Source organism: Dipodomys spectabilis, unplaced genomic scaffold (genome assembly GCF_019054845.1).
Source record: "Dipodomys spectabilis isolate Male_0828 unplaced genomic scaffold, ASM1905484v1 ptg000080l, whole genome shotgun sequence".
NCBI classification, from domain to species: domain Eukaryota; kingdom Metazoa; phylum Chordata; class Mammalia; order Rodentia; family Heteromyidae; genus Dipodomys; species Dipodomys spectabilis.
This window is the reverse complement of record NW_024870757.1, coordinates 3,768,166-3,833,270: the sequence shown is the minus strand read 5'-3', so window position 1 is coordinate 3,833,270 and position 65,105 is coordinate 3,768,166. Positions and strand designations below refer to the sequence as shown.

Genomic DNA, 65,105 nt, shown 5'->3' with positions numbered 1-65,105 from the left:
ACGCCGAGGCAGCGCACTCGACTAACGGTCGCCGGGGACCGGACGGGGCGGGGTGGGGTAGGCGGGGCCGGGGGGGGGGGTTTAAACACCTGATGGAAGGGTCGTGGCCCAATAGGGACAGAGCCCCGCCGTTTCTCATAGACCAGTCTTTGCCGGGGAAAGCGACCCGAGAGGCGGGCAGGGATGCAGACTGGCCAATGGGGACCTCGCTCGGCGCGGCTGCCGTTAACCTGCGGGCGTGCGTGTCGGTGGCGTGAACTGTCGCTCCCGGAGCCCCGCCCCGAGGCGCGGGTGGCTGCCGGAGGTCCGTCTGTGTTTTTCTGGGAGGCGCCATTTTGTGCTGTGACCTCGGTCCTTGAGAAGGGCCTGGGCCACCCGGCCCTCCTGCGGTGTGTCACCTCGGACCTCGGCCAGGCCTGGGGTCCCCTCGGGGGTAGACGGGCCCCGGGATCCCCGGGATGGATGGCGAGGGAAGGTCGCCAAGGCCGGAGGCTTGGGAGGGCGTGTGCTCATCGCCTCTGACCAGCTGCGTCCTTCCTCTGTGGAGAAGGACGCGGTGGCCCGGAAAGAAGGCCCATCTTTAGTTAACAAACAACAAGGGCTGGGAAGGTGGCTCAGTGGTAGAGCGCTTGCCTTCCATGCGTGGGGCCCTGGGTTCGATTCCTCAGCACCACATCAGCAGAAAAGGCCGGAAGTGGCGCTGTGGCTCAAGGGGCGGAGCGCTAGCCTTGAGCTGAAGAGCTGAGGGTCAGCGCGCAGGCCCAGAGTTCAGGCCCCACGACCGACAAAAAACAAAAACCTGCAGTAAGAACTGAAATGGAATCAGATGGTAGGCAGTTGATTGCATGTGAGCTTTGTAGGTGTTATCCTAGGGTGAGTCTGCCCTGTTTAACTGGCAAGGAAAATAAGGGAGTTAGAGGTGAAGTGACTCCCTGGGGGCCCCAGCCTTGACAAGGCAGAGCTGGTGATAGGACAGAGCTCTAGTTCAGAAATCCATCTAAATATTGGGCAAGGTGACACACACCTGCACTCCTAGCTCTCTTGAGACTGGGGCAAAGGGGTTATGAGTTTGAGACTGGCCTGGCCTACATAGTCAAACTTCATATCATAAAACAAAAACAAGCCAGGTGCCGGTGGCTCACACCTGTAATCCCACTCAGGAGGCTGAGATCTGAGGATCATGGTTAAAGCCAGCAGGAAAGTCCATGAGACTTTTCTCTCCAATGAACCACCAGAAAACTTGAAGTGGTGCTGTGGCTCAAGTGGTAGAGTGCTCACCTTGAACTGAAGAGCTGAGGGACAGGACCTAAGCCCAGAGTTCAAGCCCCATGACTGACAAGAGAAAAGAATGAAGTCATCATCCAAAGAAACAGACTGGTGCCCCAACTTGTGGTTCATATTATGTGTGTACTGTGGTACACCAGGGGCCTTTCTAATTTATGTACATGTTTGATCTTCCATAGTCCTTGCAGGTAGACTCCTGAATTCATTCACTTACCAGTGGCTACAAGATGTTTTTGTATCCTGCTTTCACAGAACTTCCGTTCTCGTGGGGAGCCAGGCAGCAAGCAATCAAGTCTCTACTGTCACGTCAGAGGGTTGAGATTGAAGAGTATTGTCAACTCCCTGGGCTGCTGTCTGTCCTTGACTATTCAGGGAAGGCCTTTGGAGGAAGCATCATTTGGACCATGGAAGGTCTAGGAGAAAAGCATCAAGCAAAGGAAACAGCAGGTGTAAAGGCCTGGGGAAGGGATTGTGCTTAGTGGATTTAGGGAAGCAAGCAGAAGCAGCCAGGCTAGGTTGGCCTGAGCCTAGGATAGTGGAGGACTTGAGCAGTGAGAGGTAAGGCGAACAGAGTAGTTATTTATATATGGTGATGCTTCCTCAGTTGTGGTATGGGCCTTGGTTGTTGTTTTGTTTGTTTTTTCCCTTGGTCAGTTGTGGGGCTTGGACTTTTAGCCTGGGCACTGTCCCTGAGCTCTTCAGCTCAAGTCTAGAGCTGTACCACTTTGAGCCATAATACCACTTCCGGTTTTCTGGTGGCTTTATTGGAGATAAGAGTCTGAAGGACTTTCCTGCCTGGGCTGGCTTTGAATTGCGACCCTCAGATCTCAGTCTCCCAAGTAGCTAGGATTGATTACAGGTGTGAGCTTCTATCTGGGGCCTTGGTTTTGTATTTTGTTCTTGGTATGCCTGGGAAGGGCCCTGCTCATTTATGGGTGCTTTTAAATAGATCTGGGGCTCCCTCTAGTGGCAGATGCGAATGCTAGACCCCTGGACACAGAGACCTGGCATTGGGTTAAAGCTACATGGCTGTGCCCCAGCGGCCTTCCTTGCCCACCTCCTACACAAGTCCAGGCAGAACAGGTCATGCTTTGGGATAGAGGGTGTGAGCGGGGCGTTCAGACATCCCGTACAGGATGACAGGTGACATCGTCTTAACAAGTGTTCAAAATGCCCTATCCCCTTGTCTTAGCCCTGCACACCCTGAGAGGTCATAGTAAAGAATTAATTGAATGGCTGACATGGTGGCACACAGTTGTAATTCCAGCTCAGGCTGAGGCAGGCAGTTCACCCTGGCCAATCTGGGTTGCATAATGAGACCCTGTCTCTCCTGCCCCCCCACCCAACCCCCCAAAAGAGAATGCATCGAGTGCCTTTTTTTATGTTTACCCAGAAATTGAAGAAGTTCAAGTCTTGGATGATACTGAAAGGGGTTCAGGAGGTTTTGGTTCTACTGGAAAGAATTAAAATTTGGGCCAAAAATAGAAAATGAAAAGGCATACTTTTTATTAATAATAGGTTTTGTGTCAAGTGTTTTTGGTGTTTTGCATCATAGTAAACTTAATAGTTTTAACTTGTAAAACATAGTTTATTTTCTTGATGATAGAAAGAAAGGTTACTTTTGTTGGGATTGTATGGAAACTTATTTTGTGTTTCTGCAATTGGTAGTTGAATGAAAAATCTATCTGCTTTGTGAATACTTGAGACAAGTTTTAAAAAATCAGATGTACAACTCAATGAAGAGTATCTCTTTAGTTCTGCTTTAAAAAAGATGTTCCTGGGGCTGGGAAGGTGGCTCAGTGGTAGAGCACTTGCATTGCATACATGAGGCCCTGGGTTCGATTCCTCAGCACCACATAAGCAAAAAGAAAAAAAAGCCAGAAGTGGGGCTGCAGCTCAAGTGGTAGAGCGCTAGTCTACAGCTGAAGAGCTGAGGGACAGCGCCCAGGCCCAGAGTTCAGGCTCCACGACCGACACAAAATAAATAAAAAATAAAAATAAAAAATGGTGGATGTTCCTTTTTTCTCTTTCTTTCTTCCTTCCTTCCTTCCTTTCTTTCTTTCCCTTTTCTTTTCTTTTGGGGTCCAGTCGTGGGGCCTGAACTATGGGCCTGGGCACTGTTCCTCAGCTCTTCAGCTCACGGCTAGCGCTCTACCACTTGAGCCACAATGCCACTTCTGGCTTTTTTCTTTTTGCTTATGTGGTGCTGAGGAATCGAACCCAGGGCCTCATGCATGCAATGCAAGTGCTCTACCACTGAGCCACCTTCCCAGCTCTTTTTTTTTTTTTTTTTTTGGTGGTTGTTCTTGGAGCTTGAACTTTGGGCCTGGGCGCTGTACCTGAGCTCTTCAGTTCAAGGCTAGCACCCTACCACTTGAGCCACAGCGCCACTTCCAGCTTTTTCTGCTTATGCGGTGCTGAGGAATCAGACCCAGGGCCTCATGCATGCAAGGCAAGCACTCTACCACTGAGCTACCTTCCCAGCCTTTCCAATTATTTGAATCATTAGGGTCACAGAGAATCTGACAAAGGTACTAGATTCTCTCTCCTGGGGTTGGTTGTATGCAAATGTTAACTAATAATGTCAAAGGAATAATGAAGTTAGGAAAGTATCACTTGAGTCTGGGGACATGGCTCAGTGGTAGAGTGCCTGCCTAGCAAGTGTGAAGCCCCAAGTTCAAACCCGAGTACCAGCAAAAGTAAAAAAAGTATCATCTGGCTGGTTGGTGTGTGCATGTGTGCGCACGCCTGTAACTCAGCACTGGGAGGTTGATGCAGGAGGATCTCAAGTGTGAGGCCAGCCTGGGCTACACAACCCACACAGGGTACATAGTCTAAAAAAGGATGCATAGGTATTGAACTCAGAGCCCCACCTAAGCCATGCCTGCCCCCACCCCAAGTCCTTTTGCTTTCTGGTTGGTTTTTCAGATAGGGCCTTTTGTGTTTACCTGGGCCAGCCTTGGAGGTGATTCTCCTACCTCTGCCTCCTGAGTAGCTGGGATTACAGGCATGTACCACTGTATTTAGCTGTAATCTGTCTTTTCTTCTTCCTCCTCCTCCTCTTCTCTTTCTCCTCCTTCTTGAAAATCACTTTATTTTAATTTATCCAAAGTAACACGTGAGCAGCTGCTTTCAGGAGCCCACACACTTGCCAGTCCTTGCCATATGGCTCTTCATCAGTCACACCACCTCTTCCAGGGCCAAAGTAGTTAATAATGAGGGGTTCAACAGATAGTTCTATACCCTTTTCTTCCACCATCAGGTACATGTTTATCTTCACCTAACCTGATCCTCAGAGGCGATGTTCCATTTCTTGAGTTTGAACTTCTTGGTTGATGAATCCATGGATGATTCTGATTGTTCCGGTCCTCACTGAAACCCTTTGTGGAGCTGAGCTGAGCTGCATCCTGTTCAATCTCCAGCAAGGGCCACAGAGCTGCTGCCGCTGTGCTAGCTGGGTTCCCAGGGCTCCTTGGATAGATGTGAGCCTTGGAGGCCTGAGCAAAGCCCCAGCGATGGCACGACACCGTGTGGGCCTGATGGCCAAGACCCTGGCCAGCCAGCCGCCTTGGCACAGCTCTCCTCTGAAGGACCCTGCTTTGCCTCCTCAGTCAGCTGGAGTGATAGGCATGAGCTACTTGGACCTGACTAGAAGCATGTATATTTGGGGGGAAGGGATGTGGTAGACGGCAGATGTTGTACAGCTCTGTAAGCCTGCAGAGCCTTCAGAACACAGGCTCAGCAGAGGTGAACCTAAAAGCAAGTGCGCACATCTGGCCTAGAAATTAGGAGTTGACAGCCCCCCCCGCCCCCCTCCCCGCCCCAAGTCAGGCACAGGTTAAGAATAGCTGTGCAGAGGCTGTGTTTACTGACACTGCCATGCTGGAAACGGAGCAAGTGTTAAGTTACAGAGATGGAAAGGCACTGCGCATCCTGGCCGTGCCCTGGCCCAGTACAGCCCATGAGGGGGTGTGGTGGGGGAGGGGTAGCTCTCTCCTTGCTAACCATAAATGGAGTCCCCAGCTACTGGGTAAAGTCCCTGGACAGTGAAGATAGAGGCCGCTGAGCTGGGGTATCACATGCGGGCCCTGCCCCATGAGAGAAGTGAGACTCCCTCATCCCCTCTCCTGGGCACAAGCTCTGTGAGGGGGGTAGGCCAATCAGCACCATCTACTTTTTTTTTTTTTTTTTGAGGGGGGTCCGGTCATGGGGCCTGAACTATGGACCTGGGTGCTGTCCCTCAGCTCTTCAGCTCAAGGCTAGCACTCTACCACTTGAGCCACAGCGTCACTTTCGGCTTTTTTTTTCTTTTTGCTTATGTGGTGCTGAGGAATCGAACCCAGGGCCTCATGCATGCAAGGCAAGCGCTCTACCACTGAGCCACCTTCCCAGCACCAGCACCATCTACTTTTAAATCTAAACTTTAGTTCTTATTGTTTTGTCAATCACGGGGCTTGAACTCTGGGCCTGAACACTGTCCCTCAGCTCTCCAGCTCAAGGTGAGCACTCTACCACTTGAGCCACAGTGCCACTTCCGGTTTTCTGGTGGTTTATTGGAGATGAGTCTGATGGATTTTCCTGCCCAGGCTGGCTCTGAACTGAGATTGTCAGATCTTAACCTCCTGAGTAGCTGGGATTCCAGGCGTAAGCCACTGGTGCCAGCCTTCCCTCTAGTTTTCTTTGCAGAATGATGAATAATCGAAAACATTTGGTTTCCTCTGTGGAAGCTTCCCTAATGGGCATAAACCCAGCCCTTTAGGGAAGACACCTCCTCTCCCTGCTATGGTCTGCAGCTGAGCTCTCAGGTCACTGTATTTGGGAGGCAGACAAATGAGGGCTGAGAGAGGCCAGCCTGAGATCCAGGGCCAGCCCCTCTCACAGAACCCAAGCTCATTCTATGCCCTCCCCTCAGTCTGGCCATTGCTGAGGATAGTGGGAAGCCAGTGGCGCCCTGGCGAGCATGCTGGGGGGTAAGGGAGGGGCTCGCTATTCCTGACTATACACAGGTGGGGAGCACACCTCCTTTCCCCTCCTTTCCCCACAGGAAACGTTGGACCACGAGTCAGGAAAATGTTTATTTTAAAAAAAATTAGCAATTTGAAGCTCCTCTGGCTGTCTCCCAGGAAGATCAGGGTTAGAGACCTGTGTTAGAGAGGACTGTCAGGAGAGGGGTGCAGAGTTGTGGAGTGCCCCCTGGCCTGTCCCTGTCACCGGCATGCCAGGATACATGTGCACATGTGAATATTCGCGGGGCGCCTCAGGGGTGGAGGGGACTCGGAGGCCAGACCCCAGCTCTGGGCATGTGGAGGGGGACAGAGAGCAGAGTGGCTTGCCGGCTGCCTGGAGCCTCTCCACACTATGGCTTATTCAAAGTAAAGAGGCCGAGGCTGGAGCAGGAGCAGAGGGCAGGGCTGGAGGCCAGACCCCCAAGCCCAACCTTGGAGCAGTCATGGGGGAGGGGGTTATACAAAAGCTTTGGCCAGGAACACCCCAGATTCCAGGGACTGGAGAAAGCGGAGTGTCCCGTGGGGGTGGGAAGTGGAAGAATTCGTCCAGGCATGGATGGCCTCTCCAGCTGGCTCCTCTGGGCTGGCCTGTAGAAGGGTGGAGGAACTCCCTCCTCCCCCCATCAGCCATCAACAAGGAGACCAAAAGCCAGGCTGGGGCTTGGGTGGATGGAGCTGCAGGATATGTGAAGATCCTCTGGCCAGGATCTACCCCAGGCTTCTGTTGGGAAAGGATGAGCTGGGGATGGGGGTGGGGTCGGCAGCATTTTCGGAGAGACATTAAGAGGAAGGGGCGGCCCAGGGGAGGGAGAAGAGGCCCCCCCACACCTCGCCCTGGGGCTGGGGGGGCATGTAGCCCTTTAAGAGTGGGGAATGGCCGCCCCTGCAACATGGCTATATACAAAGATCTGGGGACAGATTGTGTGCTGGGCTTTGGGGACTCCCTGAACACCCCTCTGGCCCTGGCACTCCCTGGTATGCTGGGGGGAGGGGGAGGAGGACCCTCCACCCCTGCAGAAACCATGGCTCTCAAGCAGAGCTGCCCAGGCCAGGCCAGCCCAGAGCAGTGCTAACAGTGTCAGGTGAGTTGGGTTGTTGGCTGCTGGCCCTTTCCAGGGGTGTCCCTGGGGAGTGGATGGCCCAGGCCGGCGAGCTCTGATCCAGGGGGTGGGGGAGTGGGTGGGAGAGTGGGGGAGTCAGAGGACAGTGATGCCCTCCAAGGCTGGCCAGCCCCACCTCTGGTGGCCGGGAGAGGTCGCAGGATGGGCCCCATCATGGACGGGACAGCTGCGGAGGGCAGCAGGCTTCTTAGGAGGAGCCTGTATGTCCTCACCAGTGGGTGAGACCTGGCAGAAGCCATATCTGCACAGAGCTGACCCCAGTTTTCACCCAGCTCAGGAGGGAGGCAGTGACATCATGGAGTAGGGCCAGGGGTCTCAGGGGGGACAGCTGACCCCAGCCTGGTTCATGGGAGTGTGGTGCTAGTCCACCCCCCTCCCTCTCCTGGGGACAACTGCAAGTGCCACACATCCCCTGGGAACAGCCAAGATCTGGCCTGTCCCAGCCTTTGGTCCCTCAGATGGACATTCCTGGCGGGTGATGGCATACGGACATAGTGGAGCCTGGACAGCAGGGACCCTGCAGCTGAAACACACACTGGAAAATGATGCTTCCCACTGCCCCAGGTCCTGGCGTGGCAGTAGCAGGTCTCGTGGATGGCGACAGTCTTGGCTCTCATGGTTCCTAGGGGGGAGGGGACGACGCCACGGTGGTGACATCACTGGCTCCCAGGGGCATGGGACGTGGGGACACTGCAATGGAAGCTGACCCGAGGAGATGATGACACCGTTGACTCTTGGGGTACTAGGGGAGGAGGAGAGAGAGGACGCCGCAATTGCAATGCATCGGGGGAAGCGATGACGTCACAGCTGTGGGGGACCTGGGCCTGAAGGTGTATGTCATTTCCCCTGGGAAGTGATGGCGCCCTAGCTGGAGTGACTCTGGGAAGCATACATCCTTGGTCTTAGCCAGTCCCGACAGAATAAGCTGAGGACATCGCTGTCGGCACTGACCCCTAGGAGATGACAACATCACCACCATCATGGAATTTGGGGAGATGACAGAGTCATGGATGAAGGAGTCACCATGAGTCCTGGTAAATCCTGGAAGAGAGTGGCACACTAGGTGATCCCAGGCAGTGACACAGTTAACATTCGTGTGTGGTGACACTGGTACTGACGATGATGGGAGGTCAGTGGCGCCCACACACTGACCCTTCCCCTCTAGGAGGCTAAGCCTCTGTCCACAGGGCCCATGATGTCTCTAGATTCGGCAGGAAGAGGTGATGCCAGCCTTTGGTGGGCAGAGCAAACTTGGAGCGGAAGTCCTTCCCCTGGAACTGTCCCAGGAGCCGCTGCACAGCACAGGACTCTGAGGCTGGCCTCCCTTCAGATGTCCATAGAGCCAGGAACATCAGCCCCAGCCCGAATCACAATGGGAGAAGTCAGGGGGCATGGGCACTCCGCGGGAGCTCTTGGGACGACCCTGAAGACAGAGTGCTGGCCCAGCCGATGCGCCTCAGAGGTACCTGACGCCTTCCCAGGGCCGCTGGGGGTCTGCTAGGCCCAGCTCACATATCACACTGCAGGAAAGAGGCAATGGCCATGTCCCTGGGGGTGTACCGTGTCTGCCGATGACATCACAGGAAGAGGCACAGTCCCTCCAATGGTGCCATAGGGCAAAACACCTGCTCTGGTGCTGTCATCACGGGGAGGGCGGAGACGGATCTGCAGGAGGACCCAGTGGGCAGGATGATTTCCCCCAGGGGCGGGGGTGGGGGAGATGGCTTTGTCTGAAGGGATGGCATCAGGCGATGTCTCAGGGCGAGGGCAGTCTCTTCAGCTGCATCATAGGATGGACTCAGTCTGGAAGGAAGGTGGCTCGGGCAAGGCCTTGTCTGCCCTGCATCACCTGGAGGTGATACCACAACCCCCAGGGCCAGCCTCATGGGCGGGCCCCTTCCTTGAGGGAGGGAGGCATGGCACAAACAGTTCTAGGAGGAGGATCTGGTCTGCAGAGTTCGAGAGACAGGCTTTGGCTCCGGCCCCAGGGCCCTTGTGGGTGCCAGGCGCCTGGAGGGTGGCCTGCGGGAAGGATCCTGGCCTGGGGCCTGGGACCGCCCAGCCTGCCTCAGACAGTCACTTCATTCTTGCTGGCCGTGCGCAGGTGCTGGGGCAGATGGTGGCCGGGGATGAACTGCAGCTGCTCCAGGGTGCCCTGGCGCTGGAAGGGTGGCCTGCGGGCCAGTGTGCCTGCGCCCCCTCCCGCGTCTGCCATCCAGGCGGGCTGGGGCGAGCCGTGCAGGCCATGGTGGTGGTGGTGGGCGAGCAGGCCTGAGGGTGGCGGCAGGCCGTGCAGCGGAGTGGGCGGCCCCCCAGGCCCCAGCAGCAGGTTGGAGTGTGAGGCAGCCAGGCCGGCCCGGGCCGGTGGCTCAGGGGGCAGCGCAGGGCTGCGAGGGGGGGACAGCAGGTGCTCGCGGCTCTGGCGCAGGGCCTCGGGGGAAGACAGCAGCAGGTGCTCCTGCGACACCAGGCGTGCGCGGGGCAATGTGAACTCGCAGCGTGAGGCCCGTGCGTCGCCCAGCAGGTGCTCCTGAGACATGACCCGTCGCGGGTGGGGCGCAGGTGCCAGGCCCAGCTCCTCGGGGCTGCCCCAGCCGTCCACGCGGTAGCCACCCCCCGTGCCCGGCCTCCGCAGTGCATGCAGGGGCAGGGTCCCGCGGGGCATCTCCAGGTGCCGCCGCTTCAGATAGGCATCATCCAGGTCCTTCTCGGCTGGGGGGAGGGGGGACGGGAAGGCCAGGTGTGGGGTGTGTGGGGGTCCCGTCCAGCCTCCCCATGGCCCTCCCGCCCTAGAGTCTGGTCAATCAGAACTGCCACAAGACCTGCCCTCACGGGGGAACCATAAAGACTCTGCTCTGCCAGGAGACTAAGTTGGTAGAATGGTTAGCCTTAAAAAAGAAATCATTGAGGCAGCTGGGCTTGGTGACGCATGCCTACAATCCCAGTTGGCCTACATAGTCAGGTTAGGGCTCAAAAAAAAAAAAAAAAATCTTGGGACAGTCTTTGCCATCAGGCGGGGGAATTTCTGAAGACGAGGCCAGCTGGTTGCATAGGAACGCTAAGGTGAGTAGAGCCCCGCAGGTGCAGGCAGGCTCATACCTGGGTTTAGCCAGCTCTGAAGCTAGACACTTGGAGATGAATGCTTCTCCTTAAGTTGTAGCTATACAAGTTGAGCACAAGTCCCCCAAAGTACAATAGGCCTTGGCAGTAGAAATTATGTATATTTCTGCTTTTTTTTTTTGTCAGTCGTGCAGCCTGAACTCGGGGCCTGGGTGCTGTCCCTCAGCTCTTCAGCTCAAGGTTACCACTTGAGCCACAGTGCCACTTCTGCCTTTTTCTGTTTATGTTGTGCTGAGGAATCGAACCTAGATCCTCATGCATGCAAGGCAAACACTCTACCACTGAACCACCTTTCCAGCCCCTATGCATGTTTCTGAAACCCACCCAGGTAGTCCTGATACAAAGTAAGTTCAAAGGATTCTGGTGCAAACCTGGAGAAAAGCCCAGGAGAGGAGCCAAACTTGAGGACTTGCAGGCCACTGTCCATGGTCCTGACCCCAGCCCCTGCCCCTCCTGCCCCAAGCCCGTCCCCCAAGCTCCCCTTCACCTGCACTCACCCAACCTCTTGAGGGAGGAGTAGCGGTTGAGCTCCGATTTCATAGCAGCCTCGTAGGATGGGGGCAGATGGGAGAGGTTGTGGAAGGATCGAGAGCAGGACAGTGTGGAGTAGTGCAAGTTGGGGCTGGGCGGCGGCATGGCCCGCCAGTCTGCAGTAGAGGAGGCAGGCCAGGTCAGTGTGGCATCTCTGCCCTCCAAGAAGCGGTCCAACCCCATCTCCTCCCCTGCTCACCCCCAGGAGTAGGCCCCAGTCCTCCCCACTCAGACCCAGGAGACTGGGTCTCGGCTCTTCTCTTCCTTCAGACCCGGTGGTCCAGAACCCAGTCCTCTTCCTCAGACCTTCAATCCCAGGCCCCAGGCCTCTTCTCTCAGACTCAGGTGTGCAGCCCCAGCCCCTAGGTGGGGGAGTTAGAAACCTGGAAGTCCAGCCTATCAAGCTTCATCATTTCAGGGCCCCTCTACCTCTTCCATCCTAGACAGGTTTGTGGTGCAGGAAGGAAAGCACTTTCCAACACAGGGACCCCGAGGCCTTGCCCCAGGCTGGGGCGACGTGTCCCACGTCTTCACCCAGCCAGGGTGAGGAGAGATGACTTCTGGTGTCCTTCAAGGACACTAGCCTGCCTCACTGGCCGGCCACACAGTCCCACCATGAGTGGGGCTCACGGGCTTTGCCACGGGCTCCACCCAGCACTTCAGCAGGGTGGGGAGGCCCTGCTTCCCCAGCAGCAGCCGCCGCCGCAGCCCCAGCTTCTGCATACCCAGAGTGGCGGCCTGGTGCTTGGGGCTGTTGACGTTGAGGTGCAGGTAGTTGTGGTGGAGGTTATCTGAGGGACCGAGAAGGGAGGCGATGTCACTGCCATCGCTGTACCCACTGGGACTGCCACCCTAGCTGCTAGGAAGACCCTGGTTTGGTGCTTAGCCTCCCCCCCCTTCCCCAGTATCTCCTATTTCAGCCTGAACCATCTGTAACACTCAGTAAACTGAGGCTGAGAATGTGCAGGGTGAGTGTGTGGGCAGAGACTCGTGGCTGGCTTATAGACTGGGCTGTCCCAATACCCACCCGGCAATGCCTAGACCAGAGGTTGGTGTCTCTTTGCCATCTCCCCCTTCACCCCCACATCCTTCATCCCCACATCGTTCCTGGAGATCCCCATCCTGCCAGCCTGTCACCGGGGTCAGACCCGACCACCGTCTCTGCCCCTACTGCTTGCCCCTTCCGACAGCTGGCCCTCACCCAGGACAGAGGAACCTGTGGCCTTGTAGCCTGGCCCCAAGCTGGCACCTGCAGCCTCAGCTCCTGTCCCCCTATAGTCTCTTCTCTTTTTTTTTTTTTGGGTCCGGTCATAGGGCCTGAACTCTGGGCCTGGGCGCTGTCCCTCAGCTCTTCAGCTCAAGGCTAGCGCTCTACCCCTTGAGCCACAGCACCACTTCTGGCTTTTTTCTTTTTTGCTTATGTGGTGCTGAGGAATCGAACCCAGGGCCTCTGGCATGCAAGGCAAGTGCTCTACCACTGAGCCACCTTCCCAGCCCTATAGTCCCTTCTCTTGGAGGTCTGTGTGAGCCAGAAGAACCTTGGCATGTGCTGCTCGGGATCCCTTCCCTGCCCCCTTCACCTCCTTCTGCCCCTCTTCACCAGCTTCCACACCTCTTTCTCACCAACCACTCTTCAAACTCAATGCCCCCTTCCCCCAGCCTGCTCCCAGGCCTCTTTCCCCTCATCCATCTCCTGACTGCGCAGGTCTCCTACTCTAAGCACCTCCGTGCCTCCCCACTGCCCTCTGTATCAAGGCAGAGCCGGGCTTGGCCTGGCACCCAAGGCCCCACAGTCCACCCTTTCTCCTAGGCCTCAGAGCTGGTGGCCTTGGAAGAACGCTGTGCCAACCACCTAGAGCTTCCAGTGCTCAGCAGCTCTGGTCATCCTCCCGCCCTAGGCGCAAACAAGCCACTAGGAGAAGCCGTCCTCCCCTTCAGACCACCGTACACCCTTTCCGGCCGCTGCCCGCCCCACTCAGCGGCCTGGCCCAGCAGGAAGAATGGGGAGTAGGGGAATGGAAGGGAAGGGCGGGGCTACACGCACAGGGCGGAGCCTCGGTAACAGAGGGCGGGGCCACCGGGAGGGCAGAGCCAAACGGAAGGGTGGGACTTGGGGAAGTGAGCCTGGCCAACTGGGGTGGGCACCGCCCCATGGGATGGAAGCAGGGACAAGGGGCATGGGGCGGGGCCCTGAGCTCGGCCCCAGCCACGCCTCCTACTCACCGAGGTTGGAGGGCTTCACTGTGTTGTAGAGGTTCTTGGGCGTTCTGGGCATGCTGTCAGATCCCCCAAGGCCTGGGGTCAGGGAGCTGCTCCGGGCGCGGTCCGGGCGGGCCCCAGGCCCTGCCTGATGCCTCAGGATGTCTACCAGGGCCCTACAGATGGCAGTGGGGCGGTCAGTGTTGTGGACTGGGCGTGGGGAGAGGCCCTCTCCTTTGGGGGGATCCACCATCCACTCGGCGGCCAGCCTAGCCCATGCACCTTCCGGCGCAGCCCTCTCCCAGCTGCTGGGTCCCCAACCCCTCCGCAGCCTCGGCTCTGGACCCCATTCAGGGTCCCTTTGACGCTTTCCTCATGACGATAGGTCCCTATTCGTCTTCCTCTTACGCGGACCTCACTCCTCTATGCAGGTGGTCATGTCCCGGTGGGAAGCCTCCTGGCAGGCGCCCAATCCCAGCTTGCTCCTTCTCACCCCTCCCCGTCCCTGCCCACCCGCCCCTCCCCTCCCCACCACTCACCCCTGCCTGCTCCTCCCCACCGCCGCCTCCTCCTGGAATGACCTCCCGATTCCTGCTTGGACATTTACCTGGTCCATTTAGTCTAAAGCGGCATTCCATCCCTGACATCCCCAAGCCTTTATGTTCTTCCTGAGACACCAGTATCCAGAATTATAATGCATACATATGTGTTGGGTGACGCTGCCTCGGATCGGATCGTTAATGAGCGCTTAACTCTGCGGATTACACGAATCAACTCAGCCTTCATTGCCATCCGAATGGCGGGAGGACGGTTCGAACCCTCCTCGTACAGGCAAGGACAGGGAGGCACAGAGAGATGAAGTAATGTCCCCAGCCTCACAGAGCTCGCAGGCCTGGGCAAGAAGGGTTGGGAGGTTGTTTGGCTCAACCCTGTGTGTTACTCCAGCTCCTGGCACACGAAAAGTGCTTTTAAAAATATTTGTTGAAGCCGGGCTCAGGTGCCTCACTCCCATAACCCTAGCTACTTAGGAGGCTGAGATCTGAGGATAGCGGTTCAAAGCCAACTCGGGCAGAAAAGACGGTGAGACTCTGGCCTCCAATAAACCGCCAAAAAAGCCAGAAGTGGAGTGTAATCTCCACTTGTGGAAAAAGCCAAGTGAGAGTGGGAAGCCCTGAGTTCAAGCCAGAGTACCGGCAGAGCGAGAGTGAGAGCGACAGCGAGAGCGAGAGGGAGAAATATTTGTTGAATGAACGAGGGCCTCAGTTCCCTCAACCCATCCCTCAACTGTTAAAGAGGCTCGGTGCCTCTACTCTCTGAGCAAGCTGGCTGTTCACCTCCCTGGACGCTGGTCCTGACATCCTGTTCGGCGGCCCCGCCCACACAGACCACGCCACCACAGAGCCCGTCCACGTAGGCCCCGCCCACCACAAAGCCCACCTGGAGACCACGCCCACCAGAGCCCCACATGAAGACCACGCCTACCGCCAAAGCCCCGCCCACCGCACACGCACCTGGGCACGTTGATCTCCCGGTGCGCCCGGGGCCCACGCGACGCCTTGCTGAAGGCCACTTTGGCGCCAACGCCCACGGCCAGGGCGAAACTGATGACCCCGCACACCACGTAGGCCGTGCTGCCCCCAGGGCCCTCGCCCCCGCGGCCCCCCGCGCCCCCGGCCCGGCCCCCTTCCAGCCACCCGGCCTGGCCGGGCCCGGGGCCCCCGCCCGCGCCCCCCGCACCCCCCGCGCTCCCGGCCAGCGGCGGCGGCGTGGTGGCCCAGCGCGGCGTGTCGTAGTTGGAGCAGGAGGCCTGCGCCAGGCGCATGTGGCGGTGTTCGCAGCAGAAGCGGTAATGGCAGGTGCCGCAGCAGAAGCGGAAGGAGCCAGTGCTGCAGTTGAAGGTGGCATCGTACTGGCCCATGACGTCGTAGTAGCCGTGGCACAGCTCGGCGGGCGGGGGCGCCCTGGCCGCAGCGCCCGCGCTGCCCGCGGGGCTGCTCCGCGTGCCATTGGCACCCGGGCCTGCCGCGCCCCCGCCGCCCGCCAGCGCCCCGGTCAAGCGCCGCAGGTGCGCCAGCAGCGCGGGCAGCGGGCCGGGGGCCGCCACTGCGCTCGAGGCGTTGGACGGGCGCGCCCCGGCCTGGCCAGTGGCCGAGGCCAGCAGCACCACAGTCCCGAGGAGCAGCAGAGCCGACATGGCTTCGGTAGGGACGCCAGGCTGCGCCGGTCCGAGGGCGGAGGCTGGAGAGGGGCAGAGGAGGGGGGGGAGAGATGAGGGAGGGGAGAGGTGGGAAGGGAGAGCCAGGGTGGGATGCAAGGCGGAGGGACACGAGGGGGGACGGAGGGAAGGGGACGGGAGGAAGAGAGAAGAGAGAAGCCGTCAGATGGAGGAGGTAGCTCCAGATGCGCACCCCTCCTTCGCTTAGTAGGGTGTTTAGCATCCCCATCCCTAGACCCAAGATATCCCCCCTCTGCCCAGGGAGTGGGCACAGGAGTCTCTGGCTGGGAACCCACCCATATGGCCTTTAGCCCCCCAAATGCCTGTCCAGCCCGTCTCCTGTATTCAGTTATGTCTCTGCCTGTCTGTCCATCTCCCAGTGTCAGTAGAGTGGTAGTGTGGTTCATCCTGCTGCACCCCCACATCCCAGCTGCCCAATAGCTCTTAGGCAACCCGGGCTGGCCACCTCATCTGTAAAGTGGGGTGAGGGTGCTGGGTACTAGGTGGTTGGGTGCTGACCCTGGCTCCCACACACAGGAGCTTGGAGCCTGGCCCAGCCAAGTGTTTCCCCCAAGAGTGTTTATTGCTGTCTTGAGCTGCAGAGGAGACACAGCCGGTGAGGGGCGAGGGGCAGAGGGAAGTGGGAGTCCGGAGGTGGAGGGGTGGGTCTTCCTACCATCTCTATGGCAACCTCTCAGGCAGGCCCAAGCCTTGCATGTCCAAGTGGGCAGGAGTGGTTTGGGGGGTGGGTGGAGAGGAGGCCTGTTCTCCCTCCTTCAGGGAGGGTGGGCAGGCGGGACAGGTGGGTGCTTCAGAGCTGGGACTACAGGCAGAGCTGGGCGCTGGGTATCTTTTCTCTGAGCTGCCTCCAATTCAGGAAGATCTTGACAGCTGTCACTTCAGGACGGCTGCTCAGAGGCTTGCTCCTCAGGGATCAGGGCCTGCACTCATCCCAGACAGTGAGAGGGACACAGAACTGTTTTGCAGGTGCCCAGCTGACCCATGCCCACGAGGCATCCTTCTTACAATGAAGGTGATGCGTGTAATACCGACTTATTGATGAAACATGTGAACTCATGAAGGGGCTGGGCCTGGTGGTGCACACCTGTATTCCTGGCACTCAGAAAATAAGGCAAGAGGATGTTGAGTTTGAGGCTAGCCTAGGTTACATAGTGAGTAGGAGGTGAGTGTGGCCTATGTATGGGATTATGAAGGAAGCCTGGACAAAGCAAAGGCAGTGCACTCAAAGGACGGGTGGGTGGGATTCATTCAGTAAACATCTTTCAAGTGTTTTTATTTGTCCCTTTCCCTCAGGGGTGTGCACCGCCAGGGACACACTGTCAATCCAGCGGCTGGCAGTGGGGGCGAGGGGAGTTATGTGGCTCAGCTAGCTCCACCCTCTTCCACCTGGGATCCACCTCGCCCTTTGAGCTCCAGTCTGGTCCTATCCATGAACTCCAGCTGACAGCACTCAAACTCAGCTATGGGGCTGGGCTTGGAACCTGCGTCTCCAGACACTGAGGCCTATAAAATATGGATGGCTTAATCTTCACACAGAGATGTGAGTTCTCTCTCTCTTCCTCTCCCTCCCCTCTGTCCCTTCCTCTTCCTTCCTCTCTCTGCCTCTCTCCTCTTTAACTCTCCCACCTTCCAGGAGTTGCTCTTGCACACAGCCTGTGAATTCCTTCATTCACTGGAGGCTGCCAAGGATAATTGGGCAAGTTGCACACTGCACAAGGGGGTCCAGCTGAGAGGCTCCAGTCCAGCTGGGTTCTCCTTTCCAAGGTGTCTGTGGCCGGCCAGCTGGGCACAGTGCCCTTTCAGCCTCTCACCACACATCAGCTGCCTGTCAAGCCATAGACTCACAAACCATAGACTCACACGCTTCCGGGACGGCAGCCTTCACCTCAACTGCTCAAAGGCTGCCTTTGGACTACCAGCACTTCTCACTCTCCACTGGGTGCTGGCCCCTGGCTGGGCTCTGTGACCCCACCATCCCCCTCTGCTAACAGAATCTTACTGTCCCCTGAAACTGTACCCCTGGGACAGGCACAGCTCCAGTGATTGCAGGGGTGGCACCCAGTTACACTTACACATGCCCAGTCTTTGTACATCCCCTGAGTGCCAGGCTGCACCTCCCGTGTGGACAGAGTTAGATTCAAGGCTTCCCTGGCCTGGAACTTCCCCAGGCTGACAGTCCTGCGACAACGCACAGCAGCACAGCACAGGGCACCCAGACAGGACCCCAAACACAGCACCAAACACCCCACAGCCGCTGAGCCGGTGGCACATCTGTAGCACTCTCTTGACACACATGTATTCATGCACACAGAGCCATGTATTTCCACACATCTCCACCTACAGCACACAAGATAGAACCTGATGCTCAGCAGCCACACACAGCTCAAGAGCTGACCCTAGGACTGGAGACGGCCTTCAGTGCACAGAACATGCCTGCTGTGCCCCACGCCCTGGGTTCTCCCCCCCCATGCAATAAACAGTATAAAAGCAAACAGTAAACAAAAACAACAAACACCACCAAAAAAATGGGCCCACACCCATGACCAGGTAAGTCTGAAGCTGGCAGGTGACACCCCACCAGGCCCCAGCTGTGCCCAGACTCCACAGTCTGCTGCTGCCCTCCCAACCTTGCTAGCTAGGGCAGCAGGAGAGCAGCGGACTAGGTATGCCGGGCCGCATGGCCACCCGAGGGTCCTGCAGCTGCAGCAGGAAGAAGGGTGCAGGAGAGCCAGAGCCGCTGGGGAGGGACGGATCCTGAACAGTCCAGAGAGAGGGGACACAGGGCCTGAGGTGGGAGAGAGAATGCGATGGAGGGGGAAACTAAGAACCTGGGGGAATCAAGGTACCAGTGTGGGACAGAGAGAGATGAATGCCCAGCAAGGAGTTAGAAACCCACAGAAGGTGACACAGGGTAGGAGGAGCAAGGGAAGAAACAGAGGGTGCCAGGGGGACAGCGGAGCAGAGACAGAGAAGGGGTAGAGACCTACAGAATCGGGGCTCAGAAACTAGGGAGGGCTGGTGAGAGGGGGCACAGAAACCACCAGAAAGGATCAGAGACTCCAACATGGGCGGAGTGGGGTCCACAGGTGGAGACAGGGTTGAGGGTACAGTGGGGGCAGGGCAGAGGATGAGGGGCGTCCAGGATCTTCCAGAGGGTTGAGGGTCGGGGAGCCTTTGGGGTGCATCGCAGAGCAGGAGATGAGGTGGGAAGAGGGACGGGGAAGGGAGGGACACAGGGTCTGGCCCGCGCCTCGACGCACAGTCCCGGTCCTCGGGGGTCTTTGCGGCCCCAGCCCGGCCCCTGGCCTCCAGGTCCGTGGCTGATGGGGCCCAAGGGCCTCGGTCTCCCGGGGTTCCCCCCACCCCCGCACCTCCCGGGTCCCTGTCACAGGCCTTCGCGGCCCCCGCCCGGCTTGGCCACCGGCCGGTCGCCCCATCCGCCCTCCTCCCCCTTGAGGGCCCATGCCAGGGCTTCGACCCTCGCGAGGGTCTCGGTCCCGCGCGGCCGCCCCCCACCCCTGCCTGCTGCCCCCCGCTTTTGGAAGGGGTGGGCGGGGGGCGCTGCAGCCGGAGCTGTGTTCCCAGCGCAAAATAGACTCGGGTTGCCATGGTGACGCGAGCGCGGGCCCTGAGACGCAGCTCTGGGCTGGGGTGCGGAGGGGACACCTGGATCCGGAAGGCGGGGGCTGGGGTGCCGACACCTCGCGCCGGGACTCCCAGGATGGGCTCCGGGATCGGTGACACCGGCTTGGCTCCTGCAGCTGGGGGATCTCAGGGGTGGGGGACGCCTCGGGGCCCCCCCGGATCTCAAGAAGGGGCTCCGTGGGGTTTCGACTCTCCGATCCCCAAGGGCTGCAGAGCGCTGGGACCTCCCGTGTCGGTGCCCGGCTCCTGCGTCCCGGGAACCGGGGCCTTCAGAGCCGCCGCAGCCCACCCTCCCTCCGCCCACTCTTCCGTCGGTCCACTCACCTGCCTGTCTCTTTCTCCCCGTCCCCGTGCCTCGGTTTCCCCTCTGTACCGGGTGTGGTCGCGCCCGCCTTCCGGATGCAGGATCCTGGGGGAGTCGGGTGTGTTAGCGTGGGGGCCGAGCACGGGAGGCAGCGCGCGTGTCTGCGAGCAGCGGGCCGGCTGCGCGCGCCGGTGCGGCGGGGAGGGGGGAGAGGCGGAGGTGCGCGCTGTGACCCCGCCTTCCGCACAGATGTGGCCTGTGCCTCCAGCTGGCTGGAGCCGGGAAGAGGCGCCTCCCCCTCCCCACCTGCTGGAGACCCCTCTCTCCCGCCCACAGCCCCGTGGCTTCCGGAACGCCCGCCCCCCCCCCGGCCTAATAATGGTTCGGTCCACAGTCACAGCAATGTTTATTCTGCAAGTCTGGGTCCCATCGGTGACGCCCCTTCTCCCGCCCCTGCCCACCCTGGGAAGTGGCGCTGGGCCGAGCCCCGCCTCTGCCTCACTCCCAGCCAATTGCCGCACAGCTTCCCACGAGTCTCATTTGCATTTCCTGGAGCAGCCGGCCAATGGGACAGCAGGACCACGCCCCCTCCCCCGGGGGCGGCTCTCCTGGACGACTGCACCACTCTGGGGATCCAGGGACCGGGAGAAGCGCTTCCAAGATGCCGAGTGACTGCCGAGTGACTGGAGGGTCGAGGCCCCGGGCTCAGCGGAAGAGGGGGTTCTGGCCTTGGAAGAAGCCCAGCAGCCCGCTATCAGGGGCGGGCTCCTTGATGATCTTCTGGATCTGCGAGTGGAGGGAGGAGGGTTCAGGGAGAGTCAGAGGTCCCAATCTCCATAGTGACAAGTCTGTGAGGTCTCCATCTCCATGGTGACAAAACTGAGGGCCACCATCTTACCTTCCGGGCCTTCTTGGCAGCAGCCTTCTCCAAACCAACCACTCTCAAAAGTTTCCCGGGGGCTCCCCTTCTGCCCTGCCTGCCTGGGTGAGTTCCTTCCTGTCTGCCATCTTGGGGCACCCGAGGCTTGGACCATGAAGGGCTTGGACCATGAAGGGCGAGGGCTCTGTCCCAGGCTGGCCAGGCTGTACCTCCATCCCGAGGCCCATTTATGTACCCACCTCTTAATAGAACAAGGGCAACCAAGCACATTTCCTGCGTCGAAAAGTCCCTCAAAGCCGGGCACTGGTGGCTTGTACCTGTCATCCTAGCTACTTAGGAGGCTGAGGTCTGAGGATCCTAGTTCAAAGTCAGTCTAGGCGGGAAAGTCTGTGAGACTCTTATCTCCAATTAAGCACCAAAAAAATTTCCTTGAGCAAAAGTAAAACTCAAGGACAGCACTTAGGCCCTGAGTTCAGCCCCAGAACCAACATGTGCACAGGCACACACACATCCCTCAAATGGCCAGGCACTCACACCTATAATCTTATCTACTCAGGAGGCTGAGATCCAGAGGCTCAAGGTTCAAAGCCAGCCATGGGCAGATAAGCCTGGCAGACTCCATCTCCAAAATAACTAGCAAAAAAGCCAAGCTGGAAGCATGTATCACCAGTGGAGCACCTGTGAGAGGCTGAGTTCAGATCCTAGTGTGGAATGTATGTGTATGGGTGAGGGGGAACAAAGCCTGCACCTCCACTGCCTGAGCCTTACGCTGCTGGCCTGGATGCCTGAAGTAGCCTCTGCAGTGGTCTCTCTCCTCCTTCCACAAATGCCCATGACTATCCGTTGGTTTCCAGGGAGCCAGAATGACCTTTGTAACTGTCAGTCTGACAGTGGCCAGCTCTTTTTTTCCTGGGGCTTGAACTTAGGGCCTCGCTGTTGTTTGGCTTTTTTGCTCAAGGCTGGCGTGACACCACTGAGCCACAGCTCTACTTCTGGCTTTTTGGTGGCTAATTGGAAAAAGGAGTCTCACTTTTTTTGTTGTTGTTGGGGCATGAAGCTTGAAATCTGGGCACTGTCCCTCAGCTCTTCAGCTCAAGGTGAGTGCTCTACCACTTAAGCCACAGAGGCATTTCCGGTTTTCTGGTGGTTGATTAGAGATAAGAGTCTCGAGGACTTTCTAGCCCAGGCTGGTTTTGAACCAAGATCCTCAGATCTCAGCCTCCTGAGTAGCTAGGATTACAAGTGTGAGCCACTGGCACCCAACAGGAGTCTCACACTGAACCTTGATCCTCAGATCTCAGATTGTGTGAGCACGCAGCTCACTTAGTCTTTATGGCCACTCAACATCTTTAGTTCATGTTTGGTGGTGTGTTGCTCACCCTGGAGGACACACTTGCTTGCTGTGCCCAGATGTATCCATGGGCCTGGATATCGTCCTATGCATGGGGCAGGGTGGACCACACAGGACATTCATTACCTCCTTGAAGTGAGGGTTGGCAGCGTCCCTCACAAGCTGCAGAATGAGCCCTTCACTGGTGGAGAGAAAGACGCCACTCTGTCGCATGCGGGCCAGGGCCACCAGCCGGTCCACCTGGCTGCAGAGGGTAAGAGCGAAGGGAGGCAGGTGTCCAAGCTGCTGCAAGAACATTCTGGTGCATCACAGGTGCCCTAGCTGCCTGCCTCCCCCCCCCTCCCCCCGGGACCTCACCTGCGAGAAGAACAAGCATCCACCACGACGTGAACCTGCAGCCCTCGGTCCAGTAGATCCAAGGCTGTTTGCTAGAGGCAGAGAGAGGTCAGCACCATGCCTAGACCGCATCAGGGAGCACAGGCCTCAGATGGGGACAGGAGTGGGCACTGCGAGGGGGGGGGCACTTGGGGTCTCACCATGATACAGGCCTGGGCCTCCAGGCCACAGAGCAGCACAGACTTCAGCTGGGGCCGGCTGTCCAGCTCCTGCTGCAGGATAGGCACCATGCTGAAGCAGGTCTTGCTCAGGGCCTGAAGGCCCTCGGCCCCCAGCTCAGGAACTGTGGGGCCCAGGCCTTGCGGGTACTGCTCCGTCAGCAGGGCTGGGACACCCAGCAGCTGGGCCACCTGCACCACCAAGTGGGAACAGAGACCTGGGTGTGAGGGAGGAGGGCTGGGCCTTCACTGCCTAGTCTGGAGAAGGAGGAGGGGCCTGCACCTACTCGGAGCATGCGAGCTGCCACAGAGACGATCTGGGAGAAGTAGGCGACGTTGCGAAACTTCTCCTGCATGTCACACAGGAACAGCATGGAGGATTCCGGGGAAACTCGGCCCAGGACATGCCTGGAGGCGGCCATTTCCTAAGGAGGCAGAGCAGCGTGTGCAGAGTCAGGTAGAAAGGGGAGCTTGGAGCACAGCCTTGGGCCTCTGTCCAAGAAATATTCCTGGACTCTCGCCCATGCACCCAGCACACCTGCCTCCACCTCCATACCACCACACTGTGGTCCCCTGGACCTGGACACGTTCCTCCTCTTTCTGTGCAGTCCAGCAGTGAGGACATTTCTGTGGCTATGTTCACCCTGGGCCACCATGGTCACAGGCTGACTACTGCTTCCCTTTGTGGAGATGGTACCGTGTTGGTAGTCTTTACTTTTCCCCTAGAGCATGGATGCCAGGCTTCCTGGGCCTGGCCCTGCCCAGCGAATCTTCAATGAAGGCTTCCATCCTCACTCCATATCGAGGGGCATCCAGGACCTGCCCAGGCCATACAGAGCCCAGGATATGACTTCTGAATGATGAAAAGCTATGCTGTGCAGGGCTCTGCCACCCCACATCCCTTTGGGCTGGCAGGAGCATACACCTAAGCAACCAGGACACAGCCTTAAGCCCTCTGACCTAGAAATCTGCTCCTAATGCATTACCTAGCACTGGGTCCTGTGAAGTGATTCTTTATCACAGGACTCTGGCAGGGGGAAGGAGCAGAAACAAATCTAAGTGTCCAGTGTCCAGCACTGGCTGCAGATTCCTATCATGGAACACCAGCGAGCTCTTAAGTAGCAATAAGGAAAAGTGCTCAAGAGAATGAAGGGAAAAGGGAATGCCGCAAACACTGCTCCAGTTGTGCAGAAAGCCCGTGGTGGGGGTTGTCTAGAGTGCTTAGACCTACCACCACAGCTCCATTTTTGGCTTTTTGGTGGTTAACTGGGGATAACAGGCTCATAGACTTTTTTTGTCTGGACTGGTTTTGAACCATTATTCTCAGATCTCAGCCTCCTGAGTAGCTAGGATTACAAGTGTGAGCTACTGGTACCTGGCTCTATGCTGTTTCTTTAGGATTTGGTATGTGCAAAAGGTCATCCAGTGGAGGATAAATGTAAGAATTGCGTAATGTCAGAACTCACCAAGCCAGGCTGTTTACAGCTGTTGTGAACCAAGCTGTTAACAGAGGTCAAGAGCAGGGCCTGCTGGAGGAAATGCCCCTTCTTGACTTCAATCTCCAGACCAGAAGTTCACAGTGTGAAAATGTATACACTTGAGTGCTCTTTTGTCCTGTACCACTTCTGTGTGTATATACTTCCATAAAAAGTTCTCAAAAATAAGCCGGGCGCTGGTGGCTCACGCCTGTAATCCTAGCTACTCAGGAGGCTGAGATCTGAGGATCTCGGTTCAAAGCCAGCCCGGGCAGGAGAGACCGTGAGACTCCTATCTCCAATAAACCACCAGAAAACCGGAAGTGGTGCTGTAGCTCAAGTGGTAGAGCGCTCGCCTTGAACTGAAGAGCTGAGGGACAGCGCCCAGTCCCAGAGTTCAAGCCCCATGACCGACCAAAAAAAAAAAGTTCTCAAAATAAAAACACAACCAAAGGCCTCCATGACCAGAGAATGGGACTTGAGGAGGAACCTGGAATGTAGATGGGTTAGGATCCCCAAAACAGATGTCAAGAGAGGAGAGAGGCTGGCTCAACTGGTAGAGACCTTGCCCAATAAGCACCAAGCCGTGAGTTCAAACCTCAGCACCACCAAAGAGAGGGAGAGAGAGAAAAAAAACTAGTCATGGGACTTAGAATGTAGCTCAGTGGCAGAGTGCTTGCCTAGCATGCATGAAGCCCTAGGTTTGATTCCTCAGTACCACATACACAGAAAAAGCTGGAAAAGTAGTGCTGTGGCTCATGTGGTAGAGTGTTAGCCTTGAGCAAAAGAAGCTCAGGGACAGTGCCCAGGCCCTGAGTTCAAGCCCTAGGGCTAGCAGAAAGAGTGGGGGGGAGAAACAGAGGGGGAGGGAGGGGAGGGGGGGGGAGGGAGGGAAGGAGGGGAGGGGAGAGGATGACACGTACATTTAGGGGCCAAGACACTTTTTTTGGTGATATAGGGATGTGAATGGGGGGGGGGGGGGGCTCAGCTAATTCCCTAACATATACCACGGCCCTAGCCCCTTTGCTTGACATTTTATTTTTACGACTGGTGTCTCTGACTTAGGACCTCGGAGCACCACCTCACCGGGCACACCCACTCTCAACTCTCCGGTGCGGCGTGGGGCAGGGTCTGCGGGGAAGGGGAACTAGTCTGGGGGAGGAAAAGGCCGATTCGGGGGTGCGGAGTGGAGACGCCCCGCGGCGGCAAAACGGGGAGGGGGAAGGGGGTGGCTGGTTACCCGTTCCCCCTCCCCCACCCTGCGCAATCCCTGGGCCCGAACCCGGGGTGTGCGGCCTGGGGCTGGCTGCACTCTGGATCCGGGCCTCAGTTTCTTCCAGTGACACCGGGAAGGAGCCCCACCTGCCGACGGGAGCCGGGATGCAGCCCGACTGGGGACGAGGGCGGGCGCTCCCCGGGGCGGGGCAAGGAGCCGGGGGTCGCGGGCCCGCCCGCCCCGAGGGCGAGGCGGACATGGGTCTGGGGCGGCGGGAGGAAACTTACCCGGAAGTGCTGGGTTGGAGCCGGCCCGGCCCCGTCTGCAGGCGAAGCTGGGAAGTTTGGGGGCTCGGCCCTCCCAAAGGTCCTGGGGTGACGGGGGTCACCGTTTAGTCCGGTCCTGGCACGCGGCCCGCCCCGCGCGCCCCTTCCCCGCCTGCCTGGGCAGATCGTCCAATCGGTGCTCGCCTCGCTCGGCCACCGCCCTTCCCTCCTGGCCAATCCGCAGGCTGCTCTGTCGCTCCAGGTTGGGGCGGGAGGAGCGTAGATCCAAAGGCTGTTTCTTTTTTCTTTTTCTTTTTTTTCGTCAGTCGTGGGGCTTGAACCTCAGGGCCTGGGCGCTGTCCCTCCGCTCTTTAGTCAAGACGAATGCTCTACCACTTGAGCCACAGCGCCATTTCCTGTTTCTGAGTGGTTTATTGGAGATGAGTTTCATGGCCCGGGCTGGCTTTGAACCGTGATCCTCAGAACTCAGCCGCCTGAGTAGCTAGGATGACCGGTGTGAGCCACCGGCGCCCGGCCGTAGGCTGTTTCTTTAGTCCTGATTTGATTGTTGGTAGCAATGCCTCCGGGGCGGGGACTCAGAGGACCTAACCAATGGAAGGTGGAGGAGGCTAGAGTGGCAGGCAATGGGAGGGGTGGGTCGGGGGTACTGACTGCAAAGTCTTTACTGTTAGAAGACGGGGCTTGCCTCTACCTCGAGGCAGAGGCAGGAGGCTCGCGAGTTCTAGGCCAGCCTGAGCTATATTTCAATATCCTTTCTCAAAAGAAAGACAGCCGGGCGCTGATGGCTCATGCCTGCCATCCTAGCCACTCAGGAGCCTGAGCTCTGAGGATCACAGCTCAAAGCTAGCTGGGGCTGGCTGGGGAAGGGCAACTGTGTCTTCAGTGGTAGAGTACCAGCCTTGAGCAAAAAAGCTCAGGGACAGCGCCCAGGCCCTGAGTTCAAGCCCCAGGACTGACAAAAAAAAAAAAAATCTTGCAAAGACATTAGGCACAAACCAAGAAAGGATTAAGAGGTCCATGGAGGAATCAGACCCTTTTTTTTTTTTTTTGAGTGGTTGATTGGAGATAAGTTTCATGGAGTTTCCTGCCCAGGCTGGCTTTAAACCGGGATCTTCAGATCTTAGCTTACTGAGTAGCTACAATGACAGGTGTGAGCCGCTGATCCCTGCCCCCCCCCTTTTTTTTTTTCAGTCGTGGGGCTTGAACTCGGGCCTGGGCACTGTCCCTCAGCTCTTCAGCTCAAGGCTAGTGCTCTACCACTTGAGCTGCAGCACCATTTCCGGCTTTTTCTGCTTATGTTGTGCTGAGGAATCGAACTTAGGGCCTCATGTATGCAAGACAAGCACTCTACCACTGAATCACCTTCCCAGCCCCCCTTTTTGTTTTTTAAACTCTATCTATTCATTTATTGCTAGCAAGGATTGCATGCACGCCAGTGAGCTCTGTGAGGTCAGGGGTTTTATTGGCCTCCTTCAGTGCTGAACCTGACACTTTGACTCTGTACATCCTTGGAGAAAGTGAAGAACAGGCACTGGGGAGAGATGGACCAGGGTAGGAGGGCGAAAAGGATTCTTAGAGGAGGCTGAGAGGATAGATGGGAGAAGATGGGGTGGAAGTGGGCTCTGGACGTGGGAGTCCAGACGCAGCTGATTTTCCCAGAGTCTGTAAAGAAGGCAATGAATGGTCGTGGCTTTTGAGTTCAGGGGGAGGGACAGGCTCTGGTGTGGGCTATGATTGGGTATGAGGGAGTGGGGGGGGGGAGTGTCCCCTAGTCCTTGAGGAGTTCTTGAGAATCCTAAATACAAGGTGCCCCCCACCTGTCCACCCAACCCCAGCAGGGAGCTGCAGGCTCTGCCTCTCCCCCCACAGCAGGAAGGGGATCACAGCAGGGTGGCATCTGACCAGGCAGGTCTGAGGCCAGCTGGGGCGCACCTGCTGTCAGAGACTGTGGGGGGCAGTGTAGAGGCGCCGTGGGCCACTGTGGGGTGAGCACAATGTCATCAAAGAGGTCCAGGGTAGAGGTGTCCAGGGCAGCGAGGCTCAGGCTGGGGCCCACATGGGGGGTTTCCTTGGGGGCCACGGCACAGGCCACCCCCAGGAAGGGGGACGCAGGGGGCGGGGGAGGTTTTTGGGGTGGCGGTCTCTGGGTAGGAGCCTCCTGGGACAGGATGGAGAGGGCCAGGCGCCGTGTGGCTGCTTCAATCTGGGTGAACTGCCTGTGGAGAGACCCATGTCAGGGAGGTTTGCCTAGGAGACCCCTCCAGTCTGCCACTCCGGGAGAGACTGGTCCCCTCTTCCCACCCCCTTGTCCTCCTGGACTGGGGTCTGGTCCCACGAGGACACTGTAGGGTGGAAGTGAGCAGTGCGTCAAGCAGGAATGCGCCATTACTGTACTACACGCAGGTGCGCTGTGGGCTGGTGCCCACTCCAGAGTTGTCTCAGGCTGGAGTCCTCCCCAGCGGCCCTCCCCCCCCAACTGTAGAAACAGAAACCGAGGCCCCAGGCCTCCTCTGAGGCCCAACCCCTCATCAGACATGCTGGAGAACAATGCTGGGATGCTAAGGCAGGGGGTCTGCTCCAACAGGCACAGGGGTGTGGGGAAACATGGGAGACACCTGAGCTTGAGCCTAGAGCGGATGAGGAAGGGGACAACGGGAAGAGCAGTTAACAGGTGTTCCAGGGGAGCCATCACCCCTATCCTCACCATCATCATCATCATCATCATCATCATCACCACCACCACCACCATCACTGCTATTCTCCCTCCCTTCTCCAGTGGCTCTTCCCTCAACTGTGTATGTGGGGTCTTTTCCTCATTGGCTGAGGTCTGGATCAAAGGTCATTGAGGTGAGGCCATCAGTGGGGACAGAACTCTCCTGGATGCTCCCTCCCTTGGGTTTCTCTCTTCATTTGCTCACCACCTTTTTTTGGGGGGGGAGGGGTCCGGTCATTGGGCCTGAACTCTGGACCTGGGTGCTGTCCCTCAACTCTTCAGTTCAAAGCTAGCGCTCTACCACTTGAGCCATAGCCCCACTTCCAGCTTTTTTCTTTTTTGCTTATATGATGCTGAGGAATCAAACCCAGGGCCTCATGCATGCAAGGCAAGTGCTCTACTACTGAGCCACCTTCCCAGCCCATACTCACCACCTTTTAACATAACGCTAGCCTTTTCTTCTTCTTTTTTGCTGGTCCTGGGACTTGAACTCAGGGCCTGGGCACTGTCCCTGAGCCTCTTTGTGCTCAAGTCTAGCACTCTACTATTGAGCCAGTGCCATTTCCAGCTCTTTCTGTTTTTTTTTTTTTGGGGTCCGGTCGTGGGGCCTGAACTCTGGGCCTGGGCACTGTCCCTCAGCTCTTCAGCTCAAGGCTAGCGCTCTACCACTTGAGCCACAGCACTACTTCCAGCTTTTTTTTTTCTGCTTATGTAGTGCTGAGGAATCGAACCCAGGGCCTCAGGCATGCAAGGCAAGCGCTCTACCACTGAGCCACCTTCCCAGCCCTCTTTCTGCTTATGTGGAATCGAACCCAGGGCTTCATGCATGCTAGGCAAGCACTCTACCACTGAGCCACATTTCTAGCCCCTCTCCCCTTTGTTTGGCCAGTTCTGGGGCTTGAACTCAGGGTCTGGGTGCTGTCCTGGTCCTTGTGCCCGAGGCTAGTGTTCTATCACTTGAGCCACAGTGCCACTTCTGGCTTATTCTGGATAGTTTATCCATGATAAGAGTCTCATAGACTTTTCTGCCCAGACTGGATTCGATCGTGATCCTCAGATCTCAGCCTCTTGAGTAGCAAGGATTACAGGCATGAGACACTGGCGCCCAGTTTAGTTTTTTACTTTTTTTAAATTTAGATAAAACATATATAACATAAAATTCACTGTGTTTTTTTTTTTTTCTTTTTGTCGGTCATGGGGCCTGAACTCTCGGCCTGGGTGCTGTCCCTCAGCTCTTCAGCTCAAGGCAAGCGCTCTACCACTTGAGCCACAGTGTCACTTCCCGCTTTTTCTGCTGATGTGGTGCTGAGGAATTGAACCCAGGGCCTCATGCATGTAAGGCAAGCACTCTACCACAAACCACCTTCCAGCCCCAAAATTCACTGTTTAAGAGTATAATTATCTGGATGCAGGTGGCTCACGCCTGTAATCCTAGTTACTCAGGAGGCTGAGGATTGCAGTTCAAAGCCAGCTTGGGCAGGAAAGTCCATGAGACTCTTATCTCCAGTTAACCACCAGAAAACCAGAAGTGGCACTGTAGCTTAAGTGGTAGAGTGCTTGCCTTGAGCTGAAGGGCTAAGGGACAGCACCCAGGACCAGAGTTCAAGCCCCAGGACCAACACAAAAAAAGAGTATAATTAATTCAAGGTTGTACAATTACTACCTCTTAGTTTCAGAACTTTTCATCACTGAGAACCCTATTTCCCCCATTTCCCCTCCCCCCCCCCGTTTCCGGTTCTATCTCTCTGGCTTTTCTCAAGGGTCACCACCTGGTGGCGCCATTCCATCTCCTTTCCCCTCTTCCCTGGGCTTTCTTCCTACTTGCTCACAGCCCGCTCTGCTCTGGGAAGGCAGTAAATTGGATCTGCTTTGGTCAGTGATGGTCTCCAGGGCCTGGCACAGAGCCAGTACACGACAAGTCATGCCCACTGAACGGCCCTTGAACCCAGACTTGGGGCTCCAGCCTCTGTTTGAGGGCCTTCAGGTCTCATCCAGCCCCGTGGCCCTGACCCCCTGCTCCAGCCCCCCCCCCAGCCCCTCACCTGCAGATCTGGTTGTGCAGGAAGCGCCTGTGGTTGGGTCTCCTCTTGGGGGGGCGGGGACGGCGGGGGCGCAGAGCCCGCAGCATGTGGACAGCTGCCCCACTCACAAAGGCACACAGCTCCCGGGGCCCAGGTTCTGGGACCCTGGGGGCTGTGGGAGTTCCAGGGTGCATGATCAGGAGTGACTCCTCACAGTACCAGTCAGAGGTGAGGTGGATGGACACAGGGGTGCCAGGAGAATGAGGCCTGAGCTCTTGCCGGTGGTGTCTCCCAGCTGGGCCTGGGGGCAGGTGAGGGGTGACACGGGAAGGCAAATGTTGGCAGGGGGGCCAGCTGTGTGCCCCACTTTTCTACCCAGGTACCCAATTAGCACATAGTTGGGCCTGGGATATCAGATGGGAGCACGGAGGTAGAGAGGCAGAGAAAAAGTGCCTGGAGATAACCAATTAAGGGGACAAAGGCCTAGTTAGGGAAGGCAGGCCCTGTGGCCATAGCCAGAGTCAACCTGAGCGATTAACGTTAAGGATCCTTAATTGGCACTCTGTCGCTGTGGCTGTGTGCGGTGCTGTGTTTGTGGGTGGAAGAAGCTGAGGAGGTGAGCCATCTACTCCCAAGCTCCCCCCACATGCCTCCTCTGCCCCTTTGTTCCAGGCCCAGGATCCTTAGGGGAAACTGAGGCCCAAGGTCTCTAGACAACAGGAGTCTCTAGCCAACAGGAGGGGCTGGCTTCTCTGGGGTAGCCACAGAATCTTGAGGTGTAGTGAATGGGGAGGGGGCAGGGTGAACCAAGTGGGGTGGTAGGGGGGAACCACCACAGAAGCCTGGTTTTCCCCAACAGGATTTGTTTCTTTGTGCCCATACTAAGGTTTGAATTCAAGTCCTAGGCACTGTCCTTCAGCTTTTCCACCCAGAGCCAGTGCTCTATCACTTGGGACACAGCTCTGCTTCTGGCTTTTTGGTGATTAATTGGAGAGAGGAATCTTGATAATTTTTCTGCCCAGGCTAGCTTTGAACTGCAACACAGCCTTCTGAGTAGTGGGATTATAGACATGAGCCACCAGCACGTAGCACCAAGGTATTTTATTGAGGGTCCCTGGTATTCATAGAGATGGAGAAGCTGCCTCTGGTGACAGACATCCCTGTTGGGGACAGGGAGGGTGTCTCTCAGCTATGTCCAGGGTCTAGCTGCTGGTTGTCTTGGGTTCTCAGCAGCTCCAGGCCTCATCCGCACACCCACTGATGTCCCTCTGGCCCCATCATTCCTCCCGAGAGCCTACTACTGTCTCCTCTCTATTGTCATCAATTCTGTCTCTTCTGTCTCGGCAGTCTCTCTTGGCATCTCAACATCTGATTCTTAGGTTCTGAACATTCCTGTAGCCATTGTCTGCCTCTGTCCTGACCAGGACAGGTGTGTGTGTGTGTGTGTGTGTGTGTGTGTGTAGACACGCCTGTGGACGTCTTGCTGTCTGTCCCTCAAGGGGAGAGTTACCGGTCGTGGGGAGCGGGGGTTGTGGTGTTGCTGGTCAGGCCATTACCAGGCTCCCCACCCCCAACTTTTGCAACGTCTTGTGTGTGACTGATTCGACGTGCGTAAAACACCTACTATGTGCAGATGGAGGATGAGGCAGGGAGGGGTGGGCTGGGGTGCAGGTGGGGGGGAGGGATGATGCCCAGGTCCAGAGGAGCCGAGGGCACGGAGACCAGCAGCGAGGAGGTTGGGCGGGACCAGGGGCCGCTTTGACGAGGATGAACTCTTTGAGGAGGTGACCCGTGACCTGCAGCCTCAGCACTCGGGGTCGCACAGGTCTAGGGTCCCTCTGGAGGTCGAGTCCACCCCAGGTGAATGAGAAGACATGGGGTCGACGTCTTCCCAGGCGCACACTGAAGGGCTCCGCTGACACCCCGGCCCCGGGTCGGCCAGAGTTCTGCGGACAAAGCGAAGTACGGTGGGTCAGCGGGGCCCACTGCCCAGAAGCTGACCGGGACCTGCTGGGCGCGCGAGGGCGCCGTTCCCGGACAGGCTCATCGGAAGGCACGGGCTTGTCCCCCGGCCCCAGGCCCCCGCGCCGCCCCCCGGCCCCCGGCCCCCGCGCCGCCCCCCGGCCCCCGGCCCCCGCGCCGCCCCCCGGCCCCCGGCCCCCGCGCCGCCCCCCGGCCCCCGCGCCGCCCCACGGCCCCCGCGCCGCCCCCCGGCCCCAGGCCCCCGCGCCGCGCGCGCGCCCGGACCACAGGCAGGTGGGCGTGGCCTGTGGGGGCGGGAGCGGCGCACTGCGTCATGACGCACGGCGGCGGCGGCGGCGGGGTTTGTGTGCGCGAGAGGTCGCTGGTAAAGGTTGGGTGCCTCGCGCCGGGGGCCGTCGGGAGGGAGCGCGCCCCCGCCCCCTCCCCGGCCCCCGCTCCTGCCGCGCCGTGCCGGGCTCCCACTTCCCGTCGGCCCCCGCGGGAAGGTCCTGGGGCTCCCCCGTGTCCCCCCAAGACAGGGGCCGCAGGTGAGAGACCGGAGGGCGCGGCGGGGGAGGGGCCGGAGGGCGGAGTAGTTTGGGAAACGGCGGATGTGAAACCGGAAGGGGTGACTTAAAGGGAAGGTTGCCGTCTCGCCTCCGACTTTTGTCTATTGAGCTGGCTCCGCCCTCTTAAAGGGTATGGTGCTGCTGTGGAGGGAGGGGCAGTCTTCGCCTCTTTTGAAGTTTAATTTTTTTTTTGTTCTTTCCCCTCATTAAAGAGGATGATCTCATTGCAGCCAGTGGCGGTTTTTTAGACAGCGAAGGAAGCGCTGCAGCCCTGGCTCTGGTTCCCTAGTATACCTGGACAAAGGTGGAGCTGGGTTTGCAGTTGGAGCCAAGAAGGCCGGCCTGCTGCAAGGGTGTGGTCCAGCCTCTTAAAGGGGGCGTTCTCAGCTAAGATGGACCCGTTCCTCCAGAACACTGGCATTTCATTTCTTTTCTTTTTTCTTTTTAATATGCCTGCGTTAAGAATATCTGCTTGCATTTTACATAGACACCCCTTAAAAAAAAAGAAATCCTTTAGTCTGTCCAAAGGGGATTCCCAGCCTTTGTTCACTCAAAACACAGTTACTGAGCCTACCCTCTGCCAGACAGACGTGGCAGGCGCTGGCACTGGACAAAGGCCCTTGTCTTTTCGGCTGTGACATTCTGGTATAGGGAGGCAGGATGAAACAGGAAGCACGTGTTGATGTAGCAGTTGTAGTCAGTGAGACAGTATGGCCTGAACAGTACCGCTCCCCTAAATGTGACAGTGCAACTTCTTTCTGGGTGCCAGAGCCAGGTTTGTACAGTGTGGAAGAGGAGGACTTGCTAGGCCAGGGTCACTGGGGCCTGGTTCTAGTTGTCTGCTGGGTCCAGATCCTACCACAGGGGCAGCACAGCCCGGCCCCAGCACTGTACTGCTGAGGCTGCAAAGCCATGGCTGTGTGGTGCACAGAAAGTGATCAAGGCAATGGAGACCAACCGGCATTGAGGGTTGAGGATGGGAGGGTTGGGAGGGATTCAGACTTGACCAGGCTGTTGGCACCACACTGATGGGATTTCTTTTTTTTTGGTCTGATCGTGGGGCCTGAACTCTGGGCCTGGGCGCTGTCCCTCAGCTCTTCAGCTCAAGGCTAGCGCTCTACCACTTGAGCCACAATACTGGCTTTTTTTTTTTTTTCTGCTTATGTGGTGCTGAGGAATCGAACCCAGGGCCTCATGCATGCAAGGCAAGCACTCTACCACTGAGCCACTTTTCCAGCCCAACCGATGGGATTTCTGTGGAGACACAGAGGGTCGAGAAGGGCACCAGGCAGAGGCCCAGGGGTCTGTTCCCTCCATGGCAGGGAAACATTAGTAGAACAGGTCAGGAAGGGGACAAGGTCAGGGCTGTGCTGAGGAATCTGGCTTTTGCCCCAATCCGGGATGTGTGCAATGTGTGTCTTTCTTTTTTAAATAGGGTCTTACTATGTAGCGCAGGCTGGCCTTCAACTCAAGATTCTCCTGCCTGCACCTTCCACCTAGTTTGATCTTTCCTGGCAACTCTTGGTTCTACCCCCAGTACTGAAGATAGAATGCTAAGCAAGCACACTGTGATTTGAGCCACAGCCCCCTCAGCCTGTAGAAGGGTTTTCAGCAAAGAATGAAATACTTTGCCCTCTCTATGGATAAGAGCCTTTAGCAGCTGTGTTGGGAAGGTACTGGGGTAGGAAGGGCAGGGGTGACAAGATGGAGCTGGGGTAGGATGTTGGAGCTGGCAGGCCTGGGGACCGGATGGGGCCTGTGAGAGAAGCTGCCTTGGGACTGCATTCAAACTGGAGCGGAGGAATCTGCTGACAGGGCAGGATAGGGGCCCAGGGACAGAGGAAGTGAGGAAGAATGGATCCCCATTTTCAGAGGAGGCTTTGGGCTAAGTAGAGTTTTTCATGTTTAATTTCTGGTAAGGAGCACAGGAGCACAAAAATGGAGTTAGATTTGGGTCATGTTAAGTCTAAGATGTAGGGCTGGGAAGGTGGCTCAGTGTAGAGTGCTTGCCTAGCATGCATGAAGCTCCAGGTTCAATTCCTGAGTACCAGATAAACTGAAAAAGCCAGAAGTGGTGCTGTAGCTCAAATGGTAGAGTGCTAGCCTTGAGCAAAAGAAGCTCAGGGACAGTGCCTAGGCCCTGAGTTCAAGCCCCAGAACTGGGGGGGGAGGGGGAGGCAAACAAGGCGGCGGTGGCTCACACCTGTAATCCTAGCTACTCAGGAGGCTGAGATCTGAGGATCGTGGTTCAAAGCCAGCAGGAAAGTCTGTGAGAGTCTTATCTCCAATTAACCACAAGAAAACCAGAAGTGGCACTATGGCTCAAATGCTAGAGTGCTCGCCTTGAGCTGAAGAGGTGAGGAATAATGCCCAGGCCCAGAGTTCAAGTCCCATGACTGACCAAAAAAAAAAAAAAAAGTCTAAGCTATCATAGATGTGCACTTGGCCCAGTCTAGCAGCCATGGGACAAAAGATGGTCTACACAGTGTTGTTTTGAGATAGGGTCTTGCTATATAGCTCATACTGTCCTCTAACTTGAGATCACTCTTGCTTTGGCTTTCTAAGTGTAAGGATTACAAGTGTGTGCCAACATGTCACACTTGAGGTACAAGCCTTTGGAGTCATCCATTCCTAAGTTGTAAATTACTGAAAGGAGGAGAAAGACAAGGCAGGTAGAGGAACAGCAGGCCTGCCTCCGCCCAGTCTACCTGTGTGGTAGAGACTGAGGCATTCTGGGAGTCAGGGGATGGACAGGGAAGGAATTGTGGATGGACCCTTGTGGACACAGCTCTGGGACTTAGTAGCTGGGGCAGGCATTGGGTGAAGTGGGGAGATATATGTGACGTGCTTTGAGGAGGAAAGGACCATTGGCTCTTTTTTTTTTTTTTTTAATGGAAGCATGGAGATTTTTATTGATTTATTTACTTATTTATTTTTGTCAGTAGTGGGGCATGAACTGTAGGCCTGGGTGCTGTCCCTCAGCTCTTCAGCTCAGGGCTAGCACTCTGCCACTTGAGCCATAGCGCCATTTCCAGCTTTTTTCTGTTTATGTGGTACTGAGGAATCGAACCCAGGGCCTCATGCATGCAAGGCAAGCACTCTACCACTGAGCCACCTTCCCAGCCCCAGGACCATTGGCTTTGAGCGTCTTCAATGTAAAGGGATGGAAAGAAGGAAGGCTGCCTATGCAGGGGGCGGTGAGGAGTTGTTCTTTAAAGAGATGGGAAGCCAGCTAGGGGGTGTGGCTTGAGTGTCAGAGCCTGCCCAAGATTCAGGTAAGCCATGAGTCCAAAACCTGGGGGCTAGAATGTGGCCTAGTGGCACAGTGCATGCCTACCAGCATGCATGAGGCCCTGGGTTTGATTCCTAAGTACCACATAAACAAATCAAAACTAAGAAAGAAAAATAAAGGTCTCCCCTGAAAAAAAAAAAGAAAAACAAAACAAAACATGGTTTGTGGAGGGCAGGTGTGTCAGGAGATGTTCTGGGGGCAGGTGTGTCAGGAGACACTCTGGAGGGCAGGTGTGTCAGAAGATGCTGGGGGGCAGGTGTGTCAGGAGACACTCTGGAGGGCAGGTGTGTCAGGAGACGCTGGGGGGGCAGGTGTCTCAGGAGATGCAGGAGGGGGGCAGGCAAGGTCCAATGGAGGGTATTCAGGGGTGGCAGTGCTGGGAGCAGGAGGGGAAAGGGTGTCCCATGTGCGATGCTGGGCGTGTGAGGGGCTGCTGGAAAGTTGGGTGTCGGCCGGGACATGTGGGGCTGTTCAGTGACAGGTGAGGGGTTGGGCAGGGGTCACGCGATGCTGCGCGGAGGCAGAGGGAAGCGGGATGCCCTCCCCCAGCTTCTGCCTTCACCGGAGCAGGCCTGAGGTGGTCCTGTCCCAGAGTGCATGCGTGGTGGCCTCGGGCACCTGTGTCTGGCGGAGACAGCTGCTTCCTGGGGCAGGGCCCTCTCAATCCAGTTTTGGCCCCTGCCTGGCTCTCTTGTGACCCTGGGGGGCGGTGCCCTGTGACCCCGCAGGATGGCCACCCTGACTCGCATCCTCCCGCCAGGTGTGATGGTTGGCTCCCACGTGGATATGGCGCCGGCCTCCACGGTTGAAGGGGCTGGGGAGAAGCCGGGCCCGACGGCACCCACCCCAGCGGCCCAGTACGAGTGTGGGGAGTGTGGCAAGTCGTTCCGGTGGTCATCCCGGCTCCTGCACCACCAGCGCACGCACACGGGCGAGCGGCCCTACAAGTGTCCGGACTGCCCCAAGGCCTTCAAGGGCTCCTCTGCGCTGCTCTACCACCAGCGTGGGCACACAGGTGAGCGGCCCTACCAGTGCCCCGACTGCCCCAAGGCCTTCAAGCGCTCGTCGCTGCTGCAGATCCACCGCAGCGTGCACACCGGCCTACGCGCCTTTACCTGCGGCCAGTGTGGCCTGGCCTTCAAGTGGTCATCACACTACCAGTACCACCTGCGGCTGCACACGGGCGAGCGGCCCTACGCCTGCCCCGACTGCCCCAAGGCCTTCAAGAACTCTTCCAGCCTGCGGCGCCACCGGCACGTGCACACCGGCGAGCGGCCCTACGCCTGCGGCGTGTGTGGCAAGAGCTTCACACAGAGCACCAACCTGCGGCAGCACCAGCGCGTGCACACGGGCGAGAGGCCCTTCCGCTGCCCGCTGTGCCCCAAGACCTTCACACACTCCTCCAACCTGCTGTTGCACCAGCGCACGCACGGCCCCGCTGCTCCCGCCGCCCCCACTGCTGTGGCCACTGCGCGCACTCCGGCCCCTGCCGCTGCCACGCAGGTCCTGGTCTCGGATGCCTACCTGCCGCGCCCCACGCCGCCCCGCAGCCCACCCACGCCCGCCGCACCGCCACCCGCGCCCCCGCCGCCCCTCGTGCCCGAGCTCTTCCTGGCGGCCGCCGAGACCACGGTGGAGCTGGTGTTCCGCTGCGCTGGCTGCGAGCAGGGCTTCGGCAGCGAGGAGCTGCTGCTGGAGCACCAGCCCTGCCCCGGCCCGCAGGACGCCGCTGCCGCGCCTCCGCCCCCGCCGCCCGCCGAGCCCGCGGCCCCGCCACTTGGCCCTGCACCCAGCTTCGCCTGCCTGCCCTGCGGGAAGGCCTTCCGGACAGTGGCTGGCCTGTCCCGCCACCAGCACAGCCACGGCGCGGGTGGCCAGGCTTTCCGCTGCGGCAGCTGCGACGGCGCCTTCCCGCAGCTCGCCAGCCTCCTGGCGCACCAGCAGAGCCACGTGGAGGAGGCAGCGGCCGGGCGTCCGCCACCCCCGGCCCAGGCGGCCGAGGTTACCTGCCCGCAGGAGCCGCCGGGCCCCGTGCCCGCGCCCACCGAGCGGCCCTATAAGTGCGCCGAGTGCGGCAAGGCCTTCAAGGGCTCTTCGGGGCTGCGCTACCACCTGCGGGACCACACCGGCGAGCGGCCCTATCAGTGCGGCGAGTGCGGCAAGGCCTTCAAGCGCTCGTCGCTGCTCGCCATCCACCAGCGCGTGCACACCGGCCTGCGCGCCTTCGCTTGTGGCCAGTGCGGCCTCACCTTCAAGTGGTCCTCGCACTACCAGTACCACCTGCGGCTGCACTCGGGCGAGCGGCCCTATGCTTGTGGGGACTGCGGCAAGGCCTTCCGCAACACCTCCTGCCTGCGGCGACACCGGCACGTGCACACCGGCGAACGGCCCTACGCCTGCGGCGTGTGTGGCAAGAGCTTCGCGCAGACCTCCAACCTGCGTCAGCACCAGCGCGTGCACACGGGCGAGCGGCCCTTCCGCTGCCCGCTGTGCCCCAAGACCTTCACACACTCCTCCAACCTGCTGTTGCACCAGCGCACGCACTCGGCCGAGCGCCCTTTCTCCTGCCCTGTGTGTGGGCGCGGCTTCGTCATGGCCGCCTACCTGCAGCGTCACCTGAGGACGCACGCGCCAGCCCCCGCGGCCCCCTCTGGTCCCCAGCCCCCAGCCCCGCTGGCCGCCGCCCAGGCTCCGCTGGCCACCCAGGATGTCCACGTGCTCCCCCACCTCCAGGCCACGCTCTCCCTTGAGGTGGCGGGGAGCGCGGCCCCAGCCCCGGCCCCAGTGGCGCCCAACTCCCAGACGTTCCTCCTGGTGCAGACGGCTCAGGGCCTGCAGCTGATCCCCAGCAGTGTCCAGCCTCCCCCGCCCCCACCCGCACCCCCCAAGCTCATCCTGCTACCTCCCGCCACCACCAGTGGGGGCTGCCCCACCAGGCAGGGCCCCTGTGCGGCAGGGAAGGCCAGGCAGGGAACAGGGGTGATGTGGTTGCCTGGTCCTGGAGGTCTGGGGGTGCAGGGGGGAGGCGGTGCAGTGGCCGGTGCGGGGGGAGGGCAGAGCCTTATTGTTTTGCAGAATGTAGGAGTTGGAGAGGCAGGGCCAGCGGAAGTGAGTGGGGTCCAGCTGCAGCCAGCGCAGGAAGTGACTACAGTCCAGCTGCAGCCCACGCAGGAAGTGACCACGGTCCAGCTCCAGCCCCTGGCCAGCCAGCTTTCCAGTGCCAGTGGGGGAGCTATGGCCACTGAGGCCCCAAACCTGCTGGTGGTTCAGGGCGGGGCGGCGGAGGAACTGCTCACGAGCCCAGGCCCGGGGGATGCCGGGGATGGCGAGGCCAGCGCCAGCATGGTCCAGGATGTGCTCTTCGAGACACTACAGACGGATGAGGGGTTGCAGAGTGTGCTGGTGCTGAGCGGCGCTGATGGGGAGCAGACGCGGCTGTGTGTGCAGGAGGTAGAGACCCTGGCCCCTGGGCTGACGGAGACCTCCGCCCCCAGCCCACCAGGACAGAAACTGCTCATCATCCGCAGCGCCCCCGCCACCGAGCTGCTGGACAGCAGTGGTGTTGGGCCCGGCACCACCACGCTGCAGCTCCTGGCCCCGCAGCCGCCGCCTGGCGCGGCCTCTGGCCCCGGGGGTCCGCCCACCACTCCCACCTCCCAGATGTTACAGGTGGTCCCCGTGGGCTCCGGGCCTGGGGTCGGGGCCCCGCCGGGCCTGCCCGCCATCCAGATCGTGCAGACCCTGCCCGCGGTCCAGTTGGTGCACACGTTTTGAGGAGAAGCACCGGTTCATCTCCCTGCACAGACCCTAGCCTTTTGCCCTCGGCCGGCTTGGCCCAGGGGTCAGGGACCTGCTGGCTGGGCTTGCTAATAAAGACCAGAAAGCCCTTTGTTTTGTCTTCTTGGGTAGAGGGAGCAGTCGGGGCTGTAGCCCTGGCTGGGAGCTTGCAGGCCCCCTTGGTTCTGGCGGGCGGGAGCCGAACTCGCTGGCCTTGGTGCCTCCTTGGAGGAGCCTTGGAGTGCGGTGCTGCCTTGGCTGTGGCGCGAGGTCTTGGAGTCAGGATGCTGGCTCTGTGACGTGTTCTGTCCTCTGAAAACAGCGGGGCACTGCAGCCGCGCACCCCAGGTTGCCCCGACCCTTGACCCCTGACCCCTCCCTGAGGCCTCTGCACACTCGGCGCCCTAGGAGTGGGGGCGCTCTCCCTCCTCCCAGTGCTGACGTCTCCTAGCAACTAGGGATGGTGGGGTGGCCGGCCGGCGGCAGCGGCCCCCGCCGGCCAGTGGGCTAGGTATGTCCTCCGCCTTGGTTCTCCGGGGTCTGTGAGCTCCCCTCCAGCCCTCCTGCGCGGGGTTGCGACTGCTGGGCCCCCCGGCGGCCACCGGGACGCCGCCCCTCCCGCCCACGTGGCAACGGTTGCTAAGGTCGGGCGTGGCCCCGCCCCCGCCGGTAGGGCGTGACGTCACTTCCGCCGGCGACCCCCTTCCCGACCCTGCTCCCCTGCGTGGTATCAAAGGACGGACCCGTGGAGGTGCTCACGGGGCGGGGCGGGGCGGGGCGAGGTGGGGCGGAGGGGCGCCGGGGGCCCGGACTGCGCCCCCGCCTGTGCAAGGGCAGACCGCTGCGGGCCAGCGGGAGCAGGGTCCGGGGAAGGTCGCGGGGCTCCGGGGCCCTCGGAGGCCCGGCCCGGGAAATGCATCCCCCCCGCCCCAGCCTTGGTGCGTCCGCCTGATGCCGGCCTTGTTTCCACCAGGTGCGCCTCGCTAGCTCCCTCCCGGGGGCGGCAGCCGCGCGGCTGCTGATGGCTCCCAGCCACCTGTCGGTGCGGGAGATGAGGGAAGATGAGAAGCCTCTGGTGCTGGAGATGCTGAAGGTGAGAGGCCGGCGGCGGGAAGGCAGCGAGCCAGTGGCTCCTCCGGAGCGGGGGTCTTCCTGAGCTGCTCCCTTCCCGGGGCGCCCGCGCTCGCTGACCCGCACCTCCACCGCTCTGGCTTTCACTCGATGGCGAGGTGCGGGAGCTGAGGACCGGGCTCCCCTGGCTGCACTCGCCGGCCCAGTAAGCAGCCTGCTCGGACCCCAGATTTGTGTGTGTATACCTGCGTGCATACCTGTGTCTGGCCGGGGCCTGAACTCAGGGCCTGGCAGAGTCTTTGAGCTTTCTTGCCCAAGTCTAGTACTCTACCACTTGAGCCATAGCTCCACTTGCAGCTTTTTGGTTGTTAATTGGAGATAAGTCTCACAGATTCCTACCTATCCCCGTTTTGAGCCTTAATCCTCAGATCTCAGCCTCCTGAGTTAGCTAGAACTGCAAGTGTGAGCCACCAAGGCCTGGCCTCTAGATTCTTCTGAGCAGATTCCATGGCGTTGGTTTCCCCATCCTATTCTGTTCCAGAATCCCCATCTTTCCAGAGTGACTTCCTGGGTGCCTCTTTCCAGTGCCTCCCCGATTTGGAGGCCCCCAGGACTCCTCCCTCATCCACCACCATTCACTCACTCACTGGAAGCCCCACCCTGACCCCTGGCAAGGTCCAGCTCCTGTCCTAGCATGGGCGCTCCAGTGTGATGGATGGCTGACCGCACCCCACTCCTACAGGCTGGCGTAAAGGACACGGAGAACCGTGTGGCCCTCCATGCTCTGACCCGGCCACCAGCCCTGCTCCTCTTGGCTGCAGCCAGCAGCGGCCTGCGCTTCGTCCTGGCCTCCTTCGCCCTCGCCCTCCTGCTGCCTGTGTTCCTGGCTGTGGCTGCTGTGAAGCTGGGCCTGCGGGCCCGCTGGGGCTCTCTGCCCCCACCAGGGGGCCTTGGGGGCCCCTGGGTTGCTGTTCGGGGCTCTGGTGATGTGTGTGGCGTGCTGGCACTCGCTCCCGGCACCCATGCAGGGGACGGTGCTCGGATTACCCGCTTGTCGGTCTCTCGTTGGCACCGCCGCCGGGGCGTGGGCCGGAGGCTTCTGGCCTTCGCTGAGGCCCGGGCTCGTGCCTGGGCCGGAGGCATGGGGGAGCCTCGAGCCCGGCTGGTGGTCCCTGTGGCCGTGGCAGCTTGGGGGGCAGCAGGGCTGCTGGAGGGCTGTGGTTACCAGGCTGAGAGTGGCTGGGGCTGCCTGGGCTACACACTGGTGAGGGAGTTCAGCAAGGACTTGTGACGCAACCTCCGTGTGTCTTCTCATGGCCACGAGGGGTGCGGGAAGGGAGGCCCGCATGGAATGGGCACTTGTGAGCCAGGCACCTTGCCTCCTTTGCTCCCTCATGGCTTCCCCGACCCTCCTAGCGCAGGCCTGCTGAGGGCTAAAGACCCAGACACCCCTTCACCCAGTGCCGCCCCTCCCCCCCACACACAGGCGGTGTCTGAACTCAGAGCAGAATGGCTGTCTGAGCTCACCCCACCCACCCTGCCTTAGACTGCATGGGAAGTCTGTCTGTCTGTCGGTCCACAGACCTGGGAGGGATATTTGGGGGAGAGGGGAGAGTTAAAATTTGGCACAAGGTCCCCACTGGTGGGCACAGGGCCTTTGGATCATCTGGTTTTTTACACCCATTTGTTAATAAAGCCTGGAACCGCTGTACGTCTGACTCTTCTCTGATGTCTTTTCCAGTCTGCTCTGGACCCCCCCTTTCTGTCTGGCTCCTCCTCTACAAGTTGACATTAATTGTTGGCATTCGGGGGCTGGGCTTGGGAAGGCGGCCTGAGCTTACTGGTAGCCCCGTCCCCGCCAGGCCTTCTGACTCACGCTCCCCATTACCGAATTTTTTCCTCTTGCAGCTGCCTGCCAGGAGTGTGTGTGTGTGTGTGTGTGTGTGTGTGTGTGTGTGTGCGCGCGTGTGCGCGCGCGTAAGAGTGCAGATCCCTTTTTCCCTACCCAAGCTGTGACCCTTGGTCCTTGCATCTCTCTTTCCCCCTTTTGAAAACTCTTACTTTCAGCTACTCCAATGAGGATGGGAGGCTTCCCGTTGAAGCCCACCAATGGTGGGCATTGCGTGGGGAGAGGGGCTTCTCAGCCTTCCTCATCCAGGAAATCCTTCCTTGTATCTGGCTAGAACCCCCCTTGCTACTGAAGGAGTGCCCAGATCTTCCTGCCCTAGCCACACTCCCCTGGCTGGACAAGAGAGGAGGCTGTAGGGTGTGCCCCTGCCTTGGCCATTCCCCGAAGCTCAGGCCTGTCCCTTCTTCCAGCCTGCCAGCCCCAAGCAGCCCAGAGCACAGGGCTGTAGGCGCTGCCTGGCCGTCTTCGTGGGTGTCGGTAGTCGGACACCTCTTGCCTGCCCCCTCCCCCAGCTCAGCTGGCCTGCCCCCTCCCCCCTCCAGTCCCTTACCCCTCCCTGCAGCCTCTTTCCCTCCTGGCAAAGCCTCCAGCCTGCTTGCTGCTGCTGTCCAGGGCGCCGGCAGGCCAGGCGCTTCCCTCCCTCTCCCAAGCCACCTCCTCTTCCCCTGCCCTCCCCTGCCCTCCTTCCCTCTCACCCTGCCTTGTCCCCTGCCCTGGAATCTGCAAACATGAGGGTCTTGGCCTGTCTCCTTGGTGAGTGATCCACCCCCACCCCCTGGGCAGCTGGGGACCTGACCCCCACCTCTGACCCCTTAGCTCATGCAGTTTAGGGTCGGGCTTCCTGATGCTGCTCCTGGGGCTCTGGGATGCCCTGACATCTGGCTGGCTGAGGGACTCAGCCCGCTGCCTGCCAGCTCCCCCCCCCCCCCCCCCGCCTCCCGCCCCAGCAAGCCCAGGAATTGCCTCCAGCTCAGGGGGCATCACAGGCACAGCTCTGACTTTGGGGGCCAAGCATTTGCGGCCCCACCCCAAGGATCTGTAGCTAATCCTGGTGCTGTGCCCAGAGTCTGCTACTTCTCAGCAAGAGGATTTCTGGCCCTGAGGTGCAGGAGGGCTGGATGTCTGTGATGGGGGTGGGGTGGGGGACTGTGCATGTGGGGGCGGGGGGGGGGTGTCCTCATGCCACCTTCCCACCTCCCTGCAGCAGTACTGGTGAGGATCCAGGCTGTGGGTAAGTGTCCCCTCTCCTCCCATCTGACCCCCTACCTGTGCCCCCCCCTCTCCCACAGCCCCAAGCATACCTCTGAGAGTCCTGGCCTGCCCCTCCCCACCCTGGACCTGATCAGGGCACCTGGACCAGGGTCCCTTGAGGGGAGGGTTAACATCCCTGGGAAAATCCTCAACACTCAGGAGGCTGGTCTAGCAGCCCGGATGGCTCGGCCCCTGGTGTCACCCTGCAGGACAGTCCCCTGTCAGCCCTCAAGCCCCCCCCCCCCCCCCCCCCCCCGGCTTCAGGCCTCAGCCATGGTCCTGCTGGGGGGGGGTGTCACAGCTTTGCCCTCTCCCCCTCTCCTCCCCAGAGCGGCTGCGCCTGGCCGACGGCCCCCACAGCTGCGCAGGCCGTCTGGAGGTGTGGCATGGTGGGCGCTGGGGCACTGTGTGTGACGACGGCTGGGACCTGCGGGATGCGGCGGTGGCCTGCCGGGAGCTGGGCTGTGGGGCCGCGCTGGCGGCCCCCGGGGGCGCCTTCTTCGGGGAGGGCACGGGCCCCGTGTGGCTCAGTGAGCTAGCCTGCCGGGGCAGTGAGGGACAGCTGGGCCTGTGCCTGCCCCGGGGCTGGAAGCCCCACATCTGTTCTCACGAGGAGGACGCAGGCGTCGTCTGTGCGGGTGAGGAGCCAATGATGACCTGGGGACCCCAAGGCCTTACCCCCCCCCACAAGCCTGCACATCCCTGTGTGTTCCATACCCCGGGGCCCAGGCATCTCCTGCCCCATGGGTCCCCCCATGTGATAGGCAGAGACGGCCCTCTGCCCCTCGGGGTCTGTCTTCTCCTAGGTCAGCGAGCTGCCAGCTCCGGAGACCACTCGATGTCCCCCCCAGAAGGAGAGCTGTGGCCGGGGCCTTCTGGGGAGCTGAGCCCTGGTTCGGAGGAGTCCCTGGCAACCCATGGTGAGGCCGGCCCCTGTGCCAGCCCTCCTGGCTGAGCCCTGAGGATGGGGACCCCTCGCCCTGGACCCCACAGAAAGCCCCCAGATCTGACTGGAAACCTGTCTCCTTCCCAGCCCCCCGCCAGGCCGGGAGCCCACAGAGCAGCCCCCGGAAGAAGAGCCCCCGGCTGCCCAAACAGGCCAAGTCTACCCGGGCCCCTCTACTGACCACTGGAGCCCCCCGCCAGGGTGAGACCCTGTCTGCCTCCCCAGTCTCCCTGGCTCTGGGCCCAACCAAGTAGAAGACCCCCATAGCCTGTTTCTGGCTGCAGTGTCTCCTGTACCCCACCTTGGAGATCCAGACCCAGCCCTCTTCTGCCCAGCCCCTCCACTGCCCTAGTGTGTGGCCCACTGAGACTGTGATTCCTTCCCTGACCTCTCAGACCTCTCTGCTTTCCAGGCCTCAGTTTCCCCAGGCGGGTGGTGCCACTTCCTCCAAGTTGGGCTCTGATGCAGCCCATCTTCCCCATCCCTGGTCCTCCCCATCTGTCCCCCCAGAGAGGCTACGCCTGGTCTCTGGCCCTCACAGCTGCACAGGCCGCCTGGAGGTGTGGCACGGTGGGCGCTGGGGCACGGTGTGTGATGACGGCTGGGACCTGCGGGATGCGGCGGTGGCCTGCCGGGAGCTGGGCTGCGGGGCTGCGCTGGCCGCCCCTGGGGGTGCTCACTTTGGGCCCGGCACGGGGCCAGTGTGGATGGATGACGTGGGGTGTGGAGGGGGCGAGCAGGCCCTCCGCGACTGCCCTCGAAGCCCCTGGGGCCGGAGCAACTGCGACCACAGCGAGGATGCAGGGCTGGTCTGCACAGGTACGCGGCCCTCCCCATGTGGCCAGGGTCAGAGTGAGTGCTCAGCGGCACTGTCCTTTCTCTTCCTCTTCCTGTTTCCTGTGGGTGGAACTCCCTCTGCTCACCCACCCGTTCCTCCAGAGTCTCCCTGTCCTCCCTCCCCATCTCTGCAGGCCCCGCGCCCCGGCTGCGTCTGGCCGATGGCCCCCACGGCTGCGCAGGCCGCCTGGAAGTGTGGCACGGCGGGCACTGGGGCTCCGTGTGTGACGACGGCTGGGACCTGCGGGATGCTGCGGTGGCCTGCCGGGAGCTGGGCTGCGGGGCTGCGCTGGCTGCCCCCGGGGGCGCCTTCTTTGGGGAGGGCACGGGCCCCATTGTCCTGGATGACCTCCGGTGTCGGGGAAACGAGACGGCCTTGAGATTCTGCCCAGCCAGGCCCTGGGGCCAGCATGACTGCCACCATCGTGAGGACGCGGGTGCTGTGTGTGATGGTGAGGGGGCACAAGGGGCCAAGAGGAGGAGCTCAGCCTCCCAAGTGGCTAGGATGACAGGTGTGAGCCGCTAGTACCTGGCTGGAGGCATTTTTATGGGTGCAGCAGGCAGGGACACCACTCCACAGTGTGCTCCTGCTCAAATAGGGCCGGTGGAGAATGACCCAACCCCAAACGGCAGCCCCACACAGGTGCAGGCTCAGCCCTCTGCCTGGCCTCCTGTATCCAGGCAGAAGTCAGCCTCTGGCCCTCCACCTTCCCACCTTCCCCTGGCTTTATTCCTCTCTCCTGCCCACCTGCCAGGGTATGGGAGACTCAGGCTGTGTCAGGGGACAGGGTGGAAGCCATCTTTGTTTCCCCACCCCAGGTATGCCCCTTGGCTTCGTGCCCCCCACAGCCCCTGCTGCGGGCAGCAATGGCTCAGCGCCCAGGGAGGCACTGCCCCGACCTCCTTTGGTCACACCGACTCCAGGCTCAGCGGGCAGCACCCCTCCTCCGGCCTCTCCCACAGTCCCTCTGGAACCCGGGCCAGAAGCAGGTGAGTCTGGTCCCTCCCTGTCCCCAGAGGTGACAGCCCTGCAAAGGAGGGGCTCTGGCAAAGGTAGGGAGTGGAACTCAGGCCATGATGGGTTTGCTGCTCTGAGAGTGCCGCTCTGGTCTGAAGCCCGCACTCATCAGCTGTGCATAACCCAGACTCTCCAGGGCTCTCACTCCGGCCACTCACTCCACCTCACTAAGCAGATGAACCCCCGTGGGGTAGGGCAGGGAGACCGAGGCACAGTCAGTGGGGAGGGGCAGGAGCACCAGAGCAAGATTTGAGACTTCAGCCCGGCTTTGTGGAAAGACATGACAGAGCTCTTATCTCCAATAAACCACCAGAAAACCAGAAGTGGCACTGTAGCTTAAGTGGTAAAGCGCTAGCCTTGAGCAGAGGCCCAGAGTTCAAGCCCTATGACAGACCAAAAAAAAAAAAAAAGAGTCTCATGGACTTTCCTGCCTGGGCTGGCTTTGAACCTTGATCCTCAGATTCAGCCTCCTGAGTAGCTAAGATTATAGGCATGGGCCACCAGCGCCCAGCAATATGAGACTCTTGTCTATAATTAACCACCAAAAAGCTGTAAGTGGAGCTGTGGCTCAAGTGGTAGAGCAGTAGCCTTGAGTACAAGTGCTCATGAAGTAGAACTGTGGTTCAAATGACAAAGCACTAGACTTGAGTGAAAAAAAAAAAGATAGTGGGCGGGGAATGTGGCTTAACAGTAAAGTGTTCACCTAGCATGCATGAAGCCCTGGGTTCCATTCCTCAGTACCACATACACAGAAAAAGCTGGAAGTGGTGCTGTGGCTCAAGAGGTAGAGCGCTAGCCTTGAGCAAAAGAGGCTCAGGGACAGCGCCCAGGCCCTGAGTTCAAGCTCCAGGACTGGCAGAAAAAAAAAAAGTGACTTTCCTGCCCCAGCTGGCTTCAAACCTTGATCCTCAGATCTCAGCCTCCATAGTAGCTAGGATTACGGGAGGGAGGGAGGACAGAAGGAAGGAGAGCTGAGATGGAAAGGAGAGTGGGCAGAAGGAAGAGTGAGGCTGGGTGGAGTCCCAGCCTTTGATCTTTGCCTCTTCTCTCTCCCAGGTGCCCCACAGGTGCGTCTGGTGGCCGGGCCCAGCAGGTGCTCCGGCCGGCTGGAGGTGTGGCACAACGGGCGCTGGGGGACTGTGTGTGATGACAGTTGGGACTTGCGGGATGCAGCCGTGGTCTGCCGGGAGCTGGGGTGTGAGGGCCCTCGGCAGCCAGACCCCACGGCAGGCCGCTTCGGCTGGGGTGCAGGCCCCATCTGGCTGGATGATGTGGCCTGCGTAGGGACAGAGGCTTCGCTGTCCGACTGCCCCACGGCTCCCTGGGGAAAGCACAACTGCGCTCACAATGAGGATGTTGGGGTCACCTGCGTAGGTGAGGACCCCCAGCCATCTGGCCATGCCCGGAGGGCTTCCTGGAGATGGGACAGGAGTTCGTTGGTGCCTCCTAAGTCCCAGCCAGTTTTCACACAGGTGCCGCAATCTAACTATATAGAAAGTTCTTGTTGGGCCAGGTACTGGTGGCTCATGCCTGGAATCCTAGCTACTCAGGTGGCTGAGATATGAGGATCGTGGTTCAAGGCCAGCCTAGGCAGGAAAATCTGTGAGACTCTTATCTCCAATTAACTACTCAAAAAAGCTGGAAATGGAGCTTTGGCTCAAGTGGTAGAGTGCTCGCCTTGAACAAAAAGAGGCTCAGGGACAGTGCTCAGGCCCAGAGTTCAAGCCCCAGGATTGGCAAAACAAAAAAAGAAAGTTTCGGTTGGTGACACTAGGTTCAGATATTTGGTATTTATTTACTTCCTCATTTATTGTTTTACATCTTTCTTTTTGGTCCTAGAACTGGGGTTTAAACTCAGGGTCTGTCCCTGTCCCTGAACTCTTTTGCTCAAGGCTGGCTGGCTGGAGACACATCTCCACTTGCAGGATTTTTTTTGTTTTTTGTTTTGTCGGTCATGGGGCTTGAACTCTGGGCCTGGGAGCTGTCCCTATGCTGTTCAGCTCAAGGCAAGCACTCTACTGCTTGAGCCATAGCACCACTTCCAGTTTTCTAGTGGTTTATTGGAGATAAGAGTCTCCCAGACTTTCCTGCCAGGGCTGGCTTTAAACCTCGATCCTCAGATCTCAGCCTCCTGAGTAGCTAGGATTACAGGCGTGAGCCACTGGTGCCCAGCTTCCACTTGCAGTTTTTTGCTTGCTAATTGGAGATGAAGTCTGCCTAGGCTGGCTTTAACCTCAGATCCTCAGATCTCAGCCTCCTGAGGAGCTGGGATTACAGGCCTACACCATAAGAGATGTGAGATATGAACTAGTGAAGAGTTAACAACTAAATGGGAATTTGGGGACTGGCTGAGGCAGAGGGCCCTGGGTGACATCCGATCTCACCACCGTGTCTGGTGATGCCTTTTCTCCTTCCTCCCCTCGCCCTCTCCCCCAGGGACCCCTGGCCTGGACACCATCTCAGACCCCTTCAGCTGGAGTTGGCTCCCTGGGCCGGGGCGGGATCAGGATGCGTGGCTTCCAGGAGACCTGGCCACCAAGCCCTCTGCCAGTGTGACCCCCCGTGAACTGGAGAAAACCACCACTAAGGCACCAGGGAAAACACCCAAGAGTACCAGGAAGTGGGTGACTAAACATGCCAAGAGACCGACACCTCAGCCCCCCAGGGTGCCAATCACAAAACGCACCAGAGGCACCCAGAGTCCCCCAGAGCCAACCTCGCAGACCGCCACACCCCGCACCACCACGGCCTTCCCAGAGCCAACCTCGGAGCCCTCCGAAAGGCTAACCCCGGCGACTCCCCACAGACTGGCCCCTGGGGAGGGGGCCTCCCTGGAGCCCTCTGCCCAGACTCCGGAAAGATCTTCAGAATCACCCAGCGACCTCTCCCCCTCCCTCACTAGTGCCCCCGGGGAGTCAGGTGAGTGGCAGGGAAGAGGTGGGAGTGCGGGGAGGCTGCCCCCCTTCCTGACCCACAAGCCTTCCACCCCCAGGCCCTTTCCGGCTTCGTCTGGCCGATGGGCCCAGCAGGTGCGCAGGCCGGCTGGAGGTGTGGCACGCCGGGCGCTGGGGGACCGTGTGCGATGACAGCTGGGACCTACGCGACGCGGACGTGGTCTGCCGGGAACTGGGCTGCGGAAATGTCCGGCCTCGGGTGGGTAAAACCCACTACGGGCCGGGATCGGGGCCTATCTGGCTGGACGACCTGGGCTGTAAGGGCAGTGAGACGTCGCTGATCGAATGCCTTTCTGGGCCGTGGGGCACTCACAACTGCGACCACGAGGAAGACGTGGGGCTCACCTGCACCGGTATGGGGGGGATCCGCGGGCTGGCTGGGGGGGCGTGACCGACTGGGTGTGGCAGCCGGCAGAGGGTGGGGCCAGTGGAGGGTGGGTGGGGCCTGCAGGGGTGGGACGGGGCTGGTGGCAGGTGGGACTGGGACCAGTGGGCGGAGCCAGTGGGCAGGACGGACTGGAAGGGGCGGGGCCCGGCAGGGGCTCCGGATCCCTCAGGAGGTCAGGAGCCGGTCAATGGCTGCCCTGTTCTCCCAAGGTTACACAGATGACCACGATTACCCCCCCTGGACCTGGGACCCCACCTCAGGAGAGGACCTGGGCAAAGAGACCACCACAGCAGTGGGGCCTGGACGCACTCTTTCCTGGGGCACCCTCCAGCACCCCAGAGCCCCATCCCCAGCAGTACGGCGCCCACCACACACAGGTGAGGGCGCTGGACCAGGAGCTCAGGCCTTCCTCCCCGCCAGTCAGGGAGTCTGTGGGAGTCCCTGGAACCCTGGGCTCCTGAGCGGCCCTGACACCCGTCCTGGTCCTCTTCTCATCTTCCCTCTCCACCTCCATACATTTGTGCTGGTCCTGGCACTTCAACTCAAGGCCTGGGCACTATCCCTTAGCTTTACCCCTCAAGGCTGGCGCTCTACTAGTCGAACCACAGCTTTACTGGCTTTTTGCTGGCTACTTAGAGATCGGAGTTTCGTGCACTTTCCTTCCCAGGCTGGCTTCAGACCGGCTCGGATTACTGGTGTGAGCCTCTGGCGCCCTGCCTGCCTGGGTTCTTGAACCTTACTTACTCTGCCTTGTGTGTAGTATGGGGAACTGTCTTAGCAAGACCCTTGTGTAAAAAATGGGAGGGAGGACTTCCAGGCACCCAGGCATGGCTGTCCAGCGTAAGGCTCTGTAAGCATAACCCCAGAAGGAGAGAAGCCAGCGCTGGCTTCGATTCCTGGGTCGTAACAGCGCACAGCTGTCCCTGCATCTCCTCAGATGGGACCGGGGTCCTACGCCCAGCAGGCAAAAGTGGGACTTAAATCACCCCCTCCTGCATCGCCCTAAAACCGACCCTCTGCTGTTTCTGCACCCCGAAGTGCCTCCCCCATGCCTGAGACCCCTGGCCCCTCGCCGCCCTCTTCTCTGGGTCCACTGTTCTGGCTCTGCTCTCGCCTATGTTCGCGCCTTCCGGGCAGCGGCCGCCAGGGGGCGCCCGAGCGCCGGTGAGGCGGGAAACTGGGGGCGGGACACGTCTGCCGGCGACTCCTGACGTCACCGACGCCCGCGTCTTCCCACTGGTGGGCTTCTGGAGGGCAGGCTGGCTGCCCATTGGTGGGTTCCTGGTGGGCGGGACAGGCTGACCACGGAACCGGGTCCTGTGCCCTTCCAGGTTCCCCGCGGGAGCGGCAGCGCAACACTGCCCGGACAGTGGCCCCGGCCACGGCCCCGACCCCGGCCCCTACCCCGACCCCGACCCCGACGCCCTCCTCCGGCTGGCTGCGACCCTCCAGCCCACCGCTGACCTCGGGTTCCACGCCACGACTCCTCCCCAGCTCGACCGAAAAGCAGGAGGTGACTGGGGATCCCCCCGACGCCTCGTCCGCCGCCGGCCTGTCCTTCCCGGCGCGGCCTGGCCTGGCCTTGCCCACCCCCGACTCCGGGGGGCTTCCGGCGCTGGCCCCGGGGCGCCCCTCCACCCCGCCGGCCTCCCATGCCCCTGCACTGTCCCCGGAGATGCCCTCTTTCCCTACCCCCGAGCTGCCCCCGGGGTCTGACACGCCACACCCCCCCACTGCGGTCTCAGAACCTTCTGGATCCCCAGACCTCTCCTCCAGCCCAACCCTCACTACCCCCAACCTCACCACGACTCCAGATCCCAGGACCGCCCACCCAACCACAGCCCCTCATCCTTCTACCACTCCTAATCACACGACTACCCACCCCTCCACGACCCCTCACCCCACGACCACCCACCCCTCCACGACCCCTCACCCCACGACCACCCACCCCTCCACAACCCCTCACCCCTCCACAACCCCTCACCCCACGACCACCCACTCCAACACCAGCCCCTACACCACGACCCTCCACCCCAACACCAGCCCTCAGCCATCCCCCACCACGCCCTCTACCAGTACTCCAGGCCCCACCCCAACTCTTGTGGCCACCAGTAATTCCCTCCCAGCCCCCCTGAGGACAGAACCTTCCTCTGCCACCCCACCTCTGAGGGCCCCACCTAGCTTGCACACCTCATTGATGCCATCTACGGGGTCCCCTCCCAACCCTGTGTCTCAGAGGACAAGCCCTGAGGCCTGGGTAGCTGCTGAGCCCAGCCTCTCTGAGTCCTCTGCAGCCTCCAGTGCAGACCCCACATCTCCTGAAAACCCAAAACAGTACAGGAGCCAGGCTCCTAGATCAAGCCATCCTCCCACCCAGAGTTTCCACTCGGCCTCTGACCCCACTGTGATTTCGGGTCCCCACCCAGCCCCCTCAGCCCAGCCCTTGGACTCCCCTGAACAGATAACCGTGGGTCTGAGCCCGGGTCCTCTTGGTCCCTGTGTGGCCCCTGCACCCCCTGTCAGGGTCATGGCTTGTGAGCCCCCTGCCTTGGCAGAGCTGGTGGCTGCGGTGCGGGAGGTGGGGGGGCAGCTGCAGAGGCTGACCTGGGCTCTGGAACAGGACCGGCAGGAGCGCCAGGCCTTGGGGCTGGGCCTGGTCCAGCTGGTAGAGGCTGCCCAGGGTCTGGGGCAGCTGGGGGAGGCTGTAAAGAGGTTGGCGGAGGTGACACAGCCTCCCAGCACCCCTGGGCCCCCTGTCACCACTCCTGAGGAGGAGAGGCCTCTGAGGGGAGACGTGTGAGCACTCCAGAACTTGGAGGCTTCAGGTCTCCTCAAGAAAAAAAAAAAAAAAAAGCATTCAATTACAAACAAGAGTGAAGGATGTTTCTGGTGGCCTAGGTGGGCTCTGGAGAGAGAATCAGATTGATCTTGATTCATGCACACTGCCAGTGCCATGCATGATCGTGACGGTGATGTGAAATGATGATCCTGATGGCGGTGATGGTGTCGGTAAAGGTGGTAATGAAGCTGGTGGTGATGATTAGCAGATGACACTATGGTGGCTCACACGGTGACTGTGATGAAGGTGGCTGTGCTGATGGGAATCATGATGACGATTGTGATGGGGAGCTCCCAGTGACATCAGGGGAGGAGAGATTTCAGTCTGTGCCCCAGTCTGGCTATGAACTTGCGATCCTACTGCCTCGGCTTCCCAAGTGTTGAGAGCACAGGTGCATGCCGCCTTGCCTGGCTTCGCGGGCATCTTGGAGTGAGCGGCACCCCCCCTCCCTACCACCATGACACCTGTCTATCTGTGGGAGCTTCAGGGTCAGGCTCTGTGTCACCCATCTTCATCAGCACCTGCTGGGGACGGTTCTGCTTCCACAGCGCAGCAGATGGGGATGAGGCCAGGTTCAGCCTGGCTAGGATGGGTGGGAGCCAGTCCCTGCGCCCCTCAGTCCACATCCCCTGCCTATAAAAGGGGTAATAATAGCTGATTCCTCTTGGGGCTGTGGCAACGGCTGGATGGTAAGCAAGTCTTTGAGTGGACTTAGGGAGTGCCTGGCCTTGTGGTCAGCTTCAAGAACGATCTACTGTCCTGTTTTATGGACCTGAACACCACGGTGCAGAGGGGGGTAGGGCTGCGGGGTCCCAGGGCACACAGGGCTCATGGTGGGCAGCCAGCCCTGTCTGCTGGGAACAGACACACTCCCGTGGGACAGCCGCTGGCCTCAAGCCCTGTCCAGGCCAGGTCTAGCAGGGGGGAAGCTGCTAATTTTCCTCCTGTCCGTGAACCTCAATATTCTCCTCTGTAAAATTGGACCAGGCCCCTCAGGGTGACTGTGAGGGTAGAATGAGTGGGTGTGGAAGGCCATGTGCACACTTAGCCAGAGTGCCTCTGAGTGTGCTTCTCCATGTCCACGGCCATGCAGATTCCTGATATGCTCTGTCCAGCCCTGCGAGAGAGGGGCTTTGATCCCCATTTTAGAAGGGACTCAGGCTCTGAGAGGACAGGCACGGGCCTGCAGTCCCACAGCAGGGCTGAGACTTGATCCCAGAACGAGACAGACATTTTCCTACTTGGATCTTGTTTTAGGGTTCCAATGAAAGACTTGCACAACTTCCTGTCCCTCTGAGTGGCCTTGAGGACGCCCCTTTGCATCTCTGATCTTGTGTGCCGGTCTATAAATTGGAGGGTGACAAGAAGAGTCCCCACCCAGATCTGGCTCCTGCCGCCTCTCACAGGAATCGCTGCCGCCACATCCTCTTCTCAGCCAGAGTGTGGCTCAGAGGTCACCGAAGGCGACAGAGGTTGGCGCAAAGGCCAGCTGGATCCAGTTACTTGTGGGACAGAGAGCTGGGTAATTCTGGGGGGGTCTTGGTAGATGGGCGAATGGTCTTCCTTGAACTGGTCGGCTTGGGTGGAGATGCAGGGTGCAGTGTGTGCAGGACACCCTCCCCTTCCTGTCCCAGTTCATCAGGACATCACAGGGCTGCACCTAAGCTTACAAGACAAGCTTTTCCCTTTCCACACGGGAACAGACGAGTCTGGCTCTGGCTCACTTCCCTGCCAAAGTTCCCACAAGCCCAGCTTAGGGTTCAGGCAGCCGCACTCTGCAGGCCCGGGGTGAGGTGGGGGACTGTGGGAGGCTGGGCCTTCCATCCCCCCCACCCCGGCTGCCTTCCGCCAGCCCCAACCATCCGTGCCTAATCGTCCAGTCACTCGATCCCCGCCTGGCCAGGCGGCTAAGCCCAAACATCTGGCCCCAGGGCCTACAGCCAGGACGGGCGTCCAGCCCATTCCCTGGCCCTGGGCCTGGCCACCTCCCACGGGGCCCAGGACAGCTGAGCTGTGTCTTTGCCCACCGGTTTGCAGCACCCAGAACAGTAGCTGGGTAGACCTAGCAAGCTCAGCAGTGCAAACACCAGCCAGGACACCATTCACAATTTGCATGCACACACACACAAACATGCATGTGCATGTGCACACAGATGCACACCCCAGCTCTCCCTCCCACACATACTCTCACACCTTCACTTCTGCCACTCTGGGGGGGGGTGCGGTGGAGGGGTGTCCCCTGCTGTTTAGCAGCAAGAGCAACAAACATTGAGTCAGGGCCAGAGGGCTTCAGGTTCACAGACCGGAACAACCCCCACGCGAATTTGTGGAGGTGCCCAGATGAGCTGCCCTGCCCCTCTGCCCTGTCTGCCAGCAACGGCCAGAGTGGGGTCCATGAGCAGAGAGGAGACCCTGGGAACTGACTAGCTGCACACTGCTGCCAGCCAGGCCTTGCTTAGTGGCGGGGAGGGGGGGGGAGAGGGGGGGTGTGCCATCACTACCACCATCCTCAGCTGTCATCACTAATTAACACAGCACAGCGCCCTGCCCCGCAGCCCTGGCCCCACCCCACCCTCGGCCATCCCGGCCACCGGCCACCTCCCGAGGACACATTCAGACCCATGGGGAGGTGGCGGCTATATCCCCCACTTTCCAAACACCTCCTGCTCCAGGAAGGTTCCCCCCCCCCCAACACCCGTCCGGCCAGGACAGTATCCCAGCTGCTGTGGCTGGAACCTAGGCACAAAGGGTCCTTGGAGGGCAGGCCATGTGGGTGCTTGCCGGGCAGAGGGGGGCACCTGATCCAGCCCTGAGTTGTAGCCTGGCTCCTGCCCCGGGCCAAGCAGGGCACGGAGAGGAAGAGAGAGTGTTTGCAAACAAGGTGGCTGCCAGACGGGGCTAGGCCAGGGAAGGCATGGAGAAGGGGAGGGGAGGGGAGGGCGCCTGAGCCAGGCACCTTGCCTGACCTTCCCCACCCAGCCCCAAGTGCGCTGTGTGCCCTGGGCACGCGCACAGATTCAAGGTCTCCTGTACACGCGTGCATGCATACACACACACACACACACACACACACACACACACACACACACAGCTCTGATCTCTCTCCCCTAATCTTTCCCCAGCCAACAAACCCACAGCCACACACCAGATGGGTTTTATTTGCAGAGAGCACAGTGGGCAAAGCAGAGGCGCAAGGCCGAGGGAGATGGGCAGCCATGAAGCCCTACAGGGGGGCAGGGCTGGAGGAGGAGGGCTGGAGGGCAGCACCTAGCATTGAGGGGCCTGCAGCGGAGGCAGTGCTACCCCAGACGGGGTCACTAACTGCCTAAGCCTTCCCGGCTGCCCACTGTAGACCAGGCCTTGCACCATGGGACACAGGGAGGCCTGAGGCCTGCCAAGACCCAGGGAGGGCAGCAGTGTGGAGGATGGGGGCAGAAGAAAGACGGGGAGTGGGGAGAGGCTGTGGCCTCCTCAGTTCCCAGCCTCCTCCAGCCCCTCAGCCTTTCCCTCTGGCCACCGCCAGGGCTGCCCCAGGTAGGCCTCCACAGATCCCACAGGGCTCCTCTTCCGGGGGTGGGGGTCCAACAGCCCCCACAGGAGAGCATCTGCAGCAGGCGCCAGGCCAAACCACGGCTGCGGCCGGTCTTGGGGCTGGCCTGAGGCCCGCCACGCCAGGAAGTCCTCGTAGAAGGGGTCGGCCTCGGCCAGGGGCTGGTCCCAGGGGAAGTAGCCGGTGAGGAGGCAGAAGACCAGAACGCCCAGCGCCCAGGCATCCAGGGAGGGCTGGATGGGCAGCCCCTCAGGGAGCGGGGTGGGGGCGCAGAGCTCAGGGGCCGTGTAGGGGATGGGGGCCCCTGTGAGACGCAGCAGCGTCCCCCGGGGCCGAGTGTGGCCGAAGTCAGTGAGTTTGACGCGGCGGCAGGCGGCATCGCACACCAGCACGTTCTCCGGCTTGAGGTCACGGTACACCAGGCCTTGGCCATGGATGTGCTCCAAGGCAGAGGCCAGCTGGGCGGCACAGCGTTGAGCTGAGGCCGGCTGCAGGAGGCCCACCTGCAGGGTCAGGAGTCAGAGGTCAGGGGTCAGGGCCTGCAGCTGCTCGGGGCCGCCCAAGGGGACCCTCGGCCCTCCCCTCCCCCAGCCCCAGAGGGAGCAGAGGAGGTCAGTGGGGAGAGCCCTGCCACCGGGGGTGGGGGGTGGGGGTGGGGGGGTGGACTGGAGTCAGGTCCAGTGAGGCCAGGCGCAGTGACTGTGATTCTTGGTTTCTTTTCTTTTCTTTTCTTTTCTTTTCCTTTCTTTTCTTTTTTTTTCTTTTTTTGTCGGTCGTGGGGCCTGGGCTCTGTCCCTCAGCTTTTCAACTGTAGACTAGTGCTCTACCACTTGACCCTCAGCCCCACTTCTAGCTTTTTCTGCTTATGTGGTGCTGAGGAATCGAACCCAGGGCCTCATGCATGCAAGGCAAGCACTCTACCACTGAACCACCTTCCCAACCCCTGACTGTGATTCTCGGGGTCCACGCTGTTCAGGGCACTTCTGTGAGCCCCAGCAAGATTCCATGCCCACCTCCTTACCCACCTTTGGCTGGATGAAGGAGATGAGATCCCCATGCAGGACAGGCTCCGTCAGGAAGCTGTAGGAGTCAGCTGACTCAATGCCAATGCCATAGGCGGCTATGATAGCAGGATGTGTGCCCAGCGAGAGGCCCACGCAGAACTCATACAGGAAGCCGCGGAGCGACGTGGACATCTTTGGGAGCCGCTTCAGTGCCAGGGCTGTGCCTGGGACAACAGGGACAAAGTGGGAACTGTCCGGGAGTCTGGGGTCGCGCGGGCCAGCTGCCCTGCTCCTCCAGGGTCAGGCTGGCTGGCCCCCCATCACAGGCTGGGGTTCAAAGATCCCCTGTTTTACATAGGCGCCTCCCTAAGGAAACAGTCATGTAGGAATTCACATTGCCAACAGAATCAGCTGGGGTGCAGGTATTAAAGGCACTCCCCAGAGCTCGCAGATTGGAGCAGGACAGGTAAGGCCTGATTCTGATCCCCTATATTTCTCAGACATGGTTCACTTTCCTTCCCACCAGGCCCCCACCCCAGCCGCACCCCACCGCCAGGCCAGGGCCTGATACCTTTCTGTCGGTGCGTGACCAGCAGGACGCGGCCGAAGCGGCCCTGGCCCAGGGGGCGCACTTCCTGGTAGAGCTGGTCCGCCTCCGCGTGGACCAAGGTCTGTGCGCTCAGGGCCATCATGTCCTCCAGCGCCAGGGCAGCCTCCTGGCCCTGCTGCAGCTCCTCCAGGGTGAGGCCTCCCAGGCCCTCCTCAGCGCCGTCCTCCCTAGCCTCCGCCTCCTCATGCCCAGCCTCCGGCCTTTTGCCTGGCATTGCTGTAACGCCAGACACGGGCAGCACTGCACTCGGCTCCCACCAGGCCTTGGCGCAGGGCTGAAGGGGCAGGGGACTTAAACCTCTGGGTCTGAGGGAGGAGGCTGGAGTTGGAGTATGAACTCCTGGGTCTGAGGGAGGTGTGGAGTGGCTCAGACCACCAGGTCTGAGGGAGGAGGCTGGGACCTAGAACCCTGGGCCTGAGAGAGGAGGCTGGGGCTCAGACCCCCAGGTCTGAGGGAGGAGGCTGAGGCCTGGACCCCTGGGTCTGAGGGAGGTGGGGAGGGGTCTGGAGCCCCTGGGTCTGAGGGGGAGGGACAGGCTAGGCTGGAGGCTTATTGCCAGTTCCCATTGGGACTCTGAGTTCCTCTGGATAAGAGGCCTGCAGGAATGATGAAGACCGGTAGCTGGTGTGAGTGAGGTCAAGCGAAAGGTCCCTCCTGCCACCCTGAGGGTGAAAGATGAACCAGGCCACTTGAGACACCCCCACCTTGTTTCCAAAGCAAACAGACTTGAGCTGGGGTGGACATCAGCCTCTCCCCCAAAGAACCAACAGGTGCTCTCTGCCCCCGGGAGGGTGAAGCTCTCCAGAGCCCTGGGGCCCAAGGTCTGCTCAAGCCGCCACTTTGGTGGGGCCCCAGGACTAGCAGGTCTGTGGTCCAGCACTCACAGCAGGCTGCCCCTCTCTCAGACCCAGGGGCCCAGGCCCCAGCCTCCTCTCTCAGACCCAGGGCCCTGACCCCAGCCTCCTCCCTCAGATCCAGGGATGTAGACTCAGCCTCCTCCCTCAGACCCAGGTTCCAGACCCCAGCCTCCTCCCTCAGACACAGGGGTCCAGACCCCAGCCTCCTCCCTCAGTCCAAGGGGTGCAGACCCCAGTCTCCTTTCTCAGACCCAGAGGTCTAGGCCCCAGCCTCCTCCCTCAGTCCCAGGGGTGCAGACCCCAGCCTCCTCCCTCAGACCCAGGGGTATAGACCCCAGCCTCCTCCCTCAGACCTAGGGGTCCAGGTCTAGCCCACTCTCACCCTGGAACCCTGTTCAGCTCACAGCACTTAGGGTCCTGTAATCATCCCCAGATACTGCTGCACCCCACAGCTGCACAGTGCAGCCCATGAGGCCTCCACAGGCCCAGGACTCTGCTTTCTCTGTCCTTGCTCAAGTGCCGCCCTCCATGGCCATTCAGCTCTACCCCACTGCTGACCTGGGCGCAGCGCAGCCGACCTTGCCCTCTCTGAGGTTCGCCTAACCCAGTGCAGCTGCGAAGGCTGCAGTCAGTGCCCCAAGCTCAAGGCCAGGGCCAGCGGCAAGGCCCGCCCCATCTTGGGGGTCGTAAGGCCCCACCCCCAGCCACGCCCCTTCTGCCCCCGCCAGGGGCTGAGCGACCTCATGCGTTGAATCCTAGAACTGACAGTGGTCAGGCAAGTGCCCCGGATTCAGGGGGCTGAGCCCTCCTCCTTCAGACCCGGGGGTCCAGCCCCAGCCTCCTCCCTCAGACCAAGGGGTCCAACTTCCCTTCAGAAGTGGGGAACCACTTTTCTGCCAGGACTGCTTGGATATTTATTTATTTACTTATTTGTTTGTTTGTTTTGTGGGTCATGGGGCTTGAACTCTGTCCCTCAGCTCATCAGCTGAAGATGAGCACTCTACCACTTGAGCCACAATGCCAGTTCCGGTTTTCTGGTGGTTCATTGGAGATAAGAGTCTCATGGTCTTTCCTGCCTGGGCTGGCTTTGAACCATGATCCTCAGATCTCAGCTGCCTGAGTAGCTGGGATGACAAGGAGCCATTGGCTCCCAGCCTGCTTGGGTATTTATAACATCATTCTGGGGCCGCAAGACTGGTCAGTCAGGGCAGTCGGTGGGCAGCACGTGCATTGGATATGTCTCCCCTGCCATTTACCAGATGAGTTCTGGGGCTTCCGCAGCCTGGGCGGGTGATGGAGGGACCCCATGGTCCCTGCACTGCCCTGAGGACAGATCCATTCAGGCGTTCTGGGAGGGCTGTCAGGCTGTTGCCAGGGCTGGGCCTGAGGACAGGATGATATAACGAGATTCCAGAAGGATGCAGTGAGGATGACCTCAGAACCCAGGACATGGGGGCAGCAGGTGGCCAAGCAACTGGGGATGGCTGCTCCACCAAATACCCCAGCCTCTGGGGACGCGATTCCTCAAACACACTTTGATGTTTAGATTTTTGCTATTATTTTACTTTTACCAAAAAGTTGCAGGAAGATCATGTTGAATTGCCCTATGTTAACCTGCCCAGCATCCGCACGAAACATTAGTTAACTGTTTTGTGTGTGTGTCTTCTTTTTCGGTGCTGGAGATCGAACTCAGGACTTTGCTCTTGCTAGGCAAGCGCTTTGCCACTGAGCTGCAGCCCAGAGCCATACAAAACATTTGCAAGATTTTTTTTTTTTAAAAAGGATATTTATTCCACCCTCGATGACCCCCCTATCAGCTCCTTTGTTGAGTCCGGGGTCTTATCACAGCCCAGTTAGTGAAGTTGCTTCTCAGTGTAGACAGAGCCAGGTCCTGGTATGGGAGAAGCACTTCCTCATTCTCAGCTCTTTAAGGGGTGCTGGAGGCCTAGCGTGGAGGTGCACTGCTGCCCAGAAGACAAGACACAGAGGACTGGGGTTGCTTCAGAGCTGGGGTGGGGGCTAGGAGAGGGGGAACGGGCAGCGGATGGGGGGGTACAAGGTGTGCAGACACCAGCTAGCCCAGCAACAATGTGCATGTGTATGTGAGTTACATTCAGAAAATGAGAGAAGCAGAGGGAGAGGCCGGCATGATGTGAGACCCTTGAAGTTGGGATTTTTTGCCGCAGTTGCAGGGGTGAGTTGTGACCCCTCAGAGCCCACAGGGGCATCTGGCCTCCCCGTAGGGCAGAAAGGGACCCTTGGGGATGGAGAGGAGAAGGGTCCCTGAGGAAAGATGCCATTAGGAGGGACTGGAGGCTCCGACTTCCAAGTCCTCACTGTGGAGGCTTGTCTGCTTAGGTCCAGCCTGCACTGGGGAGCTGGAATGTATCCTGTCTCTCATCCTGGGAACAGCCATCTCCCTTTCCAGGTGGCTCTGAGGCTCGAGAGGGGCCCTGGTCCTGGTCCTGGGCGCCTGTCTCAGTCACCTGGCTGAGGGCTGTTCTGACCTGTGCTCAGTCTCCTGCCACCGCTGCCTTCCTCCTCCTCCTCGTCCTCGTCCTTCTTGTCCTCGTCCTCCTTGTCCTTGTCCTCCTCCTCTTCCTCCGTCCACTCCTCCAAGCTTGATCCTCCTTCTTCTTCCTCCTCGTAGCACTCATTCCCCAAGACCCCAAGTCCTCTTCCACCCCCCTCCAATCCCCAGTCATCCCCGAGGACCTCCAGGACGGCCAATGGGGGGCTTCTGGTCTCAGGGTCCAGATCCAGAAGCCCCTGGAACAAGGTCAAGGCCGGAGGTGCGAACTGGTCCCAGGGGGGCGGCGGCTGTGGGGGCCGGGGCAGGGTGGTCATCCAGTGGGCAAAGGCCTCAAACTCAGGGTCAGGGGCCAGCGCCACATCCCACGGGAAGCAGGCCGTGGCTGCGCAGAAGAGAAGCACCCCCAGGGCCCAGGCATCCACGGCGGGCCGCAGGGGCAGTGTGTCTGGCGGCAGCAGCAGGCAGAGCTCAGGGGGTGCGGTGGGCAGTGGCGTGGGTGGGGCCGGGGCGGGGCTGCCCTCTGGCCTGGTCAGACCTAGGTCGCCCAGAGCCACGCGGCTGCAGGCTGGGTCAAAGACCAGCACGTTGTCAGGTTTGACATCCGCGTGCACCAGCCCCCGGCCATGGAGGAAGTCCAGCGCTGCAGCCAGCTGGGCTGCCACCCGCTTCACCATCGGCTCCGGGAGGCCCTGGGAGATGGGGGGGGGGGGGGGGTGGGAGGAAGGGCAGGCAGGCTCAGCTCCTTCAGCGCCTTCCAGAAAGGCTGTGGACTCCTAGAGATTCTGACTCCTGGGACTTGGGGGTCCAGAACCGGGGCTCACGGCTCCCCTCAGTTTCCCCAGACACCCCAGGCTTGTTCAGATCAACACCCAGGGCCTGCACCCCCAAGCACTGCTGATGCTTTCCTCATTGGATCCCCAATGCCGGCCAGGAGCGCTTTTTCTCTAGATTCCTCCAATGACCCCTCCCCCCTCCCCTCCCCTCTCCCCTCCCCTCCCCCCTCCCCTCCCCCCCTCCCCCCCCCCCCCCCCCCCCCGCGACCCTGTTCCTCAACTCTGAGCATTTCTTCCATCTCTTCTAAATGGACCATCCAGATCATCCTTCCATCTGTTCATCCACTCACTATCCATCCATCCATCTACCCACCCATCCATCCATCCGTCCATCTACCCATCCATCCGTCCACCCATCCATCCATCCACCATCCACCATCCATCCATCCATCCATCTACCCATCCATCCACCATCTATCCACCCACTCAACCATTCATCCATCCATCCACCATCCATCCATCCATCTACCTATCCATCCATCCACCATCCATCCACCTACTCATCGATCCACCCCACCCCTCTACCCATCCATCCATCTATCCATCCATCCACCATCCATCCATCCACCCAACAATCCATCCATCACCTGTTTATCACCCAACCCAATCCATCATCTATTCATCCTCCATCCATCTGTGCATCCACTCACCCCCTGCATCTACTCATCATCGATCCATCTTTTCATCCATCCATTCATCTGTCCATCTATCCACACATTCATCCTTCCATTCTGCATGTATGTAATCATCCATCTATCTTTCCTCCTTCCACTCCATTTATCCATAATCCTATCTCCAACACAAAGTCCCCAAAATACCCCACCCACTAATCTTCAAAGTCGAGAGGATCTAGAATCTCCTATACTCCGTCTTGACCTGGTGTCTTTCCTAGAGGCTACCTCTGAACACCCATCTTCAGGGCCACCTGGGGACCCACCCTACTCATCCTCTGCTGTCACTGCCCTCGTCTGCACCCCATCCCTTCCCACCCCCACCCCATTTGCAGCCCTACTCCTGGCCCTAATGCCAACTAGAACCCCGAGTGTCACGATGCCCATCCAACGGCCTGCCCCATGGGCTGGTGTATGGATGGAGGCACAGGCTGTGTCGAGACAGCACAGGGAGGTGTTTAGAGGCTTGGGGTGGGTGTGGGTTGGGCACTGATGGGGGGTCAGTGCTGGGGTTAGGATGAGACCTGGGGACAGAGTGGGGGTCATCCTCACATTCCTCTCCCAGGCACCTCACCTTTTCCTGAAGCATCCTGCTGAGGTCCCCATAGGGTGCATACTCCTGGGCAAAGGCAAAATATCGGGGTGTCTGCAGTGGTGCCCCCAGGGTCTGCAGCAAGCCAGGATGTGAGGAGACACAGCGGCCCACGCAGAACTCCCGCAGGAAGGTGGTTTTCGCGACTGAGGCCCTACGAAGGAGCTTGAGTGCCACAGCTGGGCCTGCGGGGGTGCAGGTAGGAGGGGCTCTGAGCACTCCTCGGCTGGGCCCCTGAGGCTAGCTATGTGATTTCCTCCCGGGACTCTGGTGGGGCTCCCTTTCCTCTGGCGTAAGGGTATGGGTGACCCATGTTTCTTTTGGTCTTTTCTTTTCTGTGCAGGTCCTGGGGTTTGAACTCAGGGCCTGGGTTTTCTCCTTCAGCCTTTTCCCTCAAGGCTAGTACTCCAGCCCTGGATCCTCAGCTCCATCTCTGTGTTTTGGTTTTATTTTGGCTGATTCCTAAGAATCTCACAGACTTTCCTGCCCGGGCTGGCTTTGAACTGTGATCCTCAGCTCTCAGCCTCCTGACACCTGAGGATCTTAGAAGAGCTGCAAGGGCTTTGTGAGGTGCGCTCCCTGCGGCTCGCCCTGCCTTGTGGACACCTGGTGTCTGCCCTGCGTGGAGGAACTCACCCCCGTGTCGAGGCTGCGCCAGCAGCACGCGGCCGTATGAGCCGGAGCCCAGCTTTCGGATAAGGCGGTACCGGATGCAAAGGCTCCTCACCGGGGACACCCTGGGGGCTGTCAGCTCCACCAGGCGCTGGAGGGCCGCGGCTGTGTCCTCCTGTGGGAGAGGACGGGGTGGACAGCGTGTGAGTTGGGGTCGGGGGGGGGGGGGAGGCCCCAGGCTGAGCCGTAGGAGCGGGGACAGTGGTCACTGTCCCCAGAGGAGAGAGTGAGTCACGGTGACTCATGGGACTCACGGCCACCTGTTTTTGTGTCCTGGCAGGGTTAAGGGTTCATTGTCTCAGAGCCTCTGACCTCCCCAGCCATGGGAGGTACCCAGAAGCCCCCCAGCCCCTACTGGGCCTGCACCCCCTCATGTCCCTCCTGGGCATCCCGTGGGGCCTTTGCACTGCCTTGGGGGGGGCCTTCCGCCTTGCTGTGTCTGAGTCCTCCCTCATCTGGGTCTGGGGTTCCTCTGCGTCACCCCCCCCCCCCGTCTTCTTGGTCCTTCCTCCCTCCTCTCACCTCTGGGTCCCCATCCTCTGAGGTTTCCGGAGCCCTGACCTCCATCTCAGGGCTGCCCCGTGCGGGCCAGCCCCCCCTGTCCCGGCTTCCCATACTGCAGCCGGCCCCTCTGGACCCCGACCCCACCGGCGCTCGCCCAGGGTCTCCCTGGCCCCAGTGTCGGGCAGGGCTCGTCTCTCCCTTTCTGGAGGCCCCTGGGTGCACGCCGCGGCTGGGGTCCCACCCATCTCCCTGCTTCTCTCTCATTCTCCTTTCTCCTCGCTGCAACTTCTGGAAGCCTCTCTCCTTCCTCAGGGATTTCTGGGTTTCAGTCTCTCCTCTGTTCCTGCTTCTCGCTTGCTACCTCAATCTCTCTGTCTCCTGGCCTCTGCCTCTGGCTGTGTCTCTCATTCTCTGAAACTGTGTCTGTCAGTCTCTCTGTTGCTCAGTCTTTGTCTGTCCCTCTCTTGCTACCTCAATCTCTCTGTCTGTCTCTGAATCCCTCTCTCTCTCTCTGTAACTTTGT

At 59.8% G+C, this 65,105-nt stretch overlaps 8 protein-coding genes across 9 annotated transcripts; 3 read left to right on the top strand and 5 right to left on the bottom strand.

The window, feature by feature from the left end:
- Positions 1–6,346: 6,346 nt before the first annotated feature.
- On the bottom strand, positions 6,347–19,519 carry Shisa7 (shisa family member 7). Its single transcript, XM_042683216.1, has 6 exons — positions 19,467–19,519; positions 14,773–15,499; positions 13,286–13,437; positions 11,788–11,853; positions 11,029–11,178; positions 6,347–10,123 (listed from the first exon to the last, which is right to left on the bottom strand). The coding sequence occupies exons 2-6, from the start codon at positions 15,453–15,455 to the stop codon at positions 9,480–9,482; spliced, it is 1,695 nt and encodes a 564-aa protein (XP_042539150.1). The 5' UTR covers positions 15,456–15,499; positions 19,467–19,519; the 3' UTR covers positions 6,347–9,479.
- A 316-nt stretch (positions 19,520–19,835) lies between these two features.
- On the bottom strand, positions 19,836–25,291 carry Isoc2 (isochorismatase domain containing 2). Of its 2 annotated transcripts, XM_042683221.1 has the most exons (6): positions 25,210–25,291; positions 22,519–22,656; positions 22,214–22,423; positions 22,035–22,105; positions 21,804–21,921; positions 19,836–20,232 (listed from the first exon to the last, which is right to left on the bottom strand). In XM_042683221.1, the coding sequence occupies exons 2-6, from the start codon at positions 22,651–22,653 to the stop codon at positions 20,152–20,154; spliced, it is 615 nt and encodes a 204-aa protein (XP_042539155.1). In that variant the 5' UTR covers positions 22,654–22,656; positions 25,210–25,291; the 3' UTR covers positions 19,836–20,151. The 2 variants fall into 2 exon arrangements, with proteins under 2 accessions (XP_042539155.1, XP_042539156.1); XM_042683222.1 differs by lacking the exon at positions 22,214–22,423.
- On the bottom strand, positions 24,789–30,137 carry CUNH19orf85 (chromosome unknown C19orf85 homolog). The gene is made up of 4 exons (XM_042683204.1): positions 29,965–30,137; positions 27,142–27,425; positions 25,210–25,291; positions 24,789–24,837 (listed from the first exon to the last, which is right to left on the bottom strand). The coding sequence occupies exons 1-4, from the start codon at positions 30,135–30,137 to the stop codon at positions 24,789–24,791; spliced, it is 588 nt and encodes a 195-aa protein (XP_042539138.1).
- A 2,131-nt stretch (positions 30,138–32,268) lies between these two features.
- On the top strand, positions 32,269–39,638 carry Znf628 (zinc finger protein 628). The gene is made up of 2 exons (XM_042683214.1): positions 32,269–32,453; positions 36,527–39,638. Exon 2 carries the CDS (start codon positions 36,532–36,534, stop codon positions 39,538–39,540), a length of 3,009 nt encoding a protein of 1,002 aa, XP_042539148.1. The 5' UTR covers positions 32,269–32,453; positions 36,527–36,531; the 3' UTR covers positions 39,541–39,638.
- A 592-nt stretch (positions 39,639–40,230) lies between these two features.
- Positions 40,231–42,325, top strand: Nat14 (N-acetyltransferase 14 (putative)). The gene is made up of 3 exons (XM_042683220.1): positions 40,231–40,294; positions 40,517–40,636; positions 41,357–42,325. The coding sequence occupies exons 2-3, from the start codon at positions 40,565–40,567 to the stop codon at positions 41,903–41,905; spliced, it is 621 nt and encodes a 206-aa protein (XP_042539154.1). The 5' UTR covers positions 40,231–40,294; positions 40,517–40,564; the 3' UTR covers positions 41,906–42,325.
- Positions 42,326–43,251: 926 nt separating this feature from the next.
- Ssc5d (scavenger receptor cysteine rich family member with 5 domains) lies at positions 43,252–52,717 on the top strand. Its single transcript, XM_042683203.1, has 13 exons — positions 43,252–43,276; positions 43,728–43,754; positions 44,104–44,412; positions 44,581–44,694; positions 44,808–44,921; positions 45,231–45,539; positions 45,692–46,009; positions 46,377–46,547; positions 47,632–47,949; positions 49,012–49,494; positions 49,568–49,882; positions 50,127–50,294; positions 51,249–52,717. The coding sequence occupies exons 1-13, from the start codon at positions 43,252–43,254 to the stop codon at positions 52,715–52,717; spliced, it is 4,140 nt and encodes a 1,379-aa protein (XP_042539137.1).
- A 3,508-nt stretch (positions 52,718–56,225) lies between these two features.
- On the bottom strand, positions 56,226–58,134 carry Sbk2 (SH3 domain binding kinase family member 2). The gene is made up of 3 exons (XM_042683218.1): positions 57,882–58,134; positions 57,332–57,534; positions 56,226–56,809 (listed from the first exon to the last, which is right to left on the bottom strand). The coding sequence occupies exons 1-3, from the start codon at positions 58,132–58,134 to the stop codon at positions 56,228–56,230; spliced, it is 1,038 nt and encodes a 345-aa protein (XP_042539152.1). The 3' UTR covers positions 56,226–56,227.
- A 3,121-nt stretch (positions 58,135–61,255) lies between these two features.
- Sbk3 (SH3 domain binding kinase family member 3) lies at positions 61,256–64,645 on the bottom strand. Its single transcript, XM_042683202.1, has 4 exons — positions 64,601–64,645; positions 64,043–64,193; positions 63,389–63,591; positions 61,256–61,999 (listed from the first exon to the last, which is right to left on the bottom strand). Exons 1-4 carry the CDS (start codon positions 64,643–64,645, stop codon positions 61,256–61,258), a joined length of 1,143 nt encoding a protein of 380 aa, XP_042539136.1.
- Between the last annotated feature and the right edge of the window lie 460 nt (positions 64,646–65,105).

Excerpts from the sequence above, each read along its gene's own strand:
- Sbk2 (XM_042683218.1), bottom strand. The coding sequence starts at position 58,134 with ATGCCAGGCAAAAGGCCGGAGGCTGGGCATGAGGAGGCGGAGGCTAGG. Across the intron at positions 57,535-57,881 it reads GGTCACGCACCGACAGAAAG|GCACAGCCCTGGCACTGAAG; the intron begins GTATCAGGCCCT and ends CTGTTGTCCCAG. Across the intron at positions 56,810-57,331 it reads TCTCCTTCATCCAGCCAAAG|GTGGGCCTCCTGCAGCCGGC; the intron begins GTGGGTAAGGAG and ends CTGACCCTGCAG.
- CUNH19orf85 (XM_042683204.1), bottom strand. The coding sequence starts at position 30,137 with ATGCACCCTGGAACTCCCACAGCCCCCAGGGTCCCAGAACCTGGGCCC. Across the intron at positions 25,292-27,141 it reads CCCACAGTCTCTGACAGCAG|GACCTTTGGGAGGGCCGAGC; the intron begins GTGCGCCCCAGC and ends CCGTCACCCCAG. Across the intron at positions 24,838-25,209 it reads CTCCAACCCAGCACTTCCGG|ACCCTGCCCCACGCCGCACC; the intron begins GTAAGTTTCCTC and ends CCTTCCCCGCAG.
- Isoc2 (XM_042683221.1), bottom strand. The coding sequence starts at position 22,653 with ATGGCCGCCTCCAGGCATGTCCTGGGCCGAGTTTCCCCGGAATCCTCC. Across the intron at positions 22,424-22,518 it reads TGGCAGCTCGCATGCTCCGA|GTGGCCCAGCTGCTGGGTGT; the intron begins GTAGGTGCAGGC and ends TTGGTGGTGCAG. Across the intron at positions 22,106-22,213 it reads AGGCCCAGGCCTGTATCATG|CAAACAGCCTTGGATCTACT; the intron begins GTGAGACCCCAA and ends CTCTGCCTCTAG.
- Nat14 (XM_042683220.1), top strand. The coding sequence starts at position 40,565 with ATGGCTCCCAGCCACCTGTCGGTGCGGGAGATGAGGGAAGATGAGAAG. Across the intron at positions 40,637-41,356 it reads TGGTGCTGGAGATGCTGAAG|GCTGGCGTAAAGGACACGGA; the intron begins GTGAGAGGCCGG and ends CCACTCCTACAG.
- Ssc5d (XM_042683203.1), top strand. The coding sequence starts at position 43,252 with ATGAGGGTCTTGGCCTGTCTCCTTG. Across the intron at positions 43,755-44,103 it reads GGTGAGGATCCAGGCTGTGG|AGCGGCTGCGCCTGGCCGAC; the intron begins GTAAGTGTCCCC and ends TCTCCTCCCCAG. Across the intron at positions 44,695-44,807 it reads GGAGTCCCTGGCAACCCATG|CCCCCCGCCAGGCCGGGAGC; the intron begins GTGAGGCCGGCC and ends TCTCCTTCCCAG.
- Znf628 (XM_042683214.1), top strand. The coding sequence starts at position 36,532 with ATGGTTGGCTCCCACGTGGATATGGCGCCGGCCTCCACGGTTGAAGGG.
- Shisa7 (XM_042683216.1), bottom strand. The coding sequence starts at position 15,455 with ATGTCGGCTCTGCTGCTCCTCGGGACTGTGGTGCTGCTGGCCTCGGCC. Across the intron at positions 13,438-14,772 it reads CGGGAGATCAACGTGCCCAG|GGCCCTGGTAGACATCCTGA; the intron begins GTGCGTGTGCGG and ends TGCCATCTGTAG. Across the intron at positions 11,179-11,787 it reads GCACCAGGCCGCCACTCTGG|ACTGGCGGGCCATGCCGCCG; the intron begins GTATGCAGAAGC and ends CCTCTACTGCAG.
- Sbk3 (XM_042683202.1), bottom strand. The coding sequence starts at position 64,645 with ATGGAGGTCAGGGCTCCGGAAACCTCAGAGGATGGGGACCCAGAG. Across the intron at positions 64,194-64,600 it reads CAGAGGATGGGGACCCAGAG|GAGGACACAGCCGCGGCCCT; the intron begins GTGAGAGGAGGG and ends CCTCTCCCACAG. Across the intron at positions 63,592-64,042 it reads GGCGCAGCCTCGACACGGGG|GCCCAGCTGTGGCACTCAAG; the intron begins GTGAGTTCCTCC and ends GCACCCCCGCAG.